This window comes from Microcebus murinus, chromosome 13, assembly GCF_040939455.1.
Source record: "Microcebus murinus isolate Inina chromosome 13, M.murinus_Inina_mat1.0, whole genome shotgun sequence".
Classification (NCBI taxonomy): Eukaryota; Metazoa; Chordata; class Mammalia; order Primates; family Cheirogaleidae; genus Microcebus; species Microcebus murinus.
This window is the reverse complement of record NC_134116.1, coordinates 25,595,056-25,667,144: the sequence shown is the minus strand read 5'-3', so window position 1 is coordinate 25,667,144 and position 72,089 is coordinate 25,595,056.

Here is a 72,089-nt window from a genome sequence, read left to right as displayed (position 1 = left end):
TAATACAAAAAAGTAAAGATCTTATGATTATTGTATTAGTTGCTATTATAGAGAACTTATGAATGCTGTTAATTAGATGAGTAGCTCTAGTACTTTATCTTCTGTTTGATCTGAATATTACATTATTTATATTATCATTTTATATAAATATTGGCAGCATGAATCATAATGGAATAAAAATTCATAGAACATTCTGATCGATATCTACTATCATATATAATGCTTTGAATTACAGATTTTAACATTATTGACTATGAAATAACCCTAATGGAAATAAAAAAGATATATATGCAAGTGTTTGACCAATTCAAAATATGTTAAAGATTAATCCTTGAATATTGCTCAAATTAGATCCAATGAAATCAATAAACAGGGCACAATTTCCACTTATGCCAAAGTAAGAACATTGGAAGGAACACAAAAAAATAAAAATAAAAAAATAGACTTAACTGTTATGTACCATAGCTGAAAGCTTAAACCTGATGGTTGGATGGGGGTTAAAAAAAATCAACATTTCAAATAATATAAAAAGATCAAAATAGATGAGACGTTATAAGGAAAATCTTGCTTCAAGTTCACTGGCATTAAACAGACAATATCTGCTATAAGAACTGTGTCTGAACCATTGCTTTAGGCCAGACAATTATGATAATGAGGAGAATGAGGATATGATCAGTACATGTGTAAATGACACCTGGAGATCATACAGGACAGGTGATTGGGAAACCTAGTTCAGTATTACACTCATGCACAAACACATACACACAAATGGTAATAAATGTAATTTGGCCGTAAAGAATGTCCAATGGAAATCAACTCAAGGACTCTTTCACAGCCCGAGGAACTTTGCATTATACAGTTTCCAGCTATAGGCAAATAATACATCTTTAGATGTAGTTTCATCACTACAAGCACCCCATAATGTACATGATGGCAGAAACTTTTGTCGTTCTACACTGTTGTACCCCTAGGGTCAAGAACAGTACCAGAAATGAGGTATGTACTCAAAATAATATTTGCCGTGAGAATGAATGGCATAAGCTATAAACATTAGCCACAATGACTGGAATAGTTGAAACTAAAACATACATCTTATAATTTAAGCATAGAACTCAGTGTCTGGAAAGATTTGGGAAATGCAGAAAATGTAGAACAAAGACTATTATTATGAGGGGTTTAAGTAAGAACATCATGTGATCCCCAGAACTCAGAGTTTAAGGCCACAACAGAGGAAGTAGCACCATTGATTTGGTAGTTAATTATACAAACTATTATTCTAGGGACACTTCTGACAGTATAATTAAAACTTAAAAGCTTAAATTTGGTAAAAGACCCAATATTTATACAAATGCTTCAGCAGCAATGCAGGAGATGATTGTGAATGAGATCACATATTTTCCCAATAGCTTTCATGAGCTATTCAGGGGAGCACCTGACATTTTTTGTTGGTTAAGGCAAGTGACTTACATACCCCTTGACAATATACTTGTGTTCCTCGAACATGAGACTCAAAACCCTGACCATATTCATAAAGGTGAGAACAAAGGTAGATGACCAATGAATAGTAGAAGACTTGGGTTTTCTGGGAGAAATGAAAATTGTATTCCAATTAAGTTAAATTATGTGAGGAAACTAAGCAGTTTGGAAAGATAAAGTATATTCAAGACCAGAAATTATTAATAAAAGGACCATATTAGAAAAGAAAAAGAAGTTGTTAACTCATTCAATGATCTTCCAAGCCTCCAAATTCAGCAAAATTCTATTGAAGACAAATATGAATCAGTCTCATGGAAACAGAACCCTGGGAAATCACAGCCCTGTTTTTGCCCACTTTTTTTCCAAAGCTATTTATTTAACTTTTTTATTATTATGAAATATTTCAGCATATTATGGGGATACAAATATTTAGGTTACATATATTGCCTTCACCTGGCCTTAGTGAGAGCTTCAAGTATGTCCATCCCTCAAATAGTGCCCACTACACCCATTAGGTGTGAATATATCCATCTCTTCCTCCCACCTCCCACCCGCCTGACACCTGATGAATGTTACTACTATATGTGCACTTAATTGTTGATCAGTGAATACCAATTTGATGGTGAAATACATATGGTGCTTGTTTTTCCATTCTTGTGATACTTCACTTAGTAGAATGGGCTCCAGCTCTATCTAGCATAATACAAGAGGTGCTAGATCACCATTGTTTTTTTGTGGCTGAGTATTACTCCATGGTGTACATGTAACACATTTTATTAATCCACTCATGTTTTGTTAGGCACTTGGGTTGTTTCCACATTTTTGGAATCATGCATTGTGCTACTATAAACATTCAAGTGCAGGTGTCTTTTTACAGAATGTCTTTTTATCCTTTGGGTAGATGCCCAATAATAGGATTGCTGGATCAAATGGCAGTTCTACTTTTATGTCTTTGATAAATCCCCATATTACTTTCCACAGAGGTTATACTAGTTTCCAGTCCCACCAGCACTGTATGAGTGCTCCTATCTCCCCATATCCATGCCAACATTTATTGTTTGGGGGCTTTTTGATAAAAACCATTCTCACTGGAGTTAAATGATATCTTATTGTGGTTTTGATTTGCATTTCCCTAATGATTAGAGATGTTGAGGACTTTTTCACATGTTTGTTGGCCATTAGTCTGTAAAGAGGTGATAGACTTCTACAGGAAGAACTACAAAACACTGAGGAAGGAAATAGCAGAGAACATATACAGGTGGAAAACCATATCATGTTTATGGGTCGGTAGAATCAACATTGTTAAAATGTCTATACTACCTAAAGTGATCTATAGATTAAATACAATCCCTAATAAATACCAACATCATTTTTCACAGATCTAGAAAAATAATTCTATGCTTTGTATGAAACAAGAGAAGATCCCGTATAGCAAAAGCAATCTTAAGCAAAAACCACAAATTGGGAGGTATCAATTTACTAGATTTCAAGCTATACTACAAGGCTATAGTAATTAAAATAGCGTAGTAACTGGCACAAGAACAGAGACTTACATATACACATGGAACATAACTGAGAATGCAGATAAAAAATCATCCTCATATAGCCATATACTTTTTGACAAAGCTGACAAAAACATACACTGGGGAAAAGAATCCTTATTCAATAAATGGTGCTGGGAAAACTGGATAGCCACACGTAGAAGACTGAAACAGGATCTGTACCTCTCGCCTCTCACAAAAGTCAACCCATAGTGGATAACAGACTAAACCTCAGGCATGAAACTATAAGAATTCCAGAAGAATGTTGGAAAAACTCTCATAGACATTGGCCTAGGCAAAGAATTTATGAGGAAGACCTCAAGGGCAATCATAGCAACATCAAAAATAAATAAATGGGACCTGATCAAATAAAAAATCTTCTGCACAGCCAAGGAAACTATCACAAGAGCAAACAGAAAACCTACAGAATGGGAGAAAATATTTGCATATTACACATCCGATAAACGGATGATAACTAGAATCTATATAGAACTCAGGAAAATCAGCAAGAAAAAAATCAAACAACCCCATTAAAAAGTGGGCAAAGGACATGAACAGAAACTTTTCAAAAGAAAACAGGCTAATGGCCAACAAACATATGAAAAAACTTTTGAATTAAAGCAAGTTTGGAGGGACTTTTCTATGATAAAAATGAATTGCCAACAAAGCTAGAAAATATTTGATAAATTATTATGTTGTTTCTTTAGAGTTTGGTAAATATTTTCTGATCACAATTTAAATTAAATTAGTCTGTTGGGGGTGAAAAGAATAAAAATATCCTAGAAGATATTTGCATGGGTCTATCATGATTAAAGAGACAAAAACTGGTAAAGATTACATTGCTCGATAAATCCAGCTTTCTGTGCTCAAGAAAAATCTCACAACATAACTTGTTTGTTTTCTTTAATTCTGTACTAAATTATAAAATCAAAATGCAACCACAATAGTGGAAGCTCTGACACTGAAAATCTACTTTAAAAGCTATCATTGTTCTCTTATATTTTAGACATAATAAATAAAATTACATTTTCATGGTAAGTTATACTCCTATAAGAATATATTATATATACTTGAGGCACTACTTTCTTATAGTTTGGTACTAGATGCTATGTGAACTACACAGAGACTCAGAGAAATATAAAGCACTAGCACCCACTGCTCCCCATGGATCTGTCTCTACGGAAAAAAATAGAAATGATTCTTTCCATCAAGTATTAACATTTTTAAAGGTCAGATTGTTAATATTTTTGGCTCTTTGAGTCATATGGTTTCTGTTACAATGACTTGATTCTGCTATTGTAACACAGTATCATCCACAAATCACAAGTTATTATAGGTGTGACTGTGTTCCAATGAAACTTTATTTATAAGAAGGAATATTGAGTGAAATTTCACCCATGGGCTATAGATTGGCTATCCCCAATCTATATGAATGTGTCCAAATATGTTGAATCTACATTAAATATTTCCTAGTATTTTGTGAAGGAAAACACAATGATTAATGGAGTTGTAAGGGAAGATTTGAATTAGAAGATGAAATTGTACATGACTTTAAAGATTGAGAAGATTTGGCTCAGAAACAAAGAGAGGTGATGACTCAGATCAGGAGGAGAATTAGACAAAAGTGTGGTGATAAAAGACAAACTGCACTACCATACAATTTGTTCCAGTTGCCAAAGAAAACTTTTGATTAAGACTAAGCGAGAGGTGGTCATAAATATTTCTTTCTATTCAAAGAAATAAAATATGTGGTCCCTTCCATAATGAATTGCTGGAACTTTAGCAGTACCACTGCTGTTCTAAGAGTCCTTTCTCCACTCTCTCCATGGCATTTCCTACTGCAACTGCAGCCCCTTGACAGTGGACATTTGCAGTCTAAGTAAGAAGACCGTTTGCCTCAGCCATGGGTATGATTTAGTAGTTACTCAGGAACTATCACAGAATCAATGATTCATTTTCTTCCAAGGCCTTACTCTGGAATTCACTCTTTATAGTAAAAGTAAAGAGGATAAAAGCTTTCACGGTAGCAGGGGGTGGAACAGGTTTTTATTCAGCCCAGGGAATAGAGAGGCAGCTGGCCTGAATACAGAGCACTTAGATTAGATTAGCACAGAGCAGAGCTGCAGCAGCACAGTCACAGTGGGGAAAGGTCACTCCTGGGATAATAAATAACTAGCAACGGTGTGACTTTTGGAGGAAGCAACCTTTTCTCATACAATTGAGAAAACATTCATCCTTATAGTAATGTCTGAGCAACTGCAGAGAGGAGATAAAAGAAGTTTCAGCAAATAGTAAGTTCTCTGCAAAGAGACACTGGCATGACGAAGACTACTGACCTGTGTTAGAACGCTCCTGGAGTGGAGCAGAACAAAGGGATGAATAAAGACCATCTGGAACAGACAAAAAAGACAGTTTCTTTAAACATACAGGGTTTAGGGTTCCCACAAGCTTCTGACCAAGGTGTCCATAAAGTTCCCCGAATCTTGACTCAAATTTAGACTGGTTTCTTCTTATGAGTCCATAATATTATTTTAAAAAAACCAATATTGTAGTTATTAATGTTATTCAAATGACATCACTGAGGAAAACTTTGTAAATAAATTCATCATATTGAAAACTATAAATAGATGTGTGTAAACATTTGTCTTGCCTTTTCTGTACACACTGAATCTGATGATAATCAAATAGTTTATGAAGGAAAGTTATTCTTCATGGAACCATCCCAGCTAATCAATGAAAATAGAAGTCCAAAGTTAGAATATTACAAGAAGGTTACATTTTGGCAACCCCAAATAAAATAATGGATCAAAGCTACAATCATCAATGGCTGATAAGATTTGAAAAACAGACATTGTATACTTCCTCACAGAAGTATACAGCACACCTATTAGATGTTCTCGCCAAAACTTTAAATCTGAATCTAATTAAACATTGAGATATTATCAGGGTTGATTTTTTGAGGGGTGGTGCCCTGGTTCTTTAGCTCCTGGCTTGGAAGAATCACAAGCCAGGTGGTGCAACAGAGAGATGACAGACACTTAGCACTTCCACACAAGCAGCTTCTATCGCAGGCTTTTCAACACAGAAATAGAAATCGAAAGTACATTTCCTGAGGGGAAATGGGTCTATCTCTGCAATGGAGATGAGCTGGGGATTTTATCACACTTCTACTTTTATGTCTATACATTATAATATGCTAAATAGTGGGTGGAATATAATTATTTCTCTGGGAACAGGGTGGAAAGTTCTTAGATCTAAGGGCTCTCCCTATTTTTATCCTTATAAGGTAACTTCCTGGGGCTGCCATGACATTTGTAAACTGTCATGGCCCCAGTGGGTGTGATTTTTATTATGTTAATGTATGGTAATGGGGAAAAGGTTACCTTTGGACATGAGCTCCTAGTTTCTGCACATGCTCTTGGCTGGGAAAAGTCTCTAACCACAAGTTGCTGTTGTTGAGAGTTTGGTTCTAAATGTTCTAAATGTCCATCAGCCTCATCATGTTTGCCCCCCTCTTTGTTTCCTGTGGTTAACGCTGCAAACCTGCACCTGTCCCCAACAATATTATTGACAGAAAATATAGGAGACAGATGTTAGCAGACAACATAGGATTGCAATCAACAAAAAGCCACAGTATTGAAAACTTTCAATGACAAATAACTAATTTTTTCCCCAACAAAACAGTTGTAAGACAAAAATGTATAATGAGGCAACCAATACATTAAGATAGTTTAAAGAAATATGTCAATACAATTGCAGCATATGAATTTGTTTGTATCTTGATTTTAAGAAATAAGCATATAAAATGAATTAAAAATATATTAAGAAATTACTGGGTTTTTTTAAAGTATGAAATTAGTATTAGGAATTGGATTTTAGAGATTTGAATGTAGAATTTGAATATGGATTATATATTAGATAGTTTCAATGTTAAATGTTGAGTGTGCTGATTGTGTTATAGTAAGATAATACAATATCTTGTGTCAGTTATATGCATAGTTATCTATATAGTAAGATAATGTCCTTATTTTTAGGAATTAGTTGCTAAAATATTTATGATGAAGTATTAGGGTGCATACAAATTACTTTCGCTTAGAAAGGAAAGAAAAGAAAAATATGGTGGTGATAATTTGCAAACTGGTAACAAAAATGCATGTCAAAACTTCAGTCTCTAATTAGGCCTTCTTCCAGTAGAAAACATAGAGATTCCAGTTTGAATGAGATGGAGTAAAATCACTTCACTCTGTGTGTCCCTACTACTCTTAACATACCTATAAGAACTTGAATAGAATGCATAAACCGCTATTGGAAGACTCTGAGTAGTAGTAACAAGGAGATTGGTGGAAGATACTAGAATTCAAATTAATGTGGAACTAGTGGTGAAGTTACCTATGTTTTCCCTCCAACATCTCCCAGCCAGATCTCAATGCAAAATGAAAGGCAGAATTGGACATTGTCATGGACAGAGAGAGCTTCAGGAGCCGTAGGAAAGCCAGACACAGAAATTTTAAAACCTCACGTTCTTACTTATAAATTGACTCTAAAAATGTCAATTACATAGAAGCACAGAGTAGGAAGGCAGTTATCAGTGGCAGAGAGTTGAGAAGAAATGTGGAGATTGTCAAAGGGTACATGGTCACAGTTATATAGGCTAAATAAGCCTAGAGATGTATAGCATTATGACTATAGTTAATAATACTCCAATCAATGTATACTGGGAATTTGCCGAGAAAGTAGATTTCAAGTACTCTCATCAAAAAAATAATAATAATTATGTGAGGAGATGGATTTGTTTGTTTGCTTCACTTAGTAATCATTTCACTATGTGTATGTATCTCAACATGTCATGTTGTACCCCTTTATATACTTTTTATTAAAAGTATGAATATAAAGAGTAATAGATAGCAATTATTAGGGGTAAAATTGACAGGGTATTTTATAATAGAGAAATTAGTCTGAAACCACTTGAGCCACTGATCAATCTGAAATTACTAAATGTGAGACAACTAGATTGTATATGACTCATTGATACAATATAATAAGAAGTAACCAGTACAACCTATAAAGTAGTTTTGCCTATGAAGTAAAATATGGCTCTAACCAAAGCTCTATGTCTAATTACTAGTTTATAATGCTCACATAAACACTTAAGCAAATTACAACGAAGCAATTGGTCATATTCATAGTGTGGGATATTTCACAGGGCAAATGACCTAGTTTAATAAATCAATACCTTTGAAAAGCAGACATGGGGTTTAATGCTTAAATGTAAGACCTAAAACTGTAAAACTGCTAGAAGTAAATATAGAGAAAAAGCCATTACATTGATGTAGGGAATGAGCTTTTGGATATAACCTCCAAAGTACATGCAATGAAAGGAATAGATGAAATGGAATTATATCAAATTACAAGCTTCCAGAAAGCAAAGAAAACAATGAAGTGAAGAGAGAAGCTATAGAATGGGAGAAAATAATTGTAAACCATACATCTGATAATGGATTAATATCTAAAAAAGGAACTGTAAGGAACAAAAGCAAGAAAACCAATAACCTGATATTAAAAATGGGCAAAGGACCTGAATAGAAATTTCTCAAAAAAGACATACAATTGCCAACAGATACTTAAGAAAAAAAGCTCAACATCATTAATAATCAGAGAAATGCAAATTAAAATCACCATAGCTATCACCTTGCACCTGTTAAAATGGCCATTATCAAAAATATAAAAGAGAAGTGTTGTTAAGGATGTATAGAATAAGGATTCCTGCTACACCGTTGATATGGATGCAAATTAATACATGATAAACAGTATGGAGATTCTCCAAAAAATTATAAACAAACTACCATATTATCCAGTAGTTTCACTACTGGGCAGATAGATATGCAAGGGAAATGGAATCAGTATGGTGAGGAGATTTCTGCACTCCCCTGTTCATTGTATCATTCTTCACAATGTTCAAGTTGCATAAGACACCTAAATTAATTAAGAAAGAATGAGAAGGTGGAAGGTAGAGAAGATCAGGGGAAGGAGGAAGAAAGGAAGGAAGTTAGGAAGTCACTTGGTGGAGGAGGGAGAGGGAAAAGAAAGAAAAATGCATTATTAAGAAAACCACGTACTTTCTGCAACCTTCCAATTTCTCCTCTGCTGGGCTAGAGAAGGAATCAAGTGAGGATAGCAAAAGAGTCCAGTACTGCTGTGGGCCTGGACTATGCTGTTAGTGTATCTTGTGCTGTCACAGCATAAGAGAATGGATAAGAGAGTATGAGGGTGGGCTTTGTGGTATGAGCAGAACAGCTTAAGAAAGGCTCTCAGTTTCTGAGAGTTCCCAGTAGGCCATGGAGAACAGCTAGAGAATTGCCTATGCTGGAAATAGTGAGATGAATATATACCATGAGCTAACTAAACCAGAGAATTCCTCATTCCTGGCTTGGTAGAAATGGTATGGACTATGTAGTTCTCAAATCAAAAATCCCCTTCAATCACACAATACTCATTTGAGAAGGAGATGTCATTCTAATAAATATGTGACTGCATTTAACCTATGTATTCTGCAAAAGTGCTGAGATGATGGTACTGAAATTAAATTCGTGAGATTGTGTTTTCTGCTACTAGACTATCCAACACATTTTAAGAATTAAAACTAGATTATCCAGAGCCATGTTTCCCAGACAGTAAACTGATAACACTTATTCTGTGAAATTTGTCCTTAAAAAAAAAGGTTTAGGGTTAAAAAGTGTTGGGAAATGTTTGAAGATATACATCACCTTTTTGAATTTCACATAACACCCATAACATGGAGTAGTAGCATATTGGTATCATATGAAAAGCACTTCAAAAGAATTGATGCAGAGGAATGTATAGGCTATATATTTCTTCATTGTATTTTTCTCTCTGCAGTAAGATTCTTTTTTATAGCTGAAAAAAGCACATTGGAGAAATAATTTTTGAAGATTTAAAATCAATAAGAAATTTTATTCTTCTAACCTATAGTTGATTTATTCTTTTCCAAAATATATTGGCTATCTGTAAGAAAAGAGAATTTATGGCAACAAATTAAAATAAAATGTGGAAAAATGGAAAGATTATTCTCTAGCATTTGACTGAGGTTCATCAAGATATTCATGAGAGATACATTTACTACAATAATTAATCAGATATACCTGCTCTTGTTTAAACACAGTCTTTTATAAGTCATTTTATTTAGAAATCTATCCAGACATCAGAACATTTAAAAGAGGAAAAAAAGAGACATAAAATAATATTTTAAAATAATTTTATTATAGCTGTTCCCTATAGTTTTAAAATGATAACTGGTAAACCATGTATAAAAATAGCATAATTTCTGATATATATCTTTATAGTTTTCACTTTTAGAGGTTGTATTCCTCTAATAATTTCAATTAGCCAATATATAAATCATTTTATGTAACATGAGAACATATGTGTTATGTGTGAGTGTGGACACAGGTGAAATGATTATTAATATTCTAACTTCAAAAATATGTTGGAAAATTGTTGAAAAGAAAACAAAATCATCTTTATTTTTAGTCAACATAAATTGCAATAATTTTTAAATATATCCATTGAAAAATAGTCCTGATATCTTATATTTTATAGTAGCAATGCAATATATTGAATAGTGAGACAGAAAAAAGGAAATTGCTTAAAATTCAGATCAGATAAACCTTAATAATTAATGTTATTGTATAAAGGCCATAATGATCACCCCTTGTATGCAAAAATATTTCCTCATTATATTAAGGTAAGAATATGGTCACCATGTTAATGCATGCTTCAGAGTATAGGGTATAGGACAAAGTTACATTCATTTATAATGGAATCATTTTGTTTACATGCTATTAAATATATTGAATAAACTATATTCAATTTTATAAAAGTGTATATTTAACTTGCAGTTCTTATAAAATGAAAGAACAAGTTAATTATATAAAAAGCATCTATTTTACAATAGTTTTATTTCAAATAAAGTATATTTTAAATCAACTTCAGGAAGCACAAATATATAAACTTCAAAATTTTGTCTTACATACTGTTTGGTCAATGTGTAATATATATTAAACACCTGCTTCAGATTATGAAAGAATAACACATACTAACTCCAAGCAAGTCAATATTTGTAAATATTTCTAAACTAATGATAGCCTCCTATACACAGTAAGAATTAATAGGAAAATTATTTTATCAGATAATGGGCTTCACTACAGATCTTGAGTTTGAGTTTTACAATTAAAAAAATATTTGCCACAGTCCTAATTACAATCTCTCTGGAAGTAGTAATGAATTATAATTTCATAGTGAGCATGTTTTTCAGTATGTGTATGAAGGAGAGTGAAAAATGTATAAATCCAGAACTGGCATAATTAAAAGCATAATGCCAATAGTGGCAATCTATAAATATTTTCAGAAATCCCTTTCATTAAATCTAATTTGTGGAAAATATATGCAATCTTATTTTTCATTGCCTTTCTTATGTTACAAAAAAGTATACTTGGAGGTGATCCAGTGACTAAAATATTTTATTCCTTTTAAAGAACAGACACCACAGGAGTTATTGCGACATATTTTCCTTTTTGTGTTGCCAATAAACATATCTTTGTTCATTTTGTTTTGGCACCACCAGGAAAAAAAAATTCAATTAAGCAAGTTCTGTCTCCAAAGAATGTGCAAAAGGTAAACTGATAATTTTAGGTTAAATACCATCATGACACCTGTAATCCTAACTACTGGAGAGGCTGAGGCAGGAGGATCACTTGAGCTCAAGAGTTTGAGGTTGCAGTAAACTAGGATCATGCCACTGCATGCTAGCCAGGGAGACAAAGCAAGACCCTGACTCAACCCTCCTTCCCCAAGAAAATGAGTACAAATGAATAATACATATGAATATTTATTTAAGAATTTCCTATTGTCCTATAGGTGTTAAAATGTCCTATAAGTGTTAAAATGTTATCTAAGTTTCTAATTGCTCAAGAGCTGTAAATTTGTTAATTACATATTTGTTATATGTAAATAAATGTACACATGATCAAAATGTCAGGAGAATGTACCAAAATGTATGAGATGGAGATAAAGACATTATTGTTTCCATGGTAACAATACATTTAGCCAGTTGCTGTAGCATTATGGTAAGTGAAGAGACAAAAAAATATGGAGTGCATAGAAAATATAAATTTACAAAATTAAAAGGTTCATACTGATAAAGTCGGTACCTGACTATGACAACCCACATTGTCCTAATTCTGTTTGGAATCAGGATCCTGTTTATTTTTATAGTTTGGTTTATAAAGAACTAGAGAGCTCTATTGTGCCAAATTTTATGAAGACTATTGTCAGTTTTGAAATATGCTTGTCTAGTCTCCATAAAGTTGTTGTAATGATTAAATAAAATGAGATTATTTTGATAAAGTGCTCTGTAAATTGTAAAGAACTATACAAATTTATCATTAGACTCCTTTCAAATCTTGCTAATAAAAGTCTGGCACTTCTCTTGTTAGTTAACATATAAGAGCCTTTGCATAAAATTATTTAGTTCATTTTATTTTGTACCAGAAGGTGATTTCCTTAAAGTTTTTTCCCAAATATTTATGTCTAGATTTCATTTTTTTACACTAGAAAAACTCAAAATTAGTATATAGCTTACATGAAGAATGTAATACATGCAAGAACAGAGTGAGGCTATGGCCTGTGACTAGTCTTCTTAGAGTAGAAAAAAAATTGTTAAATCTGATATCCAGCACCATATGGATAATTTCTTAGCTTTCTACTGGCAGAGCGGATCTAATAAAATATATGTGAGAGTAACAGTTTCTTCACTTGATGATTAAATTTAGAGAAAAAGAATAATGTTTTGGCCATTGCTTTATGTTTCTAGTTTTAGAAACTTACTTATTTACCCATTTATTTATTCATTTATTTCAGAATATTACGGGGGTATAAATGTTTTGGTTACATAAATTGCTTTTATACTGTTTGAGTCAAAGTTATAAGTGTGCTCATCCCCCAGATAGTGTGCACTGTACCCCTTGGGTGTGAATTTATCCATCCCCTCCACCACCCTCCCACCTGCTTGATTTTGGATGAATTTTACTTCCATGTGTGCACATAAGTGTTGATTGATTAGTTCCAATTTAATGGCAAGTACAAGAATAGAAACCTTTAAAAAATACAGTTGAATCCTCAGTGTTTAATTATACTTTTTCTACCACTATTTGAAATGCATAGAAAATTTTATGTGAGTAAATGAACTAATCACAGGAGCCAGGGGATTAAATTACTGATCATTGTTACTTTTTATTTACCATATTTAGGGGCTTGAGTAAATTGCTGGCAGGTTAATTGCCATTCCCAGTTGCCTTAAAATTGTCCAATAAAGCTTAAAATTGAATGAAAAAAAAAAGGTGTAAACTACCTCCCCCTTCTAAACAGTGCATCAGGATTTAGCAGTAGGCACTCTCCACCTCAGTGGCCTGTTGCTCTTGACAATCTATAAAATATTGTTTATAATCACTACTACTTATGCAGCTGCTCCTACAAAATGCTAGCTAAGGCTCTAATTTATTTGTCTATTAATTTACCAATCAATTGATGGATTGATCTATCCCTTAATAAAAATCCAATGAGATAGCAACTGTCATTCCCAGGGGAAAACACAAAGAAGGTAGGCAACATTAGCCTAAAGTTACACAACTGGGAAGTGTTGGAGAGAGGTTTCAACACCTGGAGTGTGATTCAGACCCTATAGTTTATAATTCTAAACTCCATACATTCTGCTTACTTCAGCGACAGAGTCTGAAGGAATGGGGGGGATGAGAATAGTGATTTGTTATGGAATTTGTTTGCAATAGCATTTGGGGAAAGTATACATTGATGTGTTCATAAAATGTTTATATCTCAATATGCTATATTTGTCGAGTCACTCCAGGCAGTCCCCAGATTACAGATGGCCCGATTTATGGCATTTCATATTTACAAATGGGTTCCCAATTCTCCCCATAAAAATAATTTAGAATTAAATAATTAAATTAATATTTCAGGAGCTAGTTTTTTCCACACATGTAAACAAACCTGCACTGCACAAGTGGTTCTTTGGTGCAGCATCTTTACCCTAGTGGCTGGCCTCATTGTTTATACGATTGCTATGCACAGCATCACTTTCATCTTAACTTTCTATCCAATGTTGTGAGTCTGTGAGATGAAGAGATACATAGAGCAAAATCCAAAAGGCTCCTGAATATAGGAACTCTTGTCCTCATGGAGTTGGGATGCACTACCCTCCTTGCTGGTAGACAGGTTCACCAGCCCAGAAGCTCTCCAAACCCCATAATTTAGGGATTTATGTGAAGACTTCATCATGTGAGCATGTGAGCATAATTAATTAAAACTCCAGCCCTTCTCTGGGCCTGAGAGGATGCGGATTAGGACTGAAAGTCCCAAGGTTGTATCATGGCTCGGTCTTTTTTGTGACCAGCCCCCATCCTGATGCTATCCAGGAGCCCACCAAGAATTACCTTATTAAAATCAAAGATACTCTTTTCACCCAGGAAATATCAAAAAATTTAGAAGTTCTGGGTGAGCTGCATTTATCACCCCACCACTCAGGAAATTGTAAATTTTAAGAGTCCTGTGTTATAACCAGGATCAGTTATCAGACATGCATTTCTAAAACACACCCATAATCTCTCTAGCAGATGGTTGTCTCGTCACCCCTTGATGTTCTCTCCAGAACATGCTTTCTTATTATTTTGCAATATAGAGAGGATGGTAATTTTCCAAACCTTCAAGTTCTGGTTCATATTTTGCTTAACGATTTCTTGAATTTATGTCTTACCTACTATAAACAGCAGCAAGAAACCAGGATGCATTTTCAACACTTCGTTTAGAAATATCATTAGCTAATTATTCAAGTTCATCACTTAAAAGTTCTACTTCCCCCAAAACACTAGTACACAACTTTCAGGATCACTATTCCTCCAGTTTCTCTTAACATGTCTTGCATTTCCGTTGAACACCTCAACAGAAGCACCTTTAACATTTGTATTTCTACTGATATTCCATTCTTGATGCTATATGGATTCTTTAAGACAATAAAACCTTTCCCTCCACTTTCCTTTTTTTCTTTCTGATTACTCATTTTAATTGCTGTTAATGTTAATATTTTTACTAGCTCTCATTAAGGCAATGTAGGTTTTTCCTAACATGCACCTCAGTACTATTCTAGCCTCTCTTATCCAGTTTCAAAGCTACTTCCACATCTTTAGGTATTTGTTATAGGAGTACCCCACTCTTGATATCAAAATATGTATTTATTTGCTAAGATTGCAATAACAGTATGTAATTCTGGAGACTAGCAGTGTGAGATAAAAGTGTTGGTAAGATCTGTTTCTATTGAGGCCTTTCCACTTTGCTTATAAAGGCTGTCTACTCCCTATGTCTTCACATGGTTACCATTCTGTACCCATCTGTGTCCTAATTTTCTCTTCTTATAATGAAATCTGTCATCTTGGGTATTAGAGCTCACTCTAATGACCTGGTTTTAACTTACTGCCTCTTTAAAGACAGTAAGTTAAGTAAGTTATCTCAAAATATAGTCACATTCTGAGGTGCCGTCTGTTAGGATATCAACATACAAATTTGGGGGAAACACAATTCATCCTGTAATAGAGGTGGATGCTAGAATGTGGCAAATATTACTAGATGTCTTCTCGATGCCCATTCTTTTCTTAGTAACAGAACCATGCTTTTTGTCTAAGCAGCAATATTCCTAGTTAAATATTACTGTTACATGGGTCCATTGTAGGCAAATTTGGCAAAATATATATGTTAGAAATTGTTAACTGTAAACTCCAATTGCCATTTATGCATTGCTTCTTCCTTGAATATAGAAGTCAATTAAAGATCTTGTGCCTGAAGGATGAAAGGGTCCCTGGTCTCAACATAGAGCTTCCATACTATTCTTGGAGTACTGATAACTTGGAGTAGATGCAGTGCAATGATGCTGAATACATATCTCGTAATGTTAGTAACTTACAACAAATATTTATTTCTTGTTCACAGATTGCAGGCAGACTGTATTTCCACTAATCTTGGCTGGGGATCAGCTGGACTTCAGGCTTTAATTACCTGGTATATGCTCTTCTCATGGAGAAGGGAGGACATATGCAAGGAGGTGGCAGGAAATTTCCAGACCTCTTAAAGACTTGTCTAAGAAAAGCCATACTAGAACTTTCATGTATTTCATTGGTCAATGAAAGTCATATGACCAAGCCCAGGTGATCAGCCACTGACAACTTAGATACAAAAGGATGCAGAATTCTATTCCGGGGGGTGGGGTGGAAAACATTAAGAAAAATATATATAAATAATTGAATATTCCACAAATGCCTATACCCTATTGTTCACAATAGATAAAAGAAATGTCTATTTTGTTTGAATTTCTGCTATCTGTGATCTTTGCTACTAGTAGCATGGTATAATTTTAACTTATACCTAGTTTTTTTAAATTTCACTTACTACCTCTTCTGTACTGAGAAGTTGTTTTATGCTGTATATTTTAACTTTTATAATTCTGATATGTAAAAAGCAACCCTATTTGAATCCCAAAACCAAATGTAACCTGATTTGTGGATGCCAAAAGTTGGTGGACTTCAACCAGAGAAGAGTTTGGAAAAGTAAGTAGATGAAAAGAAAATAACAAGTATAAGACTAAGGTGTAGATGTCTAGGAGATGGTGCAAAAGTGTAGCAACATTTCAGCAGGAGTCCAATGAATATCAACAATAATAGAACAGAAGTAACAGGCAGTTATGAGCATCTTAAAAACAAATTCATGATACTGACTTATTTAATGCGAGGAGAACCAAGATTTTTGTGCATAAGTTCAGAACATATTTAAATTAGCCAACCAAATATGTATAAAGTACTAATACACTTTTTGGAAGTCAGGTACACTATTTTTCACCTCGTAGGGATACAAAGTCCTGCATAACTCAGTGTTGTGTACTTTATGAATGTATGAGTATATGAATGAATCAATAAGAGAGGCAACTTTTTCAAATTTCATTTTCCTATAACTCTGAATAAAACACTAGTGTCAATATTTTCTTGGGTTAATATAAGCAAGTCTGCTATTAAGTCTAAAAAAAAAGGATAAAAATCACTAACTTTTTATATTTGATTTAATATGGTAAATTATGCTGAATGAATTAAAAACTCACTCAAAAGTTTTTAAATGTAAATTTAACTTAAAATATATAAGAGCTATGCTTAGAGTTTAAAATTTATAGTTAATAGGGAGAAGCACACATTTATTGGCCAAACTAAAAACTAAAGAACTTTTGAATCAGGAAAGTTAATTTGACACTTCAGTGATAATTCTATAATGGGAACAAACTTTCCAAAGTCATTAATTAATATATATAGCCTATAAAAGTTGCCTTGTGAGAATTAGCTAAGTCTATGAATGCATAAAGAAGTTTATAATTAAATAAAAATAACCTTATGAATATATTAATAATGTATAATTAATAGTTGCTTTATAAATTTATGATATTAATCATATTTATTTGTTTTAAATTTCAAATATTAACATAATCTTGTCAACATATATTGTAAAATTTATTTCCTATAAGAGACGTAGAAGATAATATGTACAAGATAAGTCTCAGTATAATGCAGGTACTGCAGAATATTCTCCTTTTAGGGAACTTATAATACAATTTTAGACTCTCTTTTGACCCTAATTTAATCTTACTTTCAAAAATAAAAGTTACTTCATAAGAAACAAAACAATTCAAATTGTTTTGAATACAATAGCACACATACAATTAAATGTTTGTTCCATTATACTATTTATCATATTTTTACTCTCATAAAGAATTTTTTTTATCTGGATTTTATTGTAAAATCTCATTTTTATTTAATATTTTTTGCTGAAAAATAAAATATATAATGTCAGAATTTAAAGCATCCCTTTAATATCATTCCTTATTTCTCCACATTTTTAATAGTAGCATCCATGCCATCAATTAAATCTCTTCCCTAAACAGAAACAACAAAAATGGTATGCTTCATTATTTCCCTAACAATATGCCCACAATCGGATTGGTTATTTTTCCTGTTTATTTATCATGATCAATGCATTGAGTTTTAACATTATTAGTAGCAACTTATGATTCCTATAAAACCAGTCATAGGGCAGATAAAAACTTCACATGTTCTTTTATTTGAATAAGCCAAACCATTGGGGTTACTATTTCAATTTGAGCCTTCTTTTTCGTTGAGTTTTTGTTGTTGTTGTTGTTTTCTTTGTCTTTATTTTAAAGATGGATCTAACTCATTTAAAATTATGCTTTTATTCTAGGTATGCTTTCCATTGAGATCCAAGTTTGTTTTTAAAATGCCATTTTAAAACATCAGAAAAGGTAACAAAGTAGAGGGTATATGTTCATCTCCTTTAGTCATTTGCTTGATGAAACCCATGATTAAATCTACCCAACAAAAGACCCACTGGATAGCCATTCAGATTTTCCTTACAGGATGGAGTGCAGTTGAGGGGTGTATTTAATAACTCACAATCACAATGTCATTATCTACATTGCTGATAAATTACTTATAATCTGAATCCACTCATTGAAAAAATAGGCAACCTTATGTTCTATTTTGTAAGTGTATTACCAAATAAGATAACATTGATGACTGATTATTTTATTTATAGAATCAAGGCATAGGTCTGGATCTATTTTACTTAACCCAAAAGAAAAATATCCACTTTAGAAAACAATTACTTTATTCACCTTTTCCAACCTGTATTCTGACCATTCTGTTTTATAATTCCAGGTCTGATTCATTTTAGTACTTGGATACAGGATGGTGTTTACTACTTTTCAAAAACAGGATGCATTTTCAGGAATCTATATATCTTTCATATGGTTCAGGAGTCTATATATCTTACATATGGTTCTCTCTGTCCCTCTTACCTGTTAAAACATACCTAGTATTCCATCCCTAGGTTAAATGTAATATTTATGTGATGCTCTCTCAGAATTTAAAAAGCTCATTATATTTCTTTCTCCTGTGAAATTTTACATATTCTCACATCTCATTTAATCCCTATAATAAACCTAGTTGGTAAATATAAACAACTCCTACTTTATAGGTTAGAAAACAAAATCACAGAAATTATAGAACTTTCTCAGTGTCATTCAACAACAACAAAAAATATGCATTGAAGGTTGTTTTCATTTAAGCCAATTTCATTGAAAATTCTAGCTCTTTCCACTCTCTAAACTGCCTCGTTACATCTCTTCCTCTCTCTTTGACCTCTTCTGTGCTGAATGGATTGCTTTCTAGTTCCATGCCTGTGTATCTTTCTCAGTAACTTATTGGCATGCTCTTTGTGGCCAGAAAACATATTTTGTGGTATTTATAGACCCAGCCCTCAGAGGATTTCCTGGCACACAGTAGGTAGCCAAATGAATATTTATTAATCTGACCCAGAGAAAGGCTATTTGTCAAGAAACACTTCCCTGTTTAGTTCTATGGACAAGTGTCTTTTGCTATTTTTGAAGACTTTCCAAGAAACAAATTACTTGTAAATGCACACATTATTCCATTTTGCCATGCCTGGAAGGATTATGCATAGCCCTGTGACTAATATAATCAAGGTAGTGTAACTTAAAGGATTCACTGACTGGTAGAGCTTGAGAAATCATTTGGCAACCTTAACTTAGCTCACTGATACGAACTAATATGTTTAATAGTTCTGTCAGAATGCCTAGGTACTTCTCTGAGAGATGCTACAAGAATTTTCACACATCAACAGTAATAGATATAATTTATTACTGTTTCTATAATGTCTTAAAAAGTGTAAGTCATACTGATCTTCAGGGATTCTTATCAGTTGTATTCAATGATTATTACCATGCAATTGAGAAATATAAAAAGAACATCTTTAAGTAGAGTTGAACTCCACAGTTAGCTGCATATCAAGTCATTTACACTTTTTGGCAGCTTCCTGGAGTATAGCAATATTGTTTCCTGCCATCAACAGATGGAGTCTCAATGTGAGAACTGCTACTGTAAAACCTGCAATATGTCAGGTTAAAGATTAAGTGAAATCAATGTTAGAGGGTGTTACATATTATGTATTAAAATTGTATGTAGTGTGCCAATCATAAGCTTCATGAATTTACTTATTAAAGAACAAGCTTTATGACAAAAACTTCAATATAGACATGGTACTCTATGAAAACAAACTTATATCATCCCTGATGTGAGTGACAGATGCTACGGAAGCTGCACAGCATCATGCTTCCCTGCTTTTCAAATTAAAGATGTACAAAACAAGAACATTTTTATGGGTTGCTGTTAAGGTTGATGGACCAAGAAGTTGACAGCTTTTAAAAATGTTTTAAGTGCATATAACTGTGCATATTAACATCATGAATTTTTTCTTCCCTCTTTTTCCAGATAAATGGCTTAATCTCAAACAGCATTGTTTTGAAATTCACAAATTGTAATGGGTAAGTTGCTTGAAATATATGAGACTGAGATATATATTTTATATTTGAGTTTAAACTCAAGTATCTTTATAATTATGGAAAAGACTATGTTGCAGAGTTAGATGCAAAATACAAACAAATCAGAGATTTTGCTCATTATTTTAATGATCCAATCAATAAAGAGACACAGGTATACCAGAGGGAAGTCTAACACATACCTTCCTTCACATATCAGATATAAGATCTTTGGCCCTGAGCAAGGCATGGGGCCTCTAACAGGCAGTACAGGTTACTTTACACAGTATGAAACAAATCTACTTTATATCCCAGACTTTGTATAGCTTATGTGATATTCTACAGAAAGCCATATGTTATAAATCTATGTATCCTAGGTTTGTTTTACATAAGTGGTGCTACACCAAGAACATCCTGTTCAAAGCATTTCATAGCAAGGTTTCTTCATCTAAAAAAATGTCTTTGCCTATATATAGCAGCTAGATTATTAGCAACTTTGTTTTTTTAAATTAAAAATATTATATGGGTACAAACATTTTGGTTATATATAATGCCTTTGCCTTGCCCACGCCAGAGCTACAGGTGTGTCCTTCACCCATATATTGTGCTCTGCACGCATTAGTTGTGAGCTTACCCACCCCACCCCACCCCTCCCAGCTGACCAGCACCAGATGAATATTACTTCCATGTGAGCACCTTAGTGTTAATCAGTTAGTACCAATTTAATGGCAAGTACATGTGGTGCTTGTTTTCCATTCTTATGATACTTCACCTTGAAGGATGGGCTCCAGCTCTATCCAGAATAATATAAGAGGTGCTAGTTCACCATTGATTTTTGTAGTTCAGTAGTATTCCATGGTATACATATACCACATTTTATTAATCTACTCACCTATTAATGGGCACTTGGGTTGTTTCCACATCTTTGCAATGGTGAATTGTGCTGCCATAAACATTGGAGTGCAGATATCTTTATCATAGAATGACTTTTTTCCTATGGGTATATGCCTAGTAGTGGGATTGCTGGATCACATGGTATTTCTATTTTTAGATCTTTGAGATATCTCCAAATTATTTTCCACAGTGGTTGTACTAATTTGCAGTCCCACCAGCAGTTAATAGTGTTTGTATCTCTCCACATCCATGCCAGTATTTGTTGTTTTGGGACTTTTTGATAAAGGCCATTCTCACTGGAGTTAGGTGATATCTCACTGTGTTTTTGATCTGCATTTACCCAATGATTAAAGATGTTGAGCACTTTTTTTGCTGGACATTATTCTGTCTTCTTTCGAAAATTTTTGGTTCATGTTCTTTGCCCATTTTTGATAAGGTTGTTTGTTTTTTTCCCATTAATTTTCTTAAGTTCTATATAGATTCTTATTATCAGCCCATTATCAGATGTGTAGTATGCAAATATCTCCCATTATGTAGGTTGTCTATTCATTCTAATGATAGTTTTCTTGGCTGTGCAGAAGCTTTTCAATTTGATCAGGTCCCATTTATTTATTTTTGTTGCTGCTATGATTGTTTTCAGGGTCTTCTTCATAAATTTTTTACCGATGTTTATGAGATTTTTCCCAACATTTTCTTCTAGAATTAAGGTTTTACATCTTAGTTTTAAATCTGTTACCCATTGTGAGTCGATTTTTTTCAAAGGTAGAGGTGGATCCAGCTTCAGTCTTTTGCATGTGGTTATCCAGTTTTCCTAGCACCATTTATTGAATAGAGATTCTTTTCCCCAATGTATATTTTTGTCTGCTTTGTCAATGATTCGATAACAATATGAGAATGGTTTTATATATGGATTCTCAGTCCTGTTCCAATTGTCTATATCTCTGTTTCTGTGCTAATACCATGTTGTTTTGGTTACTACAGCCTTGTAGTGAAGCTTAAAGTCTGGTAAACTGATGCCTCCCAATTTGTTATTTTTGGTTAAGATTGCTTTGGCTATACAAGGTTTTCTCTGTTTCCATACGAAGCATAAAATTAGTTTTTCTAGCTCTGTAAAGAATGATAATGGTATTTTGATAGGGATTGCATTAATTCTGTAGATCACATTTGGTAGTATGGACATTTTGACAATGTTGATTCTGCCAATCCATGAGCATAGTATGATTTTCCATGTGTTTACATTTTCTACAATTTCTTTTCTCAGTGTTTTGTAGTTCTCCCTATATAGGTCTCTCCCCTCCTTCATTAAATGTATTCTTAAATATTTAATTTTCTTTGATGCTATTGTGAAAAGTATTATGTCTTTGATTTGATTTTTGGCTTAACCATTATTGGCATACGTGAATACCACTGATTTGTGTGCACTGATTTTGTATTCTGAGACTTTACTGAACTTACTTATCAATTCCAGCAGTCCCTTGATTGAATCCGTGATATTTTCTATATATAATATCATATCATATTATCAGTGAAGAGTGAGAGATCGATTTCTTCTGCACCTATTTGGACACCCTTATTCCCCTCTCTTGTGTGATTGCTCTGCAAAGGACTTTCAGCACTATGTTGAATAGAAGTGAAGATAGTGGGAAACCTTGTATGGTTCAGTTCTAAGTGGAAATGCTTTCAATTTTTCCCCATTCAGCATGATATTAGCTGTGGGTTCATCGTATATGGTTTTAATAATTTTAAGGTATGATCCATCCATGCCGATGTTAAGAGTTTTTATCATAAAAGTGTGCTGGGTTTTGTCAAATGCTTTTTCTGCATCTATTGAAAGAATCATATGGTCTTTGTTCTTGCTTCTATTTATGTGGTGTATTGCATTGATAGATCTGTGTATTTTGAACCATCCTTGCATCTCTGGGATAAAGCCCAACTGGTCATGATGAATTATTATTATTATTATTATTTTCTTTTATTAGTATTATTTTTTGATGTGCTATTGAATTCAGTTTGCTAAGATTTTGTTGAGGATTTTTGCATCTATATTCATGAGGGACATTGGCTTGTAGTTTTTGTTGTTGTGTCCTTTCCTGGCTTGGTATCACGGTGATATTGGCTTCATAGAATGAACTGAGGAGTGTATCATCCTTCTCAATGTTGTGTAATAATTTCTGTAGTATGGATATGAGTTCTTCTTTGTAAGTTTAGTAAAATTCAATTGTGAACCCATCTGGTTTGGGACATTTTTTTTTGGTTGGAAGATTTTTAATTGCTGCTTTAATTTCTGTACTTGATATTGATTTGTTCAGGAATTCTATTACTTCCTCATGATCTTAGAGAGGTTGTATGTTTCTAAGAATTTGTCCATTTCCTCCACATTTTGAAGTTTTTGAGTACATAGATTTTTATGGTAGTCAAAGATAACGTTTGGTATTTCCATGATGTTTATAGTGACCTCCTCTTTTTCATTTCTAATCGAACTTATTAGAGTCCTTTCTTTTCTACTTCTTGTCTATCTAGCAAGAGGGCTGTCAATTTTGTTTACCTTTTCAAAGAACCAACTTTGGGCTTTATTAATCTTCAGTATAGTTCTTTGGTCTCAATTTCATTTGGTTCTGCTCTGATCTTAGTTGTTTATTTTCTTCTGCTAGGTTTAGAATTCATTGCGCTTCCTTTTCTAATTCTTTGAAATGGTTATTAGCTTGTTGATTTGTGAACTTTCTGTCTTCTGGATGTGGACATTTAATGCTATTAGTTTTCCACTCAGGAATGCTTTTGCTGTATCTCACATATTTTGATAACTTGTGTCCCCATTATCATTAAATTCAAAGAATCTTTTGATTTCCATCTGGATCTCCCCCTTCACCCAGTAGTCATTCAGCAACAGATCGTTTAATTTCCATGACTTTGTTAAGTGGTGAGTGTTTCTGTTGGAATTAAAATCTAATTTTATTCCACTGTGGTCTGAGAAGATACATGGTAAAATTTCTGTTTTTTTAAATTTTTTGATATCTGATTTGTGGCCTTGGATGTGATCTATTGTAAAGAAAGTTCCATGAGCTGAAGAGAAGAATGCATATTCAGTTTTATTTGGGTGCAATGTCCTATAGATGTCTGTTAGACCCATTCATTCTAGAGCTCTGTTTAAGTCCGTTGTTTCTTTGCTTATTTTTTGTTTGGAGGATCTGTCCAGTTCAGCCAGTGGAGTGTTGAAATCCCTAGCTACTATTACTGTTTATCATATTATCTAGATCAAACAGGATTTGCTTTATGTATTTGGATGCTCTTGTGTTGGGTGCATGAATATTAAGGGTTGTTAAGTCTTCTTGTTGGATTTTTCCCTCTACCACTATATAGTGACCATCTTTGTCTTTCTTTACTTTGCTGTTTTAAAGTTTAAGTTATCTGATATAAGAATAGCTACCCCAGTTTTCTTTTGGTTTCCTGCCTGGAGGTTTGTTTTCCAACTCTTCACCTTGATTCTAAAGTGTCTTTGTGGGTAAGATGTATTTCCTGTAGACAGCAGATACTTGGCTTGTGTTTCCTTCTTTCTTTCTTTCTTCTTTCTTTCTTTCTTTCTTTCTTTCTTTCTTTCTTTCTTTCTTTCTTTCTTTCTTTCTTTCTTTCTTTCTTCTCTCTCTTTCTTTCCTTCTTTCTTTCTTTTCTTTCTTTCTTTCTTTCTTTCTTTCTTTCTTTCTTTCTTTCTTTCTTTCTTTCTTTCTTTCTTTCTTTCTTTCTTTCTTTCTTTCTTTCTTTCTTTCTTTCTTTCTTCCACTCAGTCTATTTGTCTTCAGAGGACAATTCAAGCCATTCACATTTTTTGAAAGAATTGATATTTGGGGTAGATTTCTGTTAATACTGTTGGGTAAATTGTTATTGGTTTGTTTTACCCCTTGAGCCATTGTGAATCAGGGTTCTGGACTTTAACTCTTGAGTGATTTTTACATTGGTGGGTGTCTATTGCACTATTCAGTGTATAAATGCAGGTCTGAGTATTTCCTGTAGTGTGGATCTGATCTAGGGATTTCCGGTGGTTCCGGGGACCACCAGAGGGAGGTGCCAAACTCCCTCATGCGGAGGTGCCAAACTCCCTCGTGGTCTCGGGAAGCAAACACTCAGTCCAGTCCCTCCCAGTGATTATTAGCAACTTGTAAAAAAATGAGGTTAGATTGTAGGCCTTCATTCCTTTCGGGTAGCACTCCCCAAAGGTTAATCAAGAAAGAAATGGATGAAAGGTCATGCAAACTACCTTCTTGTTCTCCAACCATCAGCAAGTCAGTGACTCATTTTTAAAGAATTCTGTGATCATGTCAAAAAGAAAGCTACTGTCTCTGATTAGTGATTACAAATATTGTATGCATTCAGTAAATAGAAGTAAGGAAAAAATTATATAAAAATCACATTTAATACTTAAGTTTATTTAATAAAATTTAAATGGGATAAAATGCTTCCAAATGATATTAAATACTTGATAAATTTATCAACATCTATGATGCAAACATACTTCTATAGAATAATATCACATTCTTATAAAATCCTTATAATTTTAAGACATCAAAACACTGCAATTTATAGAGCAATTCTGCAATTCAGTCAACCAGTTTGAAGAAATGATTTCATTTATTCAGGGAGAAAAATTACCAAGTACAATACAGGGACTTAATTTATAGAAGCAATTAAAAAGTTAATCAGACCTCATCCTCTCATTCATATTTCACAGACCTTGAAAATTGCAATTTGCATTCCTTATTGAATAATAGTAAAGTGTTTGCATTTGCTTGCCACTATGCAGAGCTGGCATCATAGATAAGCAACCATTGCAGTCACATAAAATCCCACTTAGAAGGAGCTTAATGTTCTGTGGTTACCATCTTGAAATGTTTAACAATTATACTTTGAATTTGTGTTCTGTAAGTAAAGTCCCATGGGACAGTGGAGCATATGCCCAGGGCTTGGAGTATTCACTCACAGGTAGGCTGTGTCTCACTGGCTCCCTGCTTTCCTGGGTCTGGTTCTCAGATGCCTATTTCCTGATCCTTGGTGCCCCAGTATCTGCCCTACTTCCTCTCCCCACCAGCAGCTTGTGACTCTGCCACTCTTTGCCCACCTTGGAATCTGAGTGTGAGCTCAGGGAAAGTTGGGGTCAGGTCTAAGTCCTGATGAGTCTTGGGGAGGAACAAGGGAATATGTGGCAGCACCACACCACTGCACATTTCACATTCTGCAGAACAATGGGGGAAGGGGCTTCTTGCCCACGCCCAATCCAGGTACCAGTCATGTTGTATAACATAACCTAGTAATCTCAGGAAGCATTTGCCAACTTGAAGGCTGTACAACAGCAACAACCAAAGTCCTGGGATTATCAGCACCTGAAAGCTTGGAGGAGAGGCTCCAAAGCTCTAAGATTTAGGACTTGGAGGTGTCATCTAGCTGGTGATAACATCTGTGGGGCCCGGAAGGTAGGAGTGGTTTCACAGAGGTGGTATTCAGATCAGGCAAAAGCTACTGCTAGAGGGAAACTTACAGGAATAGCAAGTACACTGGAAGAAGCATGTTCTTTCTGCCTTATTGGCCTTCAAGTCTCCATCTAAAGCCACCAAATAGCAAAATATAACAAGGAGCTCTCTTTCAAAGAGGAAGGTGGTATGAGTTTTGGGTGGAACAAAACCTTCATGTCCAAACCATCTGTAGCCTCAGTGATTCTGTTGAATTAGGCAAACTAATTTGGCAACTAGTGATTAGGCAAACTAATTTTTCCATAATAGTGAAGATCACTCACATTAGCCGCTGTTGTAACCTCCTTCTTTGCCTTTGGGCAGTGGGATAACGAAACTAAAATTGTTAGGTGTTTCTCTTCACTTTTGTTGCTGTTTTTGACTTCTAGAGTTTTCTTTTTTTTTTTCTTAGAATTTCTATATCTCTACTTACATCACCCATCTATTTTCTCTCATTACTCACTTTTTTCTACTAGATTCCTTAACATGGTAATTATAGTCATTCTATAGTAATTATAGTCATTCTATCTGATAATTTCATTATCTGTGTAATACCTGAGTCTAGTTGTCATGTTTGCTTTTTCCATTGGGATTCTATTTTTGCTGTTCTTTTAACCATGACTTGCAATTTTTTGTTAAAAGCTGAATGTGATCTAATAGGTAATAGGCACTGAGATAAGTAGGCATTTAACATAAAATTTTATGTTCATTTGAGTAGGAGTTGGGTCGGGTACAAAGTTTTCTGTAGCTGTAGGTGCCATCATCTCCAAATTCCTCTACCGTCTTATTTTTTTTTTTTGTCTCCTTCTTGATGTTAGACTTCATAGTTATTCTTCCTTTGACATATTCTGTATCTTCAATCTCTTTCGCCTGTAATCCACTATTATTATATTAGAGTCTTGTGGGTGTTGCTTGTAAGGTATGTGTGGTGGTGGTGATGGGGCAGTCAATAACCTTGTGGATAAATCTCAGTATTTTAAAAGGCTTGTGTGATACAAGTGTTTCTCAAACAATACAGTTTCCTGCCTCCTCTCCATGCTTCTTCCATTTCCTGGCTGCAGTGTTCTCAGTTAATTTCATTTAAGTTCTGCCCCTGTTGACCATGTTTCCTCCCTCATCTCTTTTACAAATGTCTGAAAAAAGTTATTCACTAAAAAAAAAAAAAATACAAAATGTTGAAGAGATCCAGCATCACAGCATAAATGGCCATTCCATAAAAGAACTGCTCCGCTTCTCTTGCCAGCAAGTGAATTTTCCCATCCCCAAGAAAATTGAGCCAAGGTAGCATAAAAGAAATAATATTTCTGAAATTCCCAGCATCATTTTATCAATTAGCAGGTTTATGTGAACTATTACACATTATAGCAAATTGTTATGAGCATTTTGCTAACAATAACTCATGTCTTAAATTATTTTTACCATCACAGGGATACAAACCTGCACTCTAGCAGAGCTCTAAAGTGAACAATCAAGCCAATGCTGAATATTTTGTTTCACAGGATTAAAATTATCAGCTAGTTTTAAGAACACTGTATTTTATAATACTTATGATGTGACTCAATTCTAAATAACAAATAAACCATGGCTATTTTATTCACAATTACATTATCTCCAACATTTTTCAATTACTTATTCATCATTGAAGTGGCCATAAACATATAATTTAAAAATACATTTTTAAACTGTAGTGCAAAGAATCTATCACACAGATGCATAGAGCAGCACACCCAATAATATCACAAGTCATGGGTTCTGTATGAGAAATATATTATTACCTATCTTTTTCCAAAATAATCCCTCTCATTAAGAGAGATTATTTTGGAAAAAAGCACTTGGATCTCCCAATGTGAATTTAGCAAGATAACATCACCCTATGGCATTGGTAACCACTTCTATTTGATATTGTGCTTAACATATCAGAGTACTGTATTATTTCCTCCCATATGGAAAGTTTCTCTTTTATATGAATTATCAGGTTATATGGGGATTTATTAAATCTGAAAGTTCAGCCATAACTCAGTCACAAAATAACTAGATTTTACTTCTGTGCTAGAGTTTTAAGGCAAATAGTCTTTTTTTTTTTCTCTCTCTCTCTTTTATTTTCAGTCTTTCAAATAGCTTGTCTTTAGTTACCACATTGGAATTTTGGTTTTTTTTAGTCTTACTTTATTTATAGATGATCACTGGATTATAGTGAGCCAATCTGGTGACCATTTTTAAGTGTAGGATTAAATCAACCTAAAGATTCCAATGTAGGGTTAAACCATCTTGAAGATGTAAATTCGGTCAAATTTGTGCTATTTTGTCTGAGGCTCATGTCAATCTTCAGTCACAGGGTTTGGAGGGGTGTGCAGACTTCTCTGTGAGATGAAAAGTTTTGTCAATTTGCTGCAACCACTTCTAAAATCAGGCAGTAGAATAGCCTTGCATAGCTTTGCTGATCCGACTGCATTAACGCACCTGTCTTGAACTCTCCTCAGCTCTTTTCTGAGAGCACAAGGTTTAGACTGGAAGTGAAACCCAGAAGCTCCATTCTCTTTTATTCCAGCCACAGACATAGGGTCTTTGGGCTTCTGTGTTTGCCTAGCTTCCACAACAGCCTCCGTAAAAGTCATCTGACCAAATGTGAGTCATTCTAGTACTGGTATCATTCTCATCAATCCAGGCACAACAGGATTTCTAGTCAAGTCCATTACAAGGGCAGTGGGGGATCAGGTGGATTTTCCATGGCAAGAGGTTTAACCTCACACAAACCTTCATTTACCCCAACAAGAAAGAGATTTATCTTCCCTCTCACATCACAGGGTTTTGCCAACAGACTATAATTCGTTTGACCCCTTCACCCAAGCATCAGTATCTCATTTTACAGTCTAGTTAAAATTTACCAATCAAAGGTCATAATTTAATGCAAGGACAAATTTATACTTAGAGAAAGAGAAAGGTGTTACTGACCCTTTATATTTACAATCCAGTCTTATAAACCTTGATTACCCTAGTTAGCATAAAAAAGGGACAAATTAATGCATCTGTGACCACCAGGACTTGAATTATCTAATAGATATTTATGTCTGTTCTATCCTCTAACCAATTAAATTTTTCTTTTGGCTAATTAATTTTTATAGGGCCTATAATATCTTCTTACTCTGGGGATTGTAGGCAGGTTTACATCAAATGGCATTAGAAGACGGAGTAAAACCAAGATGTGTTGAGTTGAGCTTCTATATCCCTAATTATTTCTTATTCACAGCGTATTCATTTACATAATTGGATAAGATATATATATGTGAATAAAATATTTCTGTCCCAAGGTGAAATTTCCCTTACTGTGGCAATAAACTCACCCATTCAGGATACCCATTAAGGTAATTGATTTGGCTGAAAGATGCAATAATTTTCCCTTCCAATCCTCCTGGAAGGTTTTTTCTCATAAGCTAATCATCTGATGTTTTCATCTAGTATAAGATCAATTTTTAACTTGCTTCATAAACTAAATGTTGTAGTACACTAAGACAATCTCAATCATCTTTATAAAATGGGTTTATTTGACAAAAAACAAAAATTATACTGAAGAGAACAACAGCATATCTAAGGGTTTTTATTAAAGAACTCTTTTTCTTATATCCCCAGTAAAGACATTTCAACTTACATAAGTATTATCAACAGAGCTAATGTGGGGGAACAAATAAATGTCTCAGCTGGGTTCCTTCTATTAGCTGTAATATGTGCACTATTAAAAATTATATTACATTGTTATGATCCTTTTGTATAATAATTAGGTTCAAATAAATAAGTTGAGTTCTTATCCAATAATACTTCTACCATTGCACAGCTGTGAGCTGTATGGCCTCTGAAGACTAACATGAGCATTGTTTTTCGACAATGTCTAGGTGGCCTAGGCCTTGCTGCTATGATGAGGTCCCAGATGAGGAACAGGTGAGGGGTGAGTGAAGGGTATACCCAAGGCACCTAGCTTGTGTAGCACATGGAGAGTCCGCTCATTTCCTGCTATAAGAAACCCAACCATAATATATTTAGGAAGAAAATGAAATGGGAAGGTTTGTATACGTAGGCTTTTAGGTGAAATAAGCACAGGCAAATATTCACTAGGTAAATATTTACGCAGTGTGAAGTTTTTATTAAAGAGAGTTGTGCTCTGGTGTGTAATATTTGGGAGATGTGAATATATGAATAGTAGTTAAAATTATACAAACGAGGCCGGGCGCGGTGGCTCACGCCTGTAATCCTAGCTCTTGGGAGGCCGAGGCGGGCGGATTGCTCAAGGTCAGGAGTTCAAAACCAGCCTGAGCAAGAGCGAGACCCCATCTCTACTATAAATAGAAAGAAATTAATTGGCCAACTGATATATATATAAAAATAAATTAGCCGGGCATGGTGGCGCATGCCTGTAGCCCCAGCTACTCGGGAGGCTGAGGCAGAAGGATTGCTTGAGCCCAGGAGTTTGAGGTTGCTGTGAGCTAGGCTGACGCCATGGCACTCACTCTAGCCTGGACAACAAAGCAAGACTCTGTATCAAAAAAAAAAAAAAAAAAAATTATAGAAACGAATGAAATTACTCAGGAATATTATGTAGAGTAAGAATAGAATATTTTTGTTATTGGCTTAGGGCAACTTTTCTTAACCAGGTTCCGTGAGAACCTGGTTATTCCAAGGTATTCCCAAGGTTTAAGACAAGTAATTCCCAAGGTTTAAGACATTCCCTATACACAGTAAATTAATGTAGCTCCTATGTAACTATAATGGTATTAGCTATGTACCAATCTTGTGATAATTTAGAAAAGTGACACAAATTATATTCTGTAGGGCTTGATTTTATTTCAATTCCCCTGGTTGAGAAAAAGTACTCTAGACATTACTGTATGTGCCCTTAATTTATCATATTCTAATTAGAATTAATGTTGTTAGAACTTTTATAAAATTTAAAGAAAACCTTCCCACAATGTAATTCTAATTATCACTGTCGTTTTTGCTATAAATTATAGATTTTATTTATATATATGTATATATATATATATTATAAACCTGGAATATGTTTTTGTCTTAAATGTGCAGATGTCTTTTAAAGAAATTAGCGAAAGAAATAATCTTTCATGTTTGCACATATTTACTATCACTAGTGTTCTTAAATATTTTCTCTACATTCATGTTTCCATCTGATTCCATGTACCTTCATCTTGAAAAACTCCTTAGAGCATTTATTTTAGTGAAGGTCTACTGGCCTTCTCTACTATTTGGTTTATCTGAAAATGTCTTTATTTACTTGCAATTTGAAGGGTCTTTTCATTAAATATAAGATTTCAAGTTTGTTGTTTCCTTGTTTAGCACTTTCTGTTTTTCCATTAACCTCGATTCCCTGCTATTCCTGATGAGAATTTAACCATCATTCATTTGGCTGTTTTCCTATATGTAACATCTCTTTTTATGCCCCTCTCAGGTGCTGTCATAATTTCCCCTTCTTATTTTATGTTCAGCATTTGATTATGATGTGTCTAGATATGGAATTCTTTTGTATTTAAAGTGTCTTAAAGTTGATCAGTCTTAGAAATGTAGCTTGATACTTTAAACTCAAATTTGGGGAATGTTTGGCCTTTGTTTCTTTAAATCAATTTCTCAATGTCTCTGTCTCTCTCTTCTTTCTTTCTCAGTCACCATAGGCCTCTGCTTCTTCTTTACTCATTATTTTGTTCCTTTTCTGCCGAACAGACAATTCCTACCAATGTCTTTTGAAGTTCATTGACTCTTATTTCTGTTATCTCCAATCTGCTATTAGGTCTATCCAGAAATTTTAAATCTCAGATACAGTATTTTTTTTTCATTTCTATATTTTCCATTTGGTTCTTATATATACTATTCACTGAGTGTTTAAATTTTGTCACGGATTAAATTGCTAAAGTTACTAGTGGACTTTATTGACTCTTTCAGTGTGATTTTAATTTTTGTTGAGATTGCCTTATTTTTATTTTTTTATGTTCTTAGTCATTTTTTTCCTTATCCAAGGGCACTATTCTTACTGCTGAGGCAAGGACTTTCTGAGGTCCCTCTACTGAATGCACAATGTGCCTAGTGAAGTCTCTCTAGCCAGGCTGGGGTGATTCTCTGCACCTCTCAGCCATGAATAAACCCTGGTACCTCTGCTCAGCTCCATGCCCTGCAGAGGTAATTTATCAAAAGCCCTGTGAAGACTCACCCTGCCAGTGTGCAACTAATTTCTTAGCCAGGAACCAGTGGTAACCTCCACTTACCGTCTGTGGCTTCAACACCGTGTAAGTCTGTCCTCTGCCATATCCTACTTATAAATTCTAGCTCGTGGAGAAGCAAAATCTGATCTCTGTCTTCTCAGCTCAACAAGACTTCATACTACACTTAAGCACAACACCCCAGCTCACCAGGTATTTGTGTTTCTTTTCCTTCTTTCAAATATCACAGTTCTGGCCTACATGTTGCCCAGTGTCTGGAAATAGTTTTGTCATATTTCTTTTTCCAGATTTAAAATTTGGGAGAGAAAATTTGGGTAAGTTACTGAAATCTAGCTATATATTCACATCCTTTCTAAATTTTCAGTTTGTCCTACATAGATTTCATAATTTGAAATGGGGGCTGGAAAGTTCTTGGTTATTATCTCATCAAATATTACTTTTGTTCCAGATTTTTATGTTCTCTCAGAATGAAGTTACATGAGATTTTTCTCACTATTTACTCTATTGCTTACACTGTCTTATGAATTTTTCATTGCTTTGCCAGTGTTGCATTATTTGTGCTACATTATGAGGTATCTTTCAGTTGGTTAATTTATTTTCAAATTAATATTGGAGGCTATTTTGCCATCAATATATATCTATTATTTTTCTCAAATCTGTTATGCGGTCTTTGTATTTTCCAGCTTTGAGTTGAAATTGTGAATATTTTATCTTCTAGAAATTAAACTCAAACATAATTATGTTAATGTCTATGTCTTTAGCATTCTAATATCAGAAACTAACTTTTGTCTCTGAGTTTGACACTGAAGCTGTCAAATCTCTCCTCAAAATATCGATCCCCTTACAGAAAAGGCAAATGATTCCACAATAAAAGTGACTACAAGTACTAAGTGTCCCTTTTTTGTGTGTTTCTGTATTCTCTTATTGATTGATTCAATATATAGGTAATATTTTTCGAACATCTCTATGTGGCACTTCATATGCATTTTAATTATTAACATATCTATTGCATTTACTATATACATTTTAAGAAAGAATTTTTTATGAAGAAATGACTTGAACAGATGACATTCACCAGATGGAAGATATAGAATAGAAATGGCAAAAAGTACATGAAAGTGTTCGACACAATTAGAAATAAGGGAAATACAAAATGAAACTATAATGAGATATTACTGCACACCCTCTGGATGAATTTAAAAACATAATAGAACATCGATAAGTATGTGAAGACATAGGAACGCTTCTGCATTGTTTTTTGTTGTTGTTTAAAATTCTGTGTTTTTCTTATGATACTGCAATTTTTTATTTATTTTCTAATTGTTTGTTGATAATATACAGAAAATTCAATTGATTTTTGAATGTTGAACTTAATTAATGTTAATTCTAAATGTTTGCAGTTCTTTGGATTTTATGCATATGCAATCATGTACCTACAAATAACATTAATTCTGTTTTTTGTTTGTTTCTGACATTTGTACATTTTATTTATTTTTATTGCTATATTTTTCTGGGTAGGAATGCCAATATAATGTTAAATAGAATTGCTGATGTGTATATCATTGTCTTGTTTTTACACTAATAGAGAAGAGAGAAACCATCCTTTTAATTTTCCTGATGTAAAAAAAATCATACCTAATGGGTGCGGTGCACACTGTCTGAGGCATAGATACGATTGAAGCTATGACTCAGGTAGGGCAAGAGTAGTTTGTGTAACCTAAACATTTGTACCCCTGTAATATGCTGAAATTAAAAACAAAAACAAAATGATGAATACTTGCAAAAATAAAACTTGTAAATAATGATGTGTTAAAAATCTGATGAAATTTTTAGAGATCTACTAATGGAGACCTTACCACATGTGTAATTATATAGTATAGCATGGAAGTTAAAAGTACATATTTTGAAAATAAAACTCTATGCAAAGTAAAAAAAAACTAATGAAAAAAAGAAGAAAAACAAATAAAAAATCATCTGATGTTTTCAAATAATTCTCTTCATTTTTTGTAATTCTATTCATATATCTTTTGGAAACCATACATTTAATTTTCAAAAATGTTACCAAAATCATCAGTTAAAATTTGTAATAATAAGAATGAGAATTATAAGATTATTTTCTTTTCTGTTTCTATAAAGTATAATCAAACTTTACTTCATATTCTTTAGATTTTTCTCTTTTTTTATTTCAACATATTATGGGGATACAAATGTTTAGGTTACATTTATTGCCTTTGCCCTACCAAGTCATCATTTTTTCATTTTCTATTTTAAAATATTAAGAGGGTACCAATGTTTTTGTTACATGGATACCTTGTATAATGCTTATGTCAGAGCTTTCAGTATGCTCATCAATGGAATAGTGTTCATTGTATCCAACAGGTAAGTTTTTATCTCTCACCACACCACCCACCCTACTCTTGGTTTCCAATAAACTTTATATCTCTTTGTGCCTGTGTGTGCACATTGTTTAGCTTCCAATTATTAGAAAGTACGTGTGATGTTTGTTTTTCCATTCCAGAAATAGTTCACTTAGGATAATGATCTCCAGTTCTATCCAACTTCCTATAAATGACATTATTTCATTCTTTATTATTGCTGAATAGTACTCTATGATATATATATATATATTAAGTTTTCTTTATCCACACATGAAGTGATAGGCACTTATGTTTATTCCACATCTTTGTAAATGTGAATTGTGCTGCAATAAACATTTGTATGCACGTGTATTTTTGATAAAATGGCTTCTCTTCCTTTGGGTAAATACCCAGTAGTGGGACTACTGGATTGAATGGCAGGTCTACAATTATTCCTTTCAGGAATCTCCTCCATATTGTTTTTCATATAGGTTGTCCTAATTTGCAGTCCCACCAATAGTGTATAAGTGTTTCTTTCTCTCTGCATCCATACCAGCATCCACTGTTTTTTGAGTTTTGGGTAATGGCCATTCTCACAGGGGTAAGGTGGTATTATAGCATGGTTTTAATTGGCATCTCTCCTGATAATTAGTGATGTTGAGCATTTTTCATACATTTGTTGGCCATTTGTGTATCTTCTTTTGAAAAACTTTTGTTCATGTATTTTGCCAAATTTTTAATAGTGTTGTTTGCTTTCTTCTTGCTAATTTATTTGAGTTGTTTATAGATTCTGTATATTAGCTCTTTGTCACATGTATACTTTGTGAATATTTTATCGCATTCTGTTATGCTGTTCATTTACTCTGTTAATTATTTCCTTTTCTGTATAGAAAGGTTTTAATTTAATTAAGCCCCATTTATTTATTTTTGTTGTTGCTGTATTCACCTTTGAGATCTTAGTCATAAATTCTTTGGTTAGGCTGATGTCTAGAAGAGTTTTTCTTTAAGAATTTCTATATACTAATAGCAGTCAAGCTGAATGTCAAATCAAGGACTCAATACCATTTACAATAGCTGTAAAGAAAATAAAATGCCTGGGAATATATTTAATAAAAGAGGTAAAAGATCTCTATAAGGAGAACTACAGAACACTGATGAAAGAAATCATAGATGACACAAACAAATGGAAAAACCTCCTATGCTTATGGATTAGCAGAATCAACATCATTAAAATGACCATTCTGCCCAAAGTGATTTATAGATTCAATGCAATACCCATCAAAATACCAATTTTATATTTCACAGATCTAGAAAAAGTAATTCTATGCTTCATTTGGAACCAGAAAGAGCCCAGATAGCTAAGGCAATCTTAAGCAAAAAGAACAAATCTGAAGGCATCATATTACCTGACTTCAAATTATATTAGAAGCCTGTTGTAACCAAAACAGCATGGTATTGGTATAAAAGTAGAAACCAATGGAACAGAATAGAGAACACAGAAATAAAGCCATTTATCTACAACTAAGTGATCTTTGTCAAAAGAGACAACATACACTGGGGAAATGAAGCCCTATTCAATAAATGGTGCTGGGAAAACTGGATAAGCACATGCAGAAGAATGAAACAAGATCCCTATATAAAAGTTAATTCAAGTTGGATAAAAGACTTAAAATGTAAGGCATGAAACCATAAAAAAGCAAGTTATTCTGAATATTTTCTTATCACTTATAGTGTCTGTGATGATATTTCCCTTTTCATGTCTTTTATCAGTCATTTTTGACACATATCTTTTTTAAAAAAAATTTGGGTTAAGTAATGTCTATGACACTTGAACAGCATGGGGGCAATAATTACTATAAGAACTGTGAAGTTGCCTGTCTTTATTTGCTTGCTTTGGAAACCTTAAGAAAAGGAAATGACAGGTCTAGGTCAGCCAACTGTCAAGTCATAGTGTGCTCTAAAATCAGTGGAGTTCTTAGAAGCATTTAAGGAGACATAAAACTCTTACAGCTTCAGCCTGTACTAAAAACTAGGCTGAGAATCAAATGTAATAATAGGAAAGCTAAATAGAGATTGAATACTCAGCCATGATATATATCCTATGTCAAAAACAGTGTCATGATATGTAAAAATACTCTTATTCTAACATGTGAAAAATTATATAGCAGATAATTTGGATGTCAGAGTCTGAGACTTTTGAATATACAGGTTTTCTTGAAACTTCTGTTTTGGCAAAAGTAGCTACTTTATTTTTTTATCCCCTTATCTGAAAACTTTTCAAAAATCACATGTAGATCAAGTGCTTTACCAAATTACTCTTGTCCTCTTCCTTTCCCTAATTGACTCCAGAGAGTAGTTAACAATGTTCTCAGCCCAACCTCAGTAGAGAAAGGCAGTCACTATCAAGTAAGAAATACCATAAACTTCAGAGGAATTCTGAAACGTTACTAATATGTATTAACATGAAATCCATGAAACATATGGGAAAGCTTTCTGATAGTACTGGTTTTGTGCAGCAGAATGTAATGTTAGATGCCGAAAAATTTACTAAACTTAAGTATACTCTCCCTTGACACAGGACTTAATTTCCTAGCAAGGATATAGAAGCTATACTAATATGTTGCTGAAATAATTTCTTGAAGCTAGGAAATGCCTTGGCATAGTATTAGAAAGGGCTGAGAAGCTAAGGTGATTGAAATATTAGAACCAACTTTTATGTGAGATCAGAGAAGCACCATATGACTATGTTCCTTGGGAGAGCTCAGAGGATGATACTGCCTTCAAAAGACAACCTGACTTAGTCTAAGTTCTCCTCGAAACAGCAGCCATGGCTAGTTTGTTCATGAGCCTTTAGTGGCAGCACTGGAGTAAAGAGGGAGGCTGGCTGACATTCAGCAGAGCCAGGCATGCTATTTACTTGGCTGTTTTGTGCCTCTTTATTTAGTGCATATTCTTTGATCAGCAAAAAGACTGCATACTTAAGGCTCAGAGACACAGGTCTACATAAATCATCCTTCTCCTTTTCATTTCTGCTCTTTTTTTCTTTCCAAATCCTTGATCAACCATGCAACATACTTACTATTCTCTAGGACTTCATCTTTACCTGCATTCTGGGCCACTTCTCCTCGAATTCCAAATGAACATTTACCATTAGCACTCTTAACATTGTCCATATTCCTTTGCCATCATATTTCAAGCATAGTCCCTCTGTAGGTCTATCCCAAGCATCAGTGTATTATATCAACCCATTGGTGAGCCAAGCCCAATTATTTCGTCCTGTGGTGATTGTGCTAGGAAAGCTACCATGTGTCCACAAATGTGAACTGAGGAAGAGGCATCAATTCAACAGATAGATGCTATAGGAAACTGGGCCTCCTATTTATACGTATTTTTTTAACTTCTGGATTTGAGCCTGATTCTGAATGTGCCTTTCCATTATACAATAGATTGTCACTGTTCCCACTCAATTTAATGACTCAGAGGCTCTCTGTGAAAACCCAGGTCATGGTGCAAAACCCTACTTGTCACTTGATACATAATCCCTACTAGCAATTGCTGCTTTCAAGAGTGATTGATTCCCTGCCATGGAAGGCATTGCTTTGGTCCAGAATCCTTGGGATCATTCTGCTACTGTTTTTTTTTGTTGTTGTTTTGTTTTTTTTGGGGGGGTGTCTGAAAAAGAAAGCACTTTCTTTTACCATCCTTGTTGGATACCTTTTCCATCATTGGATCTTCTGAGTCACATGGCCCATGTTACAGAGCAGATTTCATATTAACCTGGATCTCCTCCAATGGCCTATCTCATTTGAGACCTCCTGAAATACATCCAAATCCAAACTCTGCCTCTTATTAATTGTGAGATATTGGAAAATTATTATGTTGAATCAAGGCTCTGATTTCTGAATTATAAACATGATGAAGAAGAATACCCTGCTTTCTAAAGTTCTTGTAAAGAAAACTACACAAGTAGTATTTAAAATGTCATTTTACTGCCAACATGATCTATAAGAGATTAAATTAAACTGTGAAAAAAATTAAGACCTATCTCATTGAAGTCTGATTACTAAATACAATCAATATTTTCAGTACATATTTATTTTATTTGCCCTGTCTGTAATTTCTCACTTTTCCTCACCTTTAATTAGCCTTTCTTCATTTTTAAGGGTGTCTCCTCTCATGTACCCTAAAGCATCTTTCTTTTCTGGTTTTCCTTTTTTTCACAAATGTTCTTTATAGGATAAGTAGTAAGATTTCAGTTTCAGTCCTTAATCTTTTTTGGTAGATTTTCTTTCTCACACACATAGAAAGAAGATATTTCTGCAGTTTCTCCATGTGGCCTTTTAAAAATTTAGATCTAAATCCTTTCACCTTGGATAATTTAATTTATACCTGATGTCTTACTTCTCATCTACATGTTGATAATCCACATATCCATATCTCTATTCCAAATGTCTCTCCCCAGCAGCAAATTCACATATGTCATTCAACATCTTTGCAACATATTCTGCTCATATCCCTTTCACAGTTTTATCTTAGCCTACTATTAAAAAAAAATAATTGTTTCCACTATGTTTTCCATAAATCAGGTTATATGAAAGCACACATTACTTTTATATTTCTAAATCAAATCACCTCTATTATCTATGGTTTCAAAATTAAACCTCAGCCCTTCTGAGGACTCTCTCTCTCTCCGGGGTCCTGAAAAAGTTCTAATGAAATAAAGTTTTCAGAACACTTGGGATCAATCCTGTCATCTCAACCCACATTGTGCTCTGCAAGTACACTTGTTGTCTGAGGCCTCACTTTTCTATGCAGGTGGCAGTTTGGGCTGTTTCTATGTTATATCTGGATGCAAGGAGCTTTGCAGGATTTGGCAGTACATTGTCTAGCCAGCTTTCCTGGACCACAACCTGCCACCATTCCTTTCCAAGATCCTGGATGTTTCACATAATTCTTTTTTGCAAAGGAATGTTTATAAAGCCTCTAACACTCATAAACTCAAAATAAGTTTCCTTCCCATTTTGTCTCTTTAGGACCCTCCCTCCACCCTCATCAGAAGTTTCTGCCTGCCAAGCATGGTGGCTCACGCCTGTAATACGAACACTCTGGGAGGCCTGGGAGGCCGAGGTGGGAGAATCGCTCAAGGTCAGGAGTTTGAAATCAGCCTGAGTTAGAGCGAGACCCCATCTCTACTATAAATAGAAAGAAATTAATTGGCCAACTAAAAACATATATATATATATATAAAATTAGTCGGGCATGGTGGCACATGCCTGTAGTCCCAGCTACTCGGTAGGCTGAGGCAGGAGAATTGCTTGAGCCCAGGAGTTTGAGGTTGCTGTGAGCTAGGCTGACACCATGGCACTCTAGCCTGGGCAACAGAGTGAGACCCTGTCTTAAAAAAAAAAGAATTTTCTGCCTTATTCTGCAAATCACTTTCTTTCACAACTTCCAACCCTACGAGATTCTGCATAATCTCCCCTCCATAACCCCTTGTGGTGGGAATAGGTGAATAAGAATTGATATGTGATATAGTTTGGACATTTTCCCCCTCCAAATCTTATGATGAAATCTGATCCCCACTGTTGGAGGTAGGGCCTAGAGGAAGGTGTTTGAGTCATGGGGGCAGATCCCTCATGAATGGTTTGGTGCCCTACCTGTGATAACAAATCAGTTCTTTTTCTGTTAGTTCACAGGACAGCTGATTGTTTAAAAGAGTCTTGCATCTTCCTCTCTCTCTTACCATGTGACACTCCTGCTTCCCCTTTGCTTCTGCCATGAGTGGCAGATCCCTGAGGCAAATGCTGGCACCATGCTTCTTCTGTATATTCTATGGAACCATAAGCTAGATAAACCTCTTTTCATTATAAGTTACCCAGCCTCAGGTATTTCCTTTATAGTAATCTAATATGGACAAAGATGTATCTTCTTTATTTTCTTTATAACTCACTTAGATCCATCAGTATATGATGCTGCTATAAACTTGCTCATCCAGATGTGAGATTTTAAGAGCCATTCAAGGGTTTCCCTTCTCAGTTTATCATCAATTCTTAATAATTCCATCTCTTAATGTCTCAAACCCAACCCATTCTCTGCCCACTGCCTTTAGTGCTGTTAGCTTAGTATCAACCCCCATTATTTTGCCCATAATCACCTTACTGCCTCCAGCCTCAATTCTCTTTAATCAATTTTCTAAGCTCTTGACAGAACAATACATCTCATCTTGCTACCACCTACTTCATACTCACCTTCTTTAAACCACTTATTGGATTTTTTAAAAAAATTTCCTTTGCTTAGAATTTAAGTAATCACCTAGTTAATGATAGCTGCTATGTACTGAAAAATTCTTCAGTGCCAAGCACTAGTACAGGCTTTATATTCTTTATCTTTTTTGTCTACTATGCCATTATGATATACATTACCCCATTCTAAGATGATGAAGCTGAGAATCAGAGAGCTTGATTAATTGGCCCAAGTCATCTACTTTGTTACTAATGGAGCCTAGACTCCAATTCAGATCTCTCTGAATCACTTATCATTCATAAATTGATCTTCCCTATTGACCCGTGTTCTTGCCAATGCCTGCCATGCCACCTGTATTCTAGTCAAAGTACCTAGTTTTTATTCATTTGTTTGATTATTTCCCCCAGAACCTGTCATAATTTCCTTTTCAATGTGTACTACACTCTGTTTGCAGCACTAATGAGAGCAGCTGGGTTTTTCTCTTAGTCAAATGTAACTTTTACTTAGGGCAGTGAAAGTATCACCATTGCTAGGAAACCTTCATTGGCAAGAAGTCTTTGTATAAGGTGCCTCTTTTACGTACCTAGAAAATCCTATACACAACACCATCATTTACTCCCAGATTTTGTCATTTTTTTCTCTTCTTGAATATTTTTGTAGTAGAAAGGAATCTTCTTGAGAATGGGACCTGTCTCTTTCATTTTTATACAGCACCAGAAAGATGACAAATGGTGACAGGCATATGAACACAGATGAAGACATACTTACTGAGTAAATGAAAAAATGAATGAACAAATGCATTTTAATGGTTTTTCAGACCTCACTGAGCTCTTATTCTTGAGTTACCATGTGGACGAGTGATGACATCCATCACGGGCCCAGTGACATGTGTTTAGATCATGAGGTTCTTTTTATGAATGCCTCACTACCTCTGCTAAGGTTTTTGTATAGATTGTAAAGCTCCAGAGCTCTAGTTTGCTTATGTTCTTTGTCTCTTTGGAATCCCAATTTTCTCATCTCTCCTACTTTAAACTCTCTCAGTTTTTACAGAATCATTAATGACCTAGTATTTTAAGGTTATTTTTTCATTCTATTTATGAATCAGACATCTTCTTTTCTTTTTTAATTTATTTTTTTCACCATATTATGAGGGTACAAATGTTAAGGTTAAGTATATTGTCGTTGCCCTCCTTCCCCCCTTGAGTCAGAGCTTCAAGCATGTCCATCCCCCAGTTCGTGCTCATCGCACTCATTATGTATGTATATACCCATCCTCTCCCCCGCCACCTGCCCGACACCCGATAAATGTTATTCCTATATGTCCACTTAGGTGTTGATCAGTTAATAACAATTTGCTGCTGAGTACATGTGGTGCTTATTGTTCCATTCTTGGGATACTTCACTTGATAGAATGGATTCCAGCTCTATCCAGGAAAATACAAGAGGTGCTATATCACCGTTGTTTCTTATAGCTGATAGTACTCCATGGTATACATATACCACATTTTATTAATCCACTCATGATGATGGGCTCTTGAGTTGTTTCTACAACTTTAGATTGTGAATTGTGCTGCTATAAACATTCAAGTGCAGATGTCTTTTTTATAGAATGTCGTTTGTTCTTTTAAATAGATGCCCAGTAATGGGATTGCTGGATCTAATGGTAATTCTGCTTGTATCTCTTTGAGGTATCCCCATATTGCTTTCCACAGAGGTTGATATGAACAGAAACTTTTCAAAAGAAGACTGAATAATGGCCAACAAACATGAAAAAATGCTCAACATCTCTAATTATCAGGGAAATGTAAATCAAAACCACAATGAGATATCACTTATCTCCAGTGAGAATTGCGTTTATTAACAAGTCCCAAAACAATAAATGTTGGTGTAGATGTGGAGAGATAGGAACACTCCTACATTGCCAGTCAGACTTCAAACCAGTGCAACCTCTGTGGAAAGCAATATGGAGATACCTTAAAGTGATACAAGTAGAGCTATCATTTGATCCAGCAATCCCATTACTGGGCATCTACCCCAAAGAACAAAAGTCACTCTATAAAAAAGACACTTGCACTTGAATGTTTATAGCAGCACAATTCAGACATCTTCTTTAACAAGGTAAATGAGCATAATTTTTAAAAAATTTAAGACAATATTAATTTTAGACAATATTAATAAAAAATTTAAGACAATATTAATTTAACTGTGGCCAGCAGAATTCTAAGATGACCCTTAAGATTTTTGCCACCTGATGTGCACTGTACAATTTCCTCTGCTTGAGTGTGGGCAGAACCTCTAAATATAATGTGTAACTCATGGTTATGCTACACTATGTAAGTCTCCATCCATCATAGCACACCAGAGGGAGATTCTTCTCTTGGCTTTGGAGAAGCAAGTTTCCATGCTGTGAGAGTAACATGTGGATAGTACTTAAGGGCAGCTTCTAAGGGCCGAGAACCCCTCACTGACAGCCACCGAAACCAAACCAAAACAAAACAACAACGAACAAGAAAACAACACAGACCTGTCTTCTACAACAAAAAGGAACTGAATTTTGTAAAAAAACCATGAACTTGGAAGTGGAACCTGAACTTAAGATGAGTTTATAGTCTTCGTTAACACTGAATTCAACTGGTGAGGTGCTGAGCAGAAATTTCAGCTAACCCGTGCCTTGGCTCCTAAATCATGGAAATTGTCATATCACAACTGTGTGTTCATTCTGAAATGCTTGGGGGGTTGGTAATCTGTTATGCCACAACGGAAAACCAATGTACTAGTGCTCATTTCTGTCAGTGACTCCATAGATCTTTCTGGAATCTCACTTCTACATTTCCTTAAAAGTAGGGCACATTTTGGAGACATTTTATTAGTCTTTTCCTTTTTCTAATGGATACTAACTTCAATACTGCCTGTGTGCTGTTTTTACTGGTTTCCATCAGATCTGAGGGTTTTTGCTTAACAATGCTTTACTCTGCTCCACTGGACAGATACAATACTGTCTGCTTCTAACAAATTGCCACCATTTATCAGCAATTAACGCCAGCCTAAAATAGAAGAGAAAGAAACCTCCAAGGATTAGAAAGGAAAATTCTACTTTCTGACCTTCCAATCTGTGCTTAAAAGGCAAGCTTTGGATTTGGGTGTTCCTGGGGTGTTATTAAATGGAGTCCTTAATTTGAATAATACAAATGTATATTTGCATAGTGATTTGAACATTAATCTTCACAATACAATTGTGAGAAGTCATGAGATATATTATCTTCATTGTAGCATGTATTTGATTTCACCAAGGTTATTTAAAGGATAGGGATCAAGCTGATGATGGAGTCAACTGCTTTTGATATATCATTCCTTCACATGCTCTCCTCTGCCCTGCTTCCTAAGGAAATATAATCACTTATTTATGTTATTTCAAATCTCATGGTATTCATAAAACTCTAGTGAGCCTCTGCCTTCTTTTCAAAAAATGTTTCTTGTTTTTCAAAATATTTTAGGGAAATATTCAAATATGTGGCAGAATTGAAAGAATTTTACAGTGTCCATTGACATATCTGTCAAGATTCTACCATTGATTCTACCATATGTTACTACCTATTAGTATATCTATGCTTCCTTCTATCATTCTATCATTCCATCTTATTTTTCATGTATCATGAATTAAATTTCAGATGTAATAGCATATATACTATTAATTGGATTTCACTATTTTTATTTTCTTCAGTTTGATGTGTTTTACATATAATTGAAAACACAGATATTAAGTGTACATTGTCTCAGTTTTGACAAATATATGCACCTCTGTAAGACATCCAGAACACACTGACAAATTGTTTCAGGTTGTTAGGTAGTTAGCAAGGGATCCCAGGTCTCCTAAGGATGAAAGCTTATGCCTTCCCTTGGTTTTGTCCCAACTGGGAAGAAGGACAAGGATGGGCCCCAGGCCCTCATCTTGGTTCTCCCCCAACTTAATCTTGCCCTGAGCTACTACCATATCTGGGGGAGAAGTGAATACCCCACAAATCTGCCAATCATAACTTAGTAGGCTAGCTGCAAAAGATGCAGAGGAATCTCTAGCCCATTGGCCAAGCAGCATAGGTAACATAGAGTCTGGAAAGTGACCTAGAAGAACCACATGCCTATTCAGACACAAGTCATCTAACTCCGAACTGTACAGTCAAAGGGGTTCCATAGTTATGTCTGAGCCACAGGAAGGTCTCAATCCAAGCACTATAAAACAAGATGCAGATGGTAACCAGGCCCTTCCTTTTGCTCTCCCTTTGCTGAGACAATGGGTCTGGTCATCATCTGTGTCCTATATCATGCTCTGTAAGTGTATATCTTGCTCTTGCTCTGTAATCTTATCTTTCCTCAATAAACCTCATTTTTGCGCTTGCCTTACTTTGGTGCATCTGGTCATTCTTCCACCATGAGGGCGCTAAGAACCAACATTTCAGACTGAAACCTGACAAGATTATAAACATTAAGATTGTTTGAGTAAACCCCATACCGATATTCCCCTAGTTTAAAGTACTTGCTAAAACCAAAACTTGCTTAAATTGTCCGTTTTCCTAGTTAACTTGAGCCTGCAGAATATACTTTCCCAGCCTTGCTTACCCTGAGGCCATTTACTTTGGAGAACTGCTTTGCCTGGCACATCACATTCTTGTTTCCTTGTTCCTTTTACTCCTGATCAACCTGCTTCCCTGAGACATATAAAACCTTTGCTATGGCCAGAAGGCAGGGGAGTTTTACATTCACAGTGGCCCTCCTGATAATGGAGAATAAAGACTTTCATTTTTCAGGTCACCTCTGGGGTGTTTTTTGACAAGTAGACTTAAAGGTCTTTTCTTTAGATCATAAAATCATATCAAATTATTACATAATTAATGGGAATGCTATTTTCAATTTACTGAAACATAAATTGATGATAAATCAACAGACAGTGTCTTATTTTGGCATATATTTTTTTGTTTTATTGTTTTGTTGTTTTTGTTCTTTTTCTTATCCGTTTATATTGTCTCTTCTATTTAATTTTTATAAACACTTTCAAGCGGGAAAGAATACAGAGAGAGCACATCACTATTCTGAATAAGATAGGAGCTTGCTGCAAACTGGATTTTAGGCACATATCCTCCCCCGTTAGAAATTAAAATGATCCTCCAATAAATATTTGACGGTGAAAATAAATTGCAAATGGGCAGTTTTAAAAAAGTCAATGTATGCATGTGAATTCTAGTTTTTTTAAGCACTTGAATCAATCAAGATTCAGTTCACAAAACAAAAAGTTAGTTATTTTTTTTTAAATTTTTTTTTTATTTTGGCATATTATGGGGGTACAGATTTTAAGGTTTCAATAAATGTCCATTTCCCCCCTCCCCCCAAAAGTCTGAGTCTCCATCATGACCATCCCCCAGATGGTGCACATCTCACTCTTTATGTATGTATATACCCGCCCCCCTCCCCCCTCCCACCTCCCCAATACCCTATTACTGTAGCACCTATGTGTCCACTTAGGTGCTACTCAGTTAATACCAGTTTGCTGGAGAATATATCTGGTGCTTGTTTTTCCATTCTTGGGATACTTCACTTAGTAGTATGGGTTCCAGCTCTAACCAGGAAAATATAAGATGTGCTATATCACCATTGTTTCTTAGAGTTGAATAGTACTCCATGGTATACATATACCACATTTTATTAATCCATTCTTGGATTGATGGGCACTTGGGCTGTTTCCACAGCCTTGCAATTATGAATTGTGCTGCTATAAACATTCGAGTGCAGGTGTCTTTTTTGTAGAGTGTCACTGGATCATTTGGGTAGATGCCCAGCAATGGGATTGCTGGATCAAATGGTAGATTCACTTGTATCGCTTTAAGGTATCTCCATATTGCTTTCCACAGAGGTTGAACTAGTTTGCAGTCCCACCAGCAGTGTAGGAGTGTTCCTCTCTCTCCGCAACCATGCCAGCATTTATTGTTTGGAGATTTTTTGATAAAGGCCATTCTCACTGGGGTTAAGTGATATCTCATTGTGGTTTTGATTTGCATTTCCCTGATGATTAGAGATGTTGAGCATTTCTTCATATGTTTGTTGGCCATTCTTCTGTCTTCTTTAGAAAAATTTCTGTTCAAGTCCTTTGCCCACTTTTTAATGGGGTTATTTGATTTTTTCTTCCTAATTTTCGTGAGTTCTAAGTATATTCTAGTTATCAGTCCCTTATCGGATGCATAGGATGCAAAAATTTTCTCCCATTCTGTAGGCTGTCTGTTTACTTTCATGACTATTTCTTTGGCTGTGCAGAAGCTTTGTAGTTTGATCATGTCCCATTTATTTATTTTTGTTGCTGCTGTGATTGCCTTTGGGGACTTCTTCATAAACTCTTTGCCCAGGCCGATGTCTAGGAGAGTGTTTCCAACTTTTTCCTCTAAAAGTTAGTTATTTTAACCAGTAATGGTTTATCACAAAGAGCTTGATACTTACAAAAGCTATAGAAAGTTTGAAGGTCCAGATCCTAGGTTGAGCCTTAAAGAATAGTTCTCAGAACATACACAACTGGATCTAGGCTACTTTGGGTATGTTCCAAAATAGGGAACCTTGACAATTGCAAAAACTGCAGAAGCAAGAAAATTACTTTGATGGTCTCCCATCTTGCTCTTCTCAAGCATGGTCACAAAATAATTCTTTGGCCTAACTTGCCTAAAAGGAAGTGATAAGAACTTCATTCCAGAGGTTTTGCCCTATATCCAGAGACCACAAAGAATCTGATGTGGTGAAGTTCCCCCAAGTTTTTATTTATTTTCCCATTAGATAATTCCTCTTTTGTGTCCAATCATACTTCTCCACAACTGTCCAGCTTTGTTAAACCTAAGCATAAAAGTATGTAGTTTTCCCTGAGTCTTTGGATCATCATTTCAGAAGGCTCCCATGTCACATAAAACTTTGCTGCAATAAATTTGTTGTGCTTCTCTCTTGTTATTCTGTCTTTTGTTATATTGAGGTGTCAGTCATGAACCTTAAGCTGAGTAAGGAAAATAAATGACCTTTTCTCCTTTACAGCTATCAAAGCCATGGCTTCTTGACATATAGGAATCTGGAGAATGTATAGCATAGCTCCAATGCAGTGATTAAAAGGCTCTAATAAAGAAGTTGCCCTTGTAACTACTTCTGACATTGATACTGCCACTATTGCACCTGCCTCTGGATACCCAGAAAATGTAGAACAAGACATTATTTTCCAAACTCACTTCCTGAAAAACCAGAGTAAACAACAGCCAACTCCTGTGGAAAGCTAATTGATCAAAACAGATTCTATTTGGAACTGAAAATGGAAGTACAAACTAGTATGGGAAATACAGCTTTTATATCACAAATATCTTCACCTAGAAAAAAGCAAGAATGAGTTTAGTGAACAAATTATCATAGATGTTGTGATCTACTTATGATCAAATTTTACTTTGTCATGTTGCATTTTCCCTTATTGCACATTAATGTTTTGTACAGAAATATTCCATTTTTAAATAAGAAAAATAGCATTCCTTACAAATAAATTTTATTATTCTGAACAGGTCATGTTCACCTCATTTAAAATAAATTTGAAATTAAATTAAAGAAGTGGATGGCAAGGTAATTGATGTGAAATGAAAATGACTGCTTCTTTTGAAATTAAAAAGTATATAAATTAAAATACGATTCCAATGAATTGGTGTAACAAGAGCTTAACTAGTGCCTAGAAGCAAAACACAGTTTCCTGTAATTACTTAGGGAAAAAAAAAAGAAATTGCATGAAATAATTGAATAAAAATGACCACATATTTCCCCCAAGACTTATAGTTCTATTCTTTGAAATCAGGTCATAAGTGGTGCTCCAAGCTTATCCTTCCTTTATAGAGTTGGTTGATGCCACATAGCAGAAACTGAGAACAAAGGGGTTAACCCAATTTCAAGTTTGTCTTTGATGCACTTCCAAATCTCCTCTTGTGGGAAATGAAAGTGAATTGCTTTAAGTAGTTACAGAGTGGAAATAGATCAGAACAGTCAATCTCTGGCTTTGGTAAGAGGATGACTTAGTTTATTTCTTCTTTGGAACAATGTGTCTTGGTTGATTGTCCATATCTGTTTGAAATAAAAAGATCTACAGACATCTGAAGCAAATTAATCATTCAACCAGGACTATCATCTCTATGGAAAACTACTAATGGAAGATTATATGTTAATTACAATGTCAAAAGGGCTTTATGTTTACTGGAAAAGTTTCCTGTAAATTATTATTCTCTGTTTCATATGTTTCTATAACTAGTACTAACAGAGGCTAGAAAAGGCAACAAAATTGGGATCTAAGTTAATATGCAAAGTTATAATTGAAATATACCCAAGAATATTTCACAATAGAAAACAAAGTATGTTTTTTGATAGTGAGAGATATTGCATTTCTTATATTAATAAAATAGCTCCCTACTGTGTACAGTTGAAAATGTGTACAATATCCATGTGTTTCCCACAGATTAGTTTTCATAACTTCTTTTAAATATGGTCTCTCTTTACCTGAAAAGAGATTTAGACAGCACAGACAGCTCCTTGTGTTCAGCAGAGCATATTTTGATACAGCCTACAGAGATAGGGACTGTAGTACCCTCCTGCCCTACAAATCACTATCATATTGCCTAATTTTCACATTCACTCCTATAACAAAACTTGAAATACACGCAACAATTGGAGCTGTGATGGTAGTATCAACATTTGTTACTCAAAAAGCTCAGCTAGAATCTATTTAGAACTCGGGAAAATCAGCAAGGAAAAATCAAACAACCCTATCAAAAAGTGGGCAAAGGACATGAACAGAAACTTTCCAAAAGAAAACAGAATAATGGCCAACAAACATATGAAAAAAATGCTCAACATCTCTAATCATCAAGGAAATGCTAATCAAAACCACAATCAGATATCACTTATCTCCAGTGAGAATGGCCCTTAATAACAAGTCCCAAAACAATAAATATTGGCATGGATGTGGAGAGATAGGAACACTTCCACATTGGTGGTGGAAGAAACAGCCTGAAACAGGCTTCAAAGTTTTGTCTAGTGAGTCACTAGCTCCTGAGGTATATAACACAGGGCATGCTGCCTTCTGTGGTACCTTCCCTGTGGTACAAGTGAGGCACATGCCATCAGGATTCCATCTGCCCTGGGTATCTTCCTGGTCCCTGGAGAGCCCAGCTCACAATGGATCCAAGACTTCTCATTTCTCTTGTCACCTATCTGTAATCAATAAACCAGCTTCATATAATTTGTTGCATGTGAATGTGTTCTGGCTTACCCAACTCAGGCATTGGTAACTTTGCAGCCCAGGATAAGTGGGAAGTGTTTGGATTCCTATTCCTGGTGGTTGGGATAATGATGAACCTTCCTATCCTCATTGCAGTGGGAGCCCTCCTTTGGCATTGATTACAAATAAACCGGCTTCATAGTATTGTGTTGCAATTTTTAAAAGTCCTTATATTTTAGGAACATACACTGACATACTTATAGTATGTGTTGCCTGACCCTTGGGAAGACTAAGTGCATTAGATAAAGATCAACCAAGATTGGCCACCTATGAATAATGGCTATAAACAGTATATTTTACCATACTATATAATCTCATTTATGTTTGAAAAATTATATAAAAGTTTTAAGAGCATATCTTATTAACTATGCATATATAATACAGTACTGTGGGTACAAATATTTAGAAGCCTCAACTATTTTCAAGAAACTTGTGATCTAGATGAAATGCCAAATGAGATTAAAGCCAGCTGAGATTAGTCCATAGCAATTACTGTTGTATGATAAGAGATTTTGTGGGAAGATCAGAGAATCCTGACTGATTGAAATCTAGGCAAAAGGAAAGAACGTATCTTGAGTTGGGGCTGGGTGGGACAAGAAGTATGGGGAGTGAGAGCAACAGTGTCACAAAACTGAAGTCAAAGAAAGAAAGAAAGAGAAAATACAGATTTCAGACTTCATATTTGGCCTTAGGTTAAAGCTGCCAGTAGACAAACAGTTAGGGGCAAGCTCTGTCTTGTTAATCAATGCCTGTGACTTTGTTGAAGGTCAATGCTCCATACTATGATTTAATGAAAAGGGAACAGTTAGGCTTTGGAGAAAACATGGGAGTAGTAAGAACTATTTTTAATAGGGATAGGTACCAGGATCTGAAAGCCTATGCAATAAACCCAGACTGTAAAAAAATGGAGAAAATCAGATATTGGGAACAAAGAAGAGGGAAGTTAATATTTGAGAGAATATGTTTTGTCTTAGCAGGTACTTTGTAGGCATGATGAAAATTTGTGTTATAAGAGATATTTTTTTCCAACCAGTTTATTATGATGCACACAGAAATCATGAATGAGTACAGGTGTCCCAAGATTTTGAACCACTCTGTCCATGGAACCACTCAACCCAGTATGCTCCAGACAGTAGTAGCTTCCTCCATGAAAAATGTTGTGAAACGTTGTTCTGGTCTAAGTCATAAAAAGTTCCAAAGAATTCCTGGGGTACTACATTTTTTTGTCCCTGAATGGAAGAACCAGAGACACCCACATAATTGTGGCCAAGGAGCAAACAAGCTTAGGTACTTGTGTTCAGTTGTACTTTACCTTGGATAGGTAGGTCGATTCAAATTTGGTTACTAGAAATTAATGTAAATATTATTTTTTCAGCTTCTAGTTTTGAATCTAGCACATGTGTTTGAGTTATTTCCCCCAGGAAATATATATGAAAATATCCTATTGATAATAATTGTGTCTTGTCTAAGGATATTTCTGCATTGTTTTTTTCAACTAAGCATGCCAGTCTTTCCACACATCAGAGAAGCATAGCCAAGCAAACCAATAGCAGAGTTCTGAATTCTTAATAACATATTTTAATCAACAGTGCTGTGTACAAAAGCACTGTACAGAGGACATTTAAGATTTTGAAGACATTATCACATCCCTTTGTTTAATCTCGCTTTTTTATGCCTGTTGTAACATGTTTAAGTGAAAACAGTGGGGGGCGCTATTGGTTGGCTGACTACCCTATGGAAAATGCCTCTCTCCAAATTTAGCTTCCAATCATTGGTCTAAAGTTGCTCAAAAAACTCTGTTCTGGCCAATGAAATGTAAGTAGGCTTCATAGATTAAGGCTTCCAGTAAAGTCCATTAAGGGACAAGAAGGCTGGAATAACATTGGGCCCTTTTATCCTCTGTTGTTCTTCTGGACTGGAGTGTCCTAAAATGTGTTGAAGGTAAAACAGGAATCTTACAACCACTTTCCAAGTGGAAAGAAAGCTCCACTTAAAAGATGACCCAGAAAGAATTCCTAAAAGACTCCCAAGTCCCACATAGCCCAGTGGCTCTTACACCAGCCCAGGACTGGCTATTTCAAACTTCAAGGTATGTAGAAGAAAAAAAAAAAAATGACCATCTGTTTAAGCCAGATTATCAGGACAGTAGTTGGGAATACACAATTCTTTTGACCTGAACAGATTTTTAAATGCTCCTGTTTCAAATTCAATTTAAAATCTCTATACATTTTTAAAATATAGTCACTCTATTTGGTCAGTCTGTTGGCTTGCTTTCGAGGGTAAGACTGATAGTCTTTCTAACAATCAGTAGGGACATTAAGGTGAAAAGGTTCTCGTTGCTGCTTCGTCTTCCACATCACTTAGTGCACTCCAGGTCAGAGAAAAACAAAGGACAAAATGTCTTCACAGCCTATTTTTCGCTTTATAGGTTTTCCTCTGTGAAGTCAACTGACATCTCACTGGCCAGAAGACAGTTACTTGGGCACCCTTAAAGCAGTAATTATATTATTAGACACTGTCACAGCCAGGAAAAAGAACACCAGGTGGCCATCGGAATGGAAAATCATGCTGCTCACTTTTCGAGGAGCTGCTTTGTCTATATATGCGCACGTGGGGTGAGTAAGAGAAATTAAGGAAAATCGCTAATGAAAACAAGCCTGCAATCGCCTTTTCTAAATCTACTTGGTCCTCTGCAGATAATTTCAAATTACTTTATTATACAAAATTCAGCTAATAATGTCAGAGCATAAATTTTAGGCAATGAAACTAGACATATTAAAATAGCAAGTTTATTGAAATCAGGGAACAACTGAACGTTGTGGAAGAATAATTCAGCACTTAAGTCAATGTCATTGTTAAAAGCAATATAATCTTTTCCTACTTATCAAAAGAGTAGGTATTTATATGATAAAGTGTCATAAGAACAAATTAGAAAAATTCTATGAGGTCATATGGTCCAGGCTCTCAAATATTCTTTTTATACTTTTATATTTTATAAATCCCTCTCTATATTTATTGCATTCATAGGAATAATTTAAAAGACATAGAAAATACATCCTTTTAGCTCCCAAATACCGAAGTACATTGTATCTTTTGTACTTTATAATCCATATCCTATATTTCCACTCGAGGGAAAGAGTAGGCACTACTGTTATTGGTAACTGGACAAGTAAGTTAGTTCACACAGCGTATGTTGACAAGGCCTTGAGGAAACAGGACCATGAACAGGGTAGTCCTCAGAGGCTGAAGGCAAGAAAAGGAAGCTCCTTATCCTAGCAAAAAAAAAAAAAAATGCCAGGCTGCAGAGAGCTTTGCCATGGAGTTAGCATGAGGCAAATGCAAAAAGGAATGTGGGCTTGAAGGGATGACAAGGCCAAATGTCATCAGCAAAAAAATCTTGACTAAATTAGGCCCTCAATATGTAATCACTTGAGCAAAATGGTAACTACTCGTCTAGATTTTAACAATGTGACATGGAGAATGTATCTCATTTTTCTGAGTATCTTTGCCAATATTTCCAACAAAAATGTCCTGAAATTTTATAGGGCTCTTGGATCATACCTTGTACACTAAAATCTCTTTTGTGTGGGTCTCTAGAAGTCTTCCTGCCATCTGACACACTGAGGAAATTGTGACAGTTGGTCCTGTGATTGTTAAAGTTGTGCTGCTATTATACATCACGGAAAGCAATAGAAAGTCAGAGACCTGCTATGGGAGATTCCTCTTCTCTCTTCTTCCCCAACTTCCCCCTCCTCTAGGCACATATGGACATCATGTAGATAAGATTTTTCCATTTTTAATTTATTGAAGCATAACATACACAGTAAAATGCATAATGTGAACTAATCTTAATAGTACAGCCACTAATTTATAACTAGACTTACACCTATGTAACCCCATGCAAGTTGAGCACTCCAATGATGTCCTTGGTCTTCATCCCATCATGAATTCTTCTCCAAAAGCAACCACTGGTCCAATAACTATTAATATTAATTAGGATTGCCTATTCTTCAATCCCATATGACTATAATCATATAAAATATACTCTTTTGTATCTAGGTTCCTTCATCCAACATAATACCCATGAGGTTCCGTCAGGTCATGTATCTGGAAATTTCATTCTTTTTCATTGATTTTATAGATGAGCTCACTCTGCCATTACTACTATTACTCGTGCCAAGACATAGGCAGTGGCACATGTTCAAGGCAACTTATAAGTTACAAAATCAGGCTTAAAAATACAGGAATAATTTGCTTTCCAGCAATCATTGACTCAGCTGCTATCATTCCAGGCAAAGTTTTGAGTTAACATGCAGTTTGATTTCTTTTCAGCTCATTCTATTTAAATACATTAGATTAAATACATTACATTAAATACATTTAATTTCCAACTTTAACAATTTGAACATTAACAATTTGCACATTCTCTATCAATAGAGAATATAAATAAGGACAAATGGATTAATTTATTTTTAACAGCAAAGTCCTTGCAAAAATTTATGTTGCCTATACTGTTTACTACTCTTTCAAATATACATTGAGATCTAATAAGGCCAGGAGGTATGTTCAGCACAGGTTATCAAATGATAAAGAAAAAAATATCAACCATAATAAAAAACCTCTTTCAGGGCTGCACATTTTTCTCCAAGGCCCATAAGTATTGTAAAACCTGACAACAAAATGTGGAAAATGTTAGGAGAGAAGTATACATTTGGTGCTATAAAGATACTGATGACAAAGAATGAAATGTGCTGGAGCTGCAAAGGAGAGGCCAGGGTGCTGAGTGGTACCATTAAACAATTTTTAATGAAAGTGACAAAAGCAGCCTTGGCTTTTAATAGCACAGAATTATCCTGGGTTTATGGCTTAATAATAATGTGTTCTCCACAAGAAAATTTAAAAAGAAATCTATGCCATATGCATGCATACAAACACAAAGAAATGTTATTAAAATATATATGAATTAGAAGATATTGGAAGTTAAACTTTTTCAGCTTTCACAATAGCATTCATTAATACAAGTTCAGAGTAGCACCCAAGGTGTAACAAAGTTAGTTTAATTTGATTGTCTTTTAACTGGTATTTATACCTTTCTTCCTATAACCATGATTTATTATTATCAATAATACTATAAAAATCTTGAAATAGTTGGGTTCAAACAATACCCATGAAGGTACTCAAGTTGAAATATCATTTCCTGTATTTCCTTTTTATTACTATTGATTCCTAAGTATGAACCAGTCCCTTGTTTTATCTCACAGTTAAAAGCAGCATTAGTTTAAAAAAATAAGGGACAAAAGTCTGTTGACAATTTTTTGGTTGATGAAGATATCTCTCATAGAACTTCTTTTTTACAGAATATGTTATTTCAACTCTTTTCCTTAGTCAAAAAGATGAATCCTATAATAATTGATATTTAAAATGTATGGATATTTTTAGATAAGAGACAAGACTCTTTTAAGTTATGTGTAATATTCTCCATAAAGAGCTCATACATCTCTATTAAAATTTTAAAACTGATCAAACACAATCAAGTTGATTATTATTATTGAAGATTCTAATAAAATACCAATCAGAACAAACTAAATTTTTCTGGTAATGACAGGAAGCTTTGTTTGAAATAATTTAGGATTAACATTACTTAACTTTCTGTTCAAAATCTCTTATAGTACAAAAATAGGTTTTTATGGGCTTATTGATTTTGGTATTTGAAAAGTGCTTACTATAGTTTTCCTATTATTAAGACAATGTAAGAAAAGAAACTTCCTTGAACCAGAGGGAATGTTAAAAATCATGGGTCAGGAAGATTTATTTTTGAAGGCTTTTATAAAATATTTACCCACAAACAAATACAATGAAGGGATCACAGAGTTACAACACTCAGATCCTTCAGTTACCAATCTCCATCAGCGCTGCCCTAGGCCTCTCAAGAGAAAGTTACACATCAAAGGAAAGGTGATGAAGTTCTCATCAAACAGTTAAAAACCCTGCAACTCTCCTTGACTTTCCTTTCTCAAGATGATTTAGAAGTGATTGAAATAGGTAACATTCTGTCAAAATAGTGTGAAAGGAATTTCTAAAAAAAAAAAAAGAAAACCTAGCTGCTTCATACAATTTTCCCACAGTTTCCATTTAGACTTTGTATGTAGCACCATTCATTCAAGTAGAGTTTATTGAATTATGAACAAGCTTAGTCAGCCTGGTTCTCTATGAGTTATAATTAAGAAACTATAGTAGTAGCTCATAAAAAAAACCTCTCTGAAACCAGATCAAGCCCATGCTAAATTTCTGATTCTTTAGAAGTATATAATTTCCAATAAGTGTTTAGTGTTAAAAAAAAAAAAAGAGAAAAATGCTTTGCCACTTCAAAGTTTAATGTTTTTATATTTTTTAAAAGGCTGAATAATGATTTATATCACACGGTTGGCTGGCTCTGTTATTGAACATTTCAGAAAAATTAGCATACAGTTGTTTATCGCACACATCTTCTCCATTAGTTCAGGTAGGTTTGTATAGTTTTCTCTTTTCTGTGGAAAGAAGTGCCAGTAGACTGTCAATTATGACAGAAATGTACTTGCATGAGAAATAAGGTACTATTATTCTATTGAAAAATATTCTCTTTTGCTTCCTCAAATCTAGCCAGGTAATAATTTCTAACATAAAATTATTTTTACTCTTAAATTTGGAATGTAAGAAGATTAAATATCTAGGGTATTTTTCAGTTTTTGAAAAAACTTAAAACTTTTACTGACTCACAAAAGCTTCATCTTTTTAATTTTCTGAACCTAATTATAGAACAATCTTTATGGTTTAAATAAGAAAAACAGAATAGCTTATCATTCATACTTATAATGTCATTTTTTTCAAACATATTAGTTCTTTACTAGTATATCCAATACTCTACCATCCTCTTTTTAAACAAAAATCTCTATTAATATGATGCCTCTAAAAAAAGAAATTCTATATACAGTGCTTTTAGAATAGAATTAGAATTACATTCAGGGTTATCTCATGTTGATTGAATAAGCCATAGGTCAATATACTCACTGCTTGCATGAATGTTATCCCGGAGAGAAATGCCTCTTGAGAAATAGATTTTCATGGTATCAAATCCACAATTTTTTACTTAAGAAAATTATGAAATCTGAAAATGCTATTTTTTTTTTCATGTTGAAGTTCGGGAACTGATAAATGAAAACTCAAAGTCTAATTTCTGATATTAATAGGAGTTCAAGAGGTAAAAATAATTACACAACACCTTTCACAATTTTAAGAAGGTGATATATCAATAAATAATGGGTTCAATTCTCTCAGCTACCCTCCAGAGGGCTCTACAAGGTTCCTACCTAAGAACCCAAGGAAAGAAAAGTGTACTTCCAACCACTCAAGAGATTTACTTGGCTGCTGCCAAGACTTTGTCTAGACTATGTTGGCAGCTAATAAAAGCAACTTTCTGTACATTGAAATTCAATGTATTTTTTGAGCCTCATGTTGCTAGTCAATGATTATTAGAGGCTTGCAAGCATCTTGTACATTGGGAGCAAAGGAAGCTGAATGCTAGGTAAAGTCAAAGGCAGTCCTTCGAGCAAACTCTTCGGCGTTTTCTTTTTTAAATCACTGCCAACAGTGCTCTCTTTCAGTGTTATTTATTCACCATGGTTTCCTGTTCCATTTCTTGTTGTTAGGTAGTCCTGCTCCATTTCTTTTTCTCTTGTGTTTGCATAGTTTTTCTTTTCTGATCAGTGTCTTTTTTATTTTAACACTTTTTTTTTCTCTAAACCAGGCTTTCTACAATAATCTTAGTTTCTGCTAAGATTGATAACAATGTTTTCAGATAGCTTTGAATTTTCATGTCTCCAACTGTGGATTTATTTGTAAATGACTTTTAAATTTAGTGCACACAAATGATATCATGTAAGTCTCCCATATGACCTAAACTCCAGAGTAGCTCTTCCCCAGGGATTAACCCTCAAACAGAGACTTGGTGACTTTTCTCCGAAGACAACGAATCTCTTGAAAGACAATCAGATTAGTACATCAGCTACTAATTTCATAACATCCCACTTTTTACTGATGTCTTCACCAGAACCCCAACTTTCCAGTTCCTTTTATACCGACCAATTTCTAATGCTCGTAAATGCTTTGTAAATATCAAATCTGAAATATATGAGCTATCATAAGCAACTCCCTTTAAGCTTTAGGCAATTTTCTGAATGTCCACATTCTTTCCCTAAATAGGCAAGTTTATGATAAAGACAACACTGCCTCTGCAGCTCTACGAAGTAGACTCTCTTTTTTATCTCTTCTTTCCTAACTCATATAACTCGGGTCTTCATGATGAGGTATCGGATTCTCTCTGTTATCCATTACTGCTTCCAAATCATTTTTCTGTCTTCCTCCTTCAAAACTCACAGCTCATTTGAAACTACTGTCAAATAATTATACCATCCAGTATTTCCCTATGCAGTCATTCTTCTCATTTCTTTCTAAAGTTTTATCCAAAAAAACTTCTTTTCAGTTCCATCACCTCTTAGGATTTAATAACATTTCTCTGATTTGCCTCAGCCATTAACTCCCATGGTCACCCCTAATGTCAATAACATTGTACCAATCCAATCCTTCAAATTCTTGTAAGTTCTCTGAGTATAGTACTTCTGCCTTAGCAACTTTACAGCCTCTTCCAAATCATCAAGCCATTAATCCTACCTTTTCAAAAATGTAAATATTTTTTATGTTTCTTTAAGAAAACACATATGTTCAATTTAAAAAGTAAAGAAAATATAAGCTACTCCTAAATCCTTCCACTTGTAGCAATTTTTACTCATTTAACTATTTCTTATTGACCTTTGTCTTTTATTAACAATAATGTTCGTTTTTTTTTTATTTCTATTTTAGGTATGCTGTATAATTACTATTACAGAAGGTTAGGCTTTAACACTAATGATTTCTTCATACATAATGCTAATGCCCTACAGACAAAAACTCACATTTTTTTGGTAAATCATTGTTCAGTGTTAACATGAGTATGTAAATATCATTCACAGGTCAGTAATAGAGTATATAATTTATATAACAATATAGGCACACTCCTCTACCCTACAGCATTGTTTTTCTTCAGAATTAAGAATTCTCTTCTTAAATTAATCCATGCCTATTGATTCCCTGGCAGCTAGATTTGTCCAGACTTGATTTTGGACAGTAAAACTCAGTGAAGTGTGGTGAGCGACTTTGTAGAAATGCAGCTTAGTGGAAGTGGATGTAACACCCTGCACTCCCACCCCTTGCTTCACCCTGTCACAGGTTGTATGAAAATGATGACTGGAGTGCGATCAGCTAATTTTTGGTGTGGGTTTTTGTTTTTGTTCAATTTGAGACTATTTCTTAGACAAATGCCTTTCCTAATTTTAATATTTTTTTCTCTTTCTCTTTCTTTTTCTTTCATTTTACCTACTGGCAGAAGAACTCTTATCCAAGAGTGCTGATGCTCTAAATTTACTTTCCTATTTTCCTGTTTTCTTAATTTGTTGTTACTCTTGTCTTATATTCTGGGAACTTTCCATCACCTTACTTTCCAGTCCTCTTATGAAATTTAAATAAGTGTTTATTGAAATAGAGATTTTGCATTTCTAGGGCTAACATTTAACACTAAAATTCTAGTAGACATAAAACTAAAAAGTACTTTCTTTCCCTCAGATATTAGAATTTTATACATGCAAATCTATAGAAATAATGTGTAGGTAGATCATTGTCAGTGCCCAGATGGTAATTTGTACATATATGTTAAAGGGCTGAATGGTCAGTCATATGTAGTTTGGCATTTAAATTTACGTGCCATCATAGCAAACACAGATTAAGGGTTAATGTCTACAATGTTTCTTCTCACATGAGTATATATTTTAAGTCATATTATTTTATTCACTATTACATATTTCTTTAAGAAATCATTTTGATTTAGAGTTATTATATCTAATGATAATGTGAAAACTCATGTTAATATTTTGAGTTTAATATTAGAATTAACATATATGTTTTATATTTTTATTTATATGAATGTATTTTTGAAAGGAAATAGTTTAACACTTTATCATTATAGTTCACATGATTTTATAATTTTAAGAAAAATTCATTGAAATTCAAATTTCACTATAATAATTTATATTTTCTTTATGTTTTGAATTTATTCATATATAATTTATCCAAAATACCTCATAGAATTGTTATGTTATACATTTCATATAATTAAATAGAATGCAAAGGAAGAATAACTCTTTTTCTAATTGTTGAAAATGCTATCCTATATATAACAAAAATGTCCATTACAATCTATTTTATTTGATTTTGTGCTATTTATATAGAAGATATCTTTCAGAAACTTGATATAGATAAAATTGAGCTTAAAATTATGAAATATACTGTTGATCAATGAAAGTATTTTATATTAAATTTTATTTAATTTCATTTAATTAAATGTATTAGATTTTTTTAGAAGCATGAGATTGATTTACTATTATATTAATTTTGAAAGTTTCATTAAAAGATGACATATATCTTCACACTTTTTGGAAGGCAATCCATTTTGTTTATCTTGTGCAAGGAAATAATGGACATTTGTTTTATGATAGTTATGAGAGTATGACAGCAGCTATGAGCATTTGTAGGAGGGTAAAATGTGAGAATAATATATTTCATTACCGTACTGGTAGATTTTATAAATCAAATGTTATAATCTTGAATTGATTCCAGGATAGAAAGAAACAATTGACTAAGAAATATTGATTCATTAGTAACAGAGAGGAATATCTTAACAACGTTCTAGATTTGTCTCAAAAAATCCCCATTGGGCTAGTAAACATGTTAATAGTAAAGAAGTTAATGGTCTCTGGTAGAGGTAAGTCTTTGCTGAGTTTGCTCACTTGCATTCTCTGACTAGAACTGCTGGGCACTGGAAACGAACCCTGCAGAACTCCAGTTCTCTCTGTGCGGTTTTCTTCTTTCCAAGTCTCTACTTCGTGCTCACTGTCCTGTGTTAGCTGATGTTCAGTGTCTTAAAAACTGTTGTTTCATGTATTTTTGCACTTTTTAAAGTTAATTCATACAGTAGTATAAATCTTGAGCCTATTATTCTAACTTGGCCTGAAGTGGAAAATCTGTTTGCTTAAGATTTATTTTTCTGTCTCTGAAAGAATGTTTTGGAAGAAAATGTTTGGGGAAAACACAGTGAAAAAAGAAAGAAACAGAGAGAGGGGCGGAGCAAGATGGCGGACGAATAACACCTCCAGACAGAGGGTCTCTGCAGAAAAGACCGATTCTAGCAGAAACTAGAGGAAAGAAGCAAGAAGACGAGCATACAGTGGACAAGGGCCGGAAGGAGGGGTACCTGAGACCCCGGGAGACTCCACGGGAGGAGGCTGCGGAGGAGAACTGGAGGCTGAGACCACCGGAGCAGCCCGGAGACCAGCGGCAAGGGTAGGTGGATTCGCTGTTTCCCCTCCCCTGCATTCGGGACTGCTGGTGGGCTCCCCAGCGGGTGGAGAGACCTGCGGACATCAGCCCAGTGACTGCCGCCGCCTGCCAACGGTGAGCCTGTAGCAGGCACCAGGTTCCCAACTTCCTCCGGGCACCTCCGTGTGCACGGACCCGAGCCGCGCGGCAGGCGCCATATTGCCTCCTCCCCCCCTCCACCGACCCTACCCGCGGCTGCCCAGAGAGACAATACAGCCACCAGCCGGAGGCACCTCCAGGGAACGGGACCTTCCCGTTTGGGACCCCGCCCGCCCTCCCAGGTGCTGCTGGCACCGTGTTCCCAGGAAAACGGTGCCGACTCAGAGGCTGAGAGACATAGACCCAGCTTGGGCTCCCTGTGGGTGAATTAGGACCGGAAATCCTCTCCCTGGTGGGAATACAGTTTGAACTCTGGGACCCAGAGGTCGGACCTGCAGACCAGATCCCCTGCACTGAGGGCTAGCATTGCCCGGGGCACAGAAGGGTTATACTTGAACAGCCTACTGAGGGCTGTGTGCCTCCAGGGGCGGATTGGCGCACTAGAGAACAACCCTCCTCCCAGGAGGAGGCCGTGCGCCCAACCCAGGTGGCGTTCCTGTGCAGGGAACCTCCCCGCCGGCACCACAGTCCGGGGAGGCCTGGTGGCTTGTGGTCTGGCCTGCTGGCAGAGGCCCAGGAGTAGCTGCAGAGTTGGGGAGGGTGGAAAGAAGCGAGGCCTGCTGCAGACTGTGGGTCTCAGACAGCCCCACCCCCACACCCAAGCTGAGAACAGAACTTTGACCCCTGCTAACGGCCTGAGGGCAGGCTTATCCAACCCAGCTCCGCCCAGAAAACAGGCGGATCTCTAGGAGAGCTGATAACAGGACTCAAAATCAACACCATAGCCTGTTCCTCCAAGCAAACGCCACCTACTGACAGGGACAGCATCTTGCACAGGCTTGCCACGGCATCCACTGACTCAATATACAGGGAGTGGTCCAATTTCACCCACAGGCACCACCTAACGCCTCAGAAACTAAACAAGGTGTGTGAATACCCAAACAATAACCTAAGGAAAGAAACAACTGATCGACATGGGAAGAAATCAGCGAAAGAACTCAGGAAATATGAAGAACCAAATGGAAAACACACCCCCAAGGAGGAGCACCAGCCCCCTAGAAACGGACACCGACCAAAATCAGGCAACCAATATGACAGAAAAGGAATTTCGTATGTGGATCATAAGAACACTCACCCAGCTGCAACAACAACTCAATAACCAACACCAAGAAAACACAAAACACCTCCAAGAAATGGAACAAAGGTTCAACAAAGAGATTGACACAGTGAAGAAAACTTTAACCGAAGTCCTGGAGATGAAGAATCAACTCAGAGAACTACAAAATACTGTGGAAAGTCTCAAGAACAGGGTAGATCAAGCAGAAGAAAGAATCTCAGACCTTGAAGATAACACCTTCCAATTAAATAAATCAGCCACAGAAATAGAGCAGAGAAACAAGAGAAAAGACCAAAGCCTACAAGAGCTGTGGGATTATGTGAAAAAACCTAACGTGAGGGTCATAGGTTTAGCTGAAGGGGAGGAAGACAACACTCAAGGGCTGGACAAGCTTTTTGAAGATATAATAGAGGAAAATTTCCCAGGCCTTGCTCAAAATCTCGATATACAAGTTCAAGAAGCCCAGAGGACCCCTGGGAGATTCAATGCAAACAGGAAGACGTCACGTCATGCAGTCATCAGACTGACCAAAGTATCAACTAAAGAGGCCCTTCTCAGAGCTGTGAGACAAAAGAAGCAAGTGACATACAAGGGAAAGCCAATTCGAATAACATCAGACTTCTCTAATGAGACTTTACAAGCAAGGAGAGACTGGGGCCCCATTCTCACTCTTTTGAAACAAAACAATGCCCAGCCTAGAATATTATTCCCTGCAAAACTAAGCTTCGTATATGAAGGAGAAATAAAAACATTCTCAGACAAGCAAAGGCTCAGAGAATTCACCAAGACAAGACCAGCCCTACAAGAAGTACTTAAAACAGCGTTATGCACGGAACATCATAATAATAATCCACGGATATAAAAAAAACCAAAACCCAAAGATATTAAAGGCCAGATATTACAATGGCTCAAGACAGAAATCATAGCAACAACATCCAACCCAACAGAATGATCAGTAATCTACCTTACCTATCAGTTCTCTCAATAAATGTGAATGGCTTAAACTCTCCACTCAAGAGACATAGGCTGGCTGAATGGATAAGAAAATACAGGCCAAGTATATGCTGTCTTCAGGAAACACATCTAACCTGCAAGGATGCATATAGACTAAAAATAAAAGGGTGGAGATCAATATTCCAAGCAAATAGAAGCCAAAAGAAGGCTGGTGTGGCAGTTCTAATTTCAGACGATTTAGTTTTTAAACCAAAAAAAGTAGTAAAAGACAAAGAGGGTCATTATATAATGGTGAAGGGCACAGTCCAACAAGAAGAGATAACAATTTTAAATATATATGCACCCAACTTAGGTGCACCCAGATTCATAAAGCAAACCTTACTGGAGCTAAGCAAATGGATTAATAGCAACTCCATAATCCCCGGAGATTTCAACACCCCACTGACGGCATGAGACAGATCCTCCAAACAGAAAATTAATAAAGAAATAATGGACTTAAACAAAACTCTAGAACAATTGGGTCTGACAGACATCTACAGAACATTCTACCCAAAATCCACTGAATATACATTCTTCTCATCAGCTCACGGGACATTCTCTAAGATTGACCATATCCTAGGACACAAAGAAAATCTCAAGAAATTTAAAAAAATAGAAATCATACCATGTACCTTCTCAGATCACAGTGGAATAAAACTAGAAATCAACCCTAACAGAAACTCACATTTCTACACAAAAACGTGGAAATTAAACAACCTCCTACTAAATGATTACTTCGTAAATGAAGAAATCAAGATGGAAATAAAAAACTTCTATGAAGAAAACGACAATGGAGAGACAAGTTATCAACTCCTCTGGGACACAGCTAAAGCAGTTCTGAGAGGAAAGTTTATCTCCATAAATGCCTATAACCAAAAGGCAAGAAGATCACAAATAGACAATCTAATGAAACGACTCAAAGAGCTGGAAAAAGAAGAACAGACCAACCCCAAACCCAGCAGAAGAAGTAAAATCAACAAGATCAAATCAGAACTAAACGAAATTGAAAACAGGAAAGCTATTCAGGAGATTAATAAAACAAAAAGTTGGTTCTTTGAAAAAATAAACAAGATTGACACGCCATTGGCTAAGCTAACGAAAAGCAGAAAAGAGAAATCTCTAATAAGCTCCATCAGGAATAAAAAAGGAGATATCACAACTGATCTCAAAGAGATACAAGATACAATTTATGAATACTACAAAAGTCTTTATGCACACAAACTGGAAAATGTGGAGGAAATGGACAAATTTCTAGAAACACACAGCCTCCCTAGGCTCAACCAGGAAGAAATAGATTCCCTGAACAGACCAATCTCAACAGCTGAAATAGAAACAGCAATTAAGAATCTCCCTAAAAAGAAAAGTCCCGGTCCAGATGGCTTCACACCTGAATTTTACCATACTTACAAAGAAGAACTAGTACCTATCTTGCAGAAACTATTCCACAACATCGAGAAGAATGGAAACCTCCCCGACACCTTTTATGAAGCGAATATTACTCTGATACCAAAACCAGGAAAGGATGCAACAAAAAAAGAAAACTACAGACCAATATCCCTAATGAATATAGATGCAAAAATTTTCAACAAAATCTTAGCTAACAGAATCCAGACACTTATCAAAAAAATAATCCACCACGACCAAGTGGGCTTCATCCCAGGGATGCAGGGATGGTTCAACATACGTAAATCTATAAATGCAATTCACCACATCAACAGAAGCAAAAACAAAGACCACATGATTCTTTCAATAGATGCAGAAAAAGCTTTTGACAAAATTCAACACCCTTTCATGATACGAACACTTAAGAAAATAGGCATAGAAGGGACATACCTAAAAATGATACAAGCCATATATGACAGACCCATAGCCAACATCATACTGAATGGGGAAAGATTGAAATCATTCCCACTTAGAACTGGAACCAGACAAGGCTGCCCACTATCTCCACTTCTGTTCAACATAGTGCTGGAAGTCTTGGCTACAGCAATCAGACAGGAAAATGGAATCAAAGGTATCCAAATAGGGGCAGAAGAGATCAAACTTTCACTGTTTGCTGATGATATGATATTGTATCTAGAAAACCCCAAGGATTCAACCAAGAAACTCCTGGAACTGATCAATGAATTTAGTAAAGTCTCAGGATACAAAATTAATACACAGAAATCAGAGGCATTCATATACGCCAACAACAATCTAATTGAGAACCAAATCAAAGACTCAATACCCTTCACAATAGCAACAAAGAAATTAAAGTACCTAGGAATATACTTAACCAAGGACGTAAAAGACCTCTACAGGGAGAACTATGAAACACTGAGGAAGGAAATAGCAGAGGATGTAAACAGATGGAAATCCATACCATGCTCGTGGATCGGCAGACTCAATATCATCAAAATGTCTATACTACCCAAACTGATCTACAGATTCAATGCAATACCTATTAAAATCCCATCAGCATTCTTCACAGATATAGAAAAAATAATTTTACGCTTCGTATGGAACCAAAGAAGACCCCGAATATCAAGAGCAATTCTAGGCAACAAAAACAAAATGGGAGGCATTAATATGCCAGATATCAAACTATACTACAAAGCTGTAGTAATTAAAACAATATGGTATTGGCACAAAAACAGGAATATTGACCAGTGGAACAGATGTGAGAATCCTGATATAAAACCATCCTCATATAGCCATCTCATCTTCGACAAAGCAGACAAAAACATACGCTGGGGAAAAGAATCCCTCTTCAATAAATGGTGCTGGGAAAACTGGATAGCCACCTGTAGAAGGCTAAAACAGGACCCACACCTTTCACCTCTCACAAAAACCAACTCACGCTGGATAACAGACTTAAACCTAAGATATGAAACTATTAGAACTCTAGAGGAAAAAGTTGGAAACACTCTCCTAGACATCGGCCTGGGCAAAGAGTTTATGAAGAAGTCCCCAAAGGCAATCACAGCAGCAACAAAAATAAATAAATGGGACATGATCAAACTACAAAGCTTCTGCACAGCCAAAGAAATAGTCATGAAAGTAAACAGACAACCTACAGAATGGGAGAAAATTTTTGCATCCTATGCATCCGATAAGGGACTGATAACTAGAATATACTTAGAACTCACGAAAATTAGGAAGAAAAAATCAAATAACCCCATTAAAAAGTGGGCAAAGGACTTGAACAGAAATTTTTCTAAAGAAGACAGAAGAATGGCCAACAAACATATGAAGAAATGCTCAACATATCTAATCATCAGGGAAATGCAAATCAAAACCACAATGAGATATCACTTAACCCCAGTGAGAATGGCCTTTATCAAAAAATCTCCAAACAATAAATGCTGGCGTGGTTGCGGAGAGAGAGGAACACTCCTACACTGCTGGTGGGACTGCAAACTAGTTCAACCTCTGTGGAAAGCAATATGGAGATACCTTAAAGCGATACAAGTGAATCTACCATTTGATCCAGCAATCCCATTGCTGGGCATCTACCCAAATGATCCAGTGACACTCTACAAAAAAGACACCTGCACTCGAATGTTTATAGCAGCACAATTCATAATTGCAAGGCTGTGGAAACAGCCCAAGTGCCCATCAATCAAAGAATGGATTAATAAAATGTGGTATATGTACACCATGGAGTACTATTCAGCTCTAAGAAACAATGGTGATATAGCACACCTTATATTTTCCTGGTTAGAGCTGGAACCCATACTACTAAGTGAAGTATCCCAAGAATGGAAAAACAAGCACCAGATATATTCTCCAGCAAACTGGTATTAACTGAGTAGCACCTAAGTGGACACATAGGTGCTACAGTAATAGGGTATTGGGCAGGTGGGAGGGGGGAGGGGGGCGGGTATATACATACATAGTGAGTGAGATGTGCACCATCTGGGGGATGGTCATGATGGAGACTCAGACTTTTAGGGGGAGGGGGGGAAATGGGCATTTATTGAAACCTTAAAATCTGTACCCCCATAATATACCAAAATAAAAAAAAATAATTTAAAAAAAAAAAAAAAAAAGAAAGAAACAAACAAGCAAACAAAAAAGAAGATGTTGATGAAGAAGAAAATAATAGTATACTAAGTGAAAGAAGCCAGTTTCAAAGACCACATATAAATAATCCCTTTTATGTGAAAGGCCAGTCTAAGTAAATCCAGATACAGAAAATAGATTAGTAATCATCTGGAGCTGAGACCAGGATGGTCTAGGGTGAGAGGGTTACAGAGTGTGAAACCAGAAAGAGATATGGCTGCTAATGTGTATGAGGCTTTTTGGGCTCCATGAAAACTTTCTAAACTTAGATTGTAATTATGGGCTGTTTTTTTTTTTCTTTGTAAATTCTTTGACAATACTTAAAATCATTCACCTGTGCATTTTAAATTGGTGAATTCTATGGTACATGTATTATCTCAAAATAAAGTTATAAAACAAAGGTATTTTTAAAGCAACTTTTTAATTGGACATGCCTTCATATTAATTTAGCAAATATAAAACAGGCATTGGCTTGGAGGCAGACTATTACACTTCATTGTTTAGCTCTGTGGAATATGGGAATAATAGCCAAGATTAGGATAGAAAAGATTAAAATCAGTAGCTTCTTCCCTGTGAAAGTAGAATAATATTAATTAAGTAAAAGCTTGAAAACTGTCATAACTTCAAGAGATTATATACAATTTCTTTGACAATTTTCAATCTCCTATGTCAAACACTGCCTTTCAACTATTTGTAGCTAGGACAATGTCTGGTGCATAGTAGGAATTTCATAAATTGTTTTGAGGAATGAGTATATTAATTGGTTTGATTGACAATTTATTTGTTTCATGTTACAACATTATCTCGAATATTGAACTTGACATTTTGATGGAATTCTATGCATTCATTTGATTTTCAATATGCTTATTCTTTTGTTTTTTTTTTTTTTTTTTTGAGACAGAGTCTCGCTTTGTTGCCCAGGCTAGAGTGAGTGCCGTGGCGTCAGCCTAGCTCACAGCAACCTCAAACTCCTGGGCTCAAGGGATCCTCCTGCCTCAGCCTCCCAAGTAGCTGGGACTACAGGCATGTGCCACCATGCCCGGCTAATTTTTTGTATATATTAGTTGGCCAATTAATTTCTTTCTATTTATAGTAGAGACGGGGTCTCGCTCTTGCTCAGGCTGGTTTCGAACTCCTGACCTTGAGCAATCCGCCCGCCTCGGCCTCCCAGAGAGCTAGGATTACAGGCGTGAGCCACCGCGCCCGGCCTCTTTTGTTTTTAATTTGACATTATTTCTACTTAGGCTATTTCATTGAATCGTAAACAGTTACTCTTAGTCTTATTTTATGATTGTCAATAAACATTTCTTGAACATAAAAAGGTAATATGTATGTATAATTGACACAACAACAACAACAAAAAAAACAGACCTAAAAATAATGTTCATGTCTCATGCATCTATCTATTTGGAATACCTGAGGAATAATATTTTTCAAATAAGTATGTGCTTATTTCTATCAATTACTCCTTAGGAACCTTTGTTTTTGATTACATATGAAAGAAGGATTTCTGAAACTTTTGTATTTGTGTAATTTTTTACATTATCCAGAGCAGATTCACAGAGATGCTCAGGGAATAAGGTAAAATTTATATTTTTCCAACTTGAAGTGATTTCCTAAGCTCTGTTACTTGTTGTCTATATAAATTCTTATTCTTCCAGTCAGCACCAAAAGGGGTAAGAGTTCCAGGTGAGAGCTTCAATGTTCTCTCTCCTTCTAGCCTGAATGATTCCAGGTGAGGCTTCTGTTTTATTGTCACTTCTAACCAAGGTACTTCAATCAACGAACTTAATTTTATGAAGAATTCTAAAACCCTATTCAGTCTCACTCTCTTTGGGTAAAGTGTTCAAGCTGTGGGATGGTCAATGTCCTACCAGGTCATTTTCACTTATTTCTGGTTGTGTGGCTGTGCTGTAAATATCAAGTTTGAAGAAAATTTTGTTTTGGGTAAAGTGGAGGGCACTGCTTTGTTCTTTCAAATTAACAGGAACAAAAATACTTCCCATAAGGCATTTAAAATATAGCAAAACATCATAGTGATTTCTAAAGTAGAAAATTATGCTAGTATTGGGTGTTTTTCCTGCTGTTATCTAAGTACTTGTGAAAATTAATAAATATTTTTGATAAATTTGAATAAATGGAATGCTGAAATCCAAAATAATATGATTTTTTTAAATGTTTTATTTTTAATTATTATGGGTACATAATAGTTGTATATATTTATGGGGTACTTGTGATGCTTTGATCCAGGCACACAATGTGTAATCATTAAATCAGGGTAATTGGGGTATCCACCACCTCAAGTATTTATCATTTTTTTGTGTTAGGAACATTCCAGTTACACTCTTTTAGTTCTTTAAGTCTACCATAACTTATTGTTGACTGTAGTCACTTTGTTGTGCTATCAAATATTCATTCTAATTATCTAACTATATTTTATAACCATTATTAATATGTAAATCACATATTCAGATAAAATAGGTGCAGAATAATGGTTGGATTATCTTTAAAATATAGTAATGACATTTAAAGCATAAGTTATGTTCTTAAATCCTAAAAGTTATTATTACTGATAATAAACTATGTTAAGAAAAATTCTTCTAAATATAGGATGATTGTTTTATAAAATAGGCTACTCATTTTTCTTTAAATCTTTTTTAGGTGATTTACTTTAATTTTCAATCAAACATAATGACATAGTGTTGATAAACTTGACTGAAGAAAATAAAAATAGGGGCATTCAGATCTATGAGACTTTTAAAATTTGTGTAATTAAGGTTTTTTCTTCTTATGTGTAAAGTTATTTTTGTTTAATTATGAATTAAAATGGTTTGCCTTGAAAACAATGACTATTCCAAGGACTATATGCTTATTTCATTACAATCAGCTAATATTTTTTTCTGTGATTAAAATAATTTTTGCTTAAGCAGAAATACCTCCACTTCTAAATATGGGGGAAAATAAAATTCCTAATTAAAGAGAAAGGTGTTTTTATTTTTTCCCAGTGGAATGTTTAACAATTGAACTGTAGTTCTGTAATCTAATTTACTGTAGTAGTATATTCAGGAAAAAGGACTACTTCAGTGGCGTGCAGAAGTTCACACTTATAATTCCAGCACTTTGGGAGGCTAAGGGGGTAGTATTGCTTGAGGTGAGGGAATGGTGAGACTTGTCTCTACAAAAAATACAAAAAGTTAAACTGGTGGCATGAACCTGATGTCCTAGCTACTTGGGAGGCTGAGGCAGAGTTCATTTAAGCCC